A 72,089-nucleotide genomic window follows, 5' to 3' on the forward strand; every position below is an offset into this window, starting at 1 on the left:
CTATTGATGCACATCTTCACATGTCCATTATCACCAAATGGACGGAAAGCTTCAAGCATGTGATCCACTTGAGATGCTCATCTTGAACTTGCCCGACTTAACCTTGTACCTTCTCATACTCTCATAAGATAGAGCATGGCTAATATTGAGTTCCACATAAGAACTCCATCTTCATTTCTTCTTCTTGATCATATCACATATGTATCTTCAAACCGATGATCTTGATGCCAATACACAAGGTATACCTTTATCTTCATGGCATCCATACTTGAATCCAACACATGGAGAACAAGTAGTACCTATGGAATATTCCTTCATATAAACTCAATGAAAACATTAGTCCATAGGGGTTGTCATTAATTACCAAAACCACACATAGGGGCAATGTACCCTTACAAATTGCACGAAGATCTGCGCATTCACGTGCTAGAGCAGATCACGGAGATCGAGGGGCTGCGCCAGAACGCGGAAAACAGCCAAAAGGCTATCCAGCTGCTTGAGACCCACCTTAAAGGTACGATATCCGGGTCTTCACTTTTTGTACTGTCATAGTTCAGGATGCATAATGTGTGCAACTTTCTGCTTTCAGAAGAATCTGCCAAGCACTCCTCGTTTGATGAGCTTTCCGCCAAAGTCAAGGTGCTTGAGGCGGAGAACGAGTCCCTCAAAACCTTCATCCAAGAATCCTCAAGCAAGGAGACTGAGGCGAGGAAGGAGCTCTCCGAGAAGCATGCCCGCGACCTGGCGGAGCTGAATGAAAAACTGGAGAGAAGCCAGGGCCGCGTGATTTCCACAATTGCCAAGAACAAAGTTCTGGAAGCGGAGGCGGAAGCCATTGACAAACTTATCTTCCGTAAGCATTTTTCCGTATCGTTGCTCCAACTAACTTGTATGAGTCCTCGCTAGCGGAACTGAATCTCTTTCTTCCACAGCAAGCCTTGGCTTTGAATGGTCAAAAGAGTCAAACCTTACGAGGGCGGAGGCATACGATGAAGCGCGGATATCAATTGACGCGTTATTTGAAGCCTGTCGCGGAATCGCCACAGCTCTGTCTCTGAAGAAGGCCAAAACCACAGTCATCGATACGATGACCAAACTTATGAAGCTGGTGCCGGATTTCATCAAGGACTGGCAGGAGTCTTCAGCACGCGGAGTCGCTTCCCTAATCCTGGCCACCTGCAAGGCTCACTTCCCCTCGCTCAACCTGGCGAATGTTGCACGCGGAGCCCCCAAGGGTTCCAATATGGATGCCCTCCTCGCGGAAACCGAAGGCTATGAACAGCTGTTTGTCAGGCGAGTGGATCACTCGTTCTGGTATAACAAGCACGATCTGCCCGAAGGATTTTCCGATGCAGAGGAAGAAGCGGGTGAGCCGGAGTATTACGGGGAAGGATCCGGGTCAAGCGGCGAGCATTCCGGAGGAAACTCTGGTGACGACTCCGAAGCCGGATCTGGTGACAGCGACGACGGCTCCTCCTACCAGCAATCAGAAGAGGAGGACTCCGAGTAGAGTTCCTGTTTTAAACAATGAAACAAGTTGCATCATTTTGGCCCCAGAGTGGGTTTGTAATGAGACTTAAATTATTAAGTAGCTAGGAACGAAACGATTATGCATGGGGCGGAAACACTTATCCTGCTATCCGTTAATGTTATGTGCATGTTTCGTTTTATGTCGGAAAGCAAGTGCTGACTTCATTGTTTTCCGGCTTGCCCGCTTGACCTTCCGCGAGCCGGAAGACCTTAGCCGGAAACGCTCGCCGGCGGCGACGAAGCCCAATGGCAATCCGTCAATAACCGCGGAAACAAGCCCCCAGGCGTAGGTGCCGGAAATTGCTACTAGGAATCCACGAGTTCGCAACAGACAACAACTTAATCAGAAAACTTAAGCTTACGTCCTGAAGGACGATTTTTGAAAATCACAACCTTTGTACACGCCTAGGCGGAAAAATCCAGCTCTGCGGTTTTAGTCGGAAAACATACACGATCTAAAATGAACAAGTAAAGGAGGTAAAAGACTCAAAGAGTGAACCATAAGCTTTATTTCATTGATCATGTATAACTATTACAGAGTTTGTAACTCGGAAAGTATATGCTAAGTGTAGAAAGGACGTAGCTGTGCGATGTTCCAAGGGCGATCTGTTTCATCGTAAATGTCATCCGGATCTTCACGCTTGCGTTTCCGGTGCCAGTTAGCAGGTCTATCCCGCAGCTCGCGGAAATCAACAAGGTAGTACGACCCGTTATGGAGCACTTTGCTAACGACGAAGGGTCCTTCCCATGGAGTCTGCAGCTTATGGTCTTTCACCTGTCGAAGGCGGAGGACCAGGTCTCCTGCCATAAAGGAGCGATTCCGAACTCGACGGCTGTGATAGCGTCGGAGCTTCTGCTGGTAGATGGCGGAGCGCTGGTCAGCCAGGTTCCGAGCTTCCTCAATCAGGTCCACAGATAGCTGTCTGGCCTCATCAGCTGTTTCTTCATTGTAGGCGGAAACTCGCGGTGAATCGTGGATGATGTCGGAGGGGAGCACGGCTTCGGACCCGTATACCAGGAAAAAAGGGGTAAACCCTGTTGATCTGTTAGGGGTAGTTCGTAAACTCCACAAAACAGCTTCCAGCTCGTCAGCCCAAGCTCCAGCTGCTCGTCGCAGTGGTTCTTCAAGGCGCGGCTTAATTCCTGATAATATTAGACCGTTAGCCCTTTCAACCTGACCGTTAGATTGTGGATGAGCCACAGATGCAAGGTCCAGTCGAATCCCCATTGTGTCACAATAATCCCTCAACTCTCCTTGGGCGAAGTTTGTGACATTATCTGTGATTATGCTGTGCGGGATGCCGAATCTCATCACGAGGCTGCAGACGAATTTTAGTGCCGTGGCACCATCGGCTTTTCTCACTGGCTTTGCCTCGATCCACTTGCTGAATTTGTCAACAGCGACCAGAAGGTATTCAAAACCGCCAGGAGATGATCTTTTTAACTTACCAACCATATCGAGCCCCCAAACCGCAAATGGCCAGGTGATAGGTATGGTCTTCAGCTCTTGGGCTGGAGCGTTTGGTTGAGTAGCGTAGTACTGACAACCTCGGCAGGTTTTTACCAGCTTGTCAGCATCTTCTTTAGCTGTGAGCCAGTAGAATCCTAGCCGGAAAGCTTTGGCAACGAGGGATCTGGGAGCGGCGTGATGCCCGCAATCCCCTGCGTGGATCTCTCTGAGGATTTCAATGCCATCTTGATTGGAGACGCATTTGAGAAACACCCCTGCTGCACTTCGTTTGTAGAGCTGTCCATCAACGATTGTGTAGGTTCTCGCTCGTCTGACGATCTGTCGTGCGAGGACCTCGTCCTCTGGCAACTTCTGATCGATGAGGTAGTCCAGGAAAGGCTGTGTCCAAGCCGGAATGATAGCCATCACCTCCCTAGCCGGAGATACTGCCACCTCTGGATTTTCCGGGTTAGCGCCCTTAACTGAGGGTATCCGGAGATGCTCCAGGAAAATGCCGGGCGGAATTCGCTTCCTGCCGGATCCGAGCTTGGATAGCATGTCTGCCGCTGTGTTATCGTCTCTCCTGACGTACTTGACTTCGTATCCGAGGAAGCACTTGGCGATCTCGTCAACTTCGTCTCTGTAGGCCGCCATGACGGAGTTTCTGGCGTTCCAGGTTCCGGCTACTTGTTGTGCCACCAGGTCGGAATCTCCACAGCATATGATGTGCTTGATCCCAATTTCCTTAGCGATGCGTAGACCGTGTAGTAGAGCCTCGTATTCCGCCATGTTATTTGTAGCTTCGAAGTGAATCTGCAGAACGTACTGCAGTTCTTCTCCGGTAGGGGACTTCAGGGTGACTCCGGCTCCTGAGCCTTGATGCTGCTTGGATCCATCGAAGTGCATGACCCATGTTTCTGGTTCCGGCTCCAGACTTGCATCCGGAGCTTCTGTCCAATCTGCGACAAAGTCTGCCAAGACTTGGGATTTAACCGCAGTCCTAGGCTTGTAAGCGATGTCGAAGGCGGATAGTTCAATGCCCCATTTAGCCGTACGTCCTGTTGCGTCAGCGTTGTTGAGAATTGTTGACAGCGGAGCCTTGCTCACGACTGTTACTGGATGCTCTTGGAAGTAATGCCTCAGCTTCCGGCTGCCCAGGAATACTCCATAGGCTAGCTTCTGAAAGTGAGGGTATCGTTGTTTTGACTCCGTCAGCACCTCGCTAATGTAGTAGACAGGTCTTTGGACGTCATATTCATGACCTTCTTCCTTTCGCTCCACCACGATGACGAGGCTGATGACTTTGTTGGTAGCTGCCAGGTAAAGGAGCATTGGCTCTGACTCTGCTGGAGCTGCCAAGATAGGTGGGGAGGTAAGTATTTCCTTCAACCCTCGAAGAGCTGCGTCAGCTGCGTCGTCCCAGACAAATTTGTCTGTTTTCTTCAGCAGCTTGTACAGAGGTAGTGCCTTCTCGCCAAGACGGCTAACAAACCTACTGATTGCTGCAACACAACCAGTTAGTCGTTGCACATCTTTGAGACAAGTTGGCCTTTTGATACACAGGATTGCCTTGATCTTTTCCGGGTTAACTTCAATGCCTCTGTGAGAGACTATGAAGCCAAGGAGTTTTCCGGCTGGCACGCCAAAAACGCACTTCAGCGGATTCAACATCATCTTGTACCTGCGGAGGTTGTCGAAGGTTTCTGTGAGGTCGCTGATCAATTCGGATCCTTTCCGGGTCATGACCGCGATGTCGTCGACGTAAGCTTGCACGTTCCGGCCAATTTGGTCCTTCAGGCACCGCTGCATCGTTCGTTGGTAAGTAGCACCTGCATTTTTCAAACCAAAGGGCATAGTAACATAGCAGTAAGTACCAAACGGGGTAATGAATGAAGTCTCCTTTTGATCGGATTCCTTCATCCGGATCTGATGATACCCGGAATACGCATCAAGAAAACACAGAAGTTCCGCCCCCGCCGTCGAATCAATGACCTGGTCAATGCGCGGCAAGGGGAACGGATCCTTCGGGCAATGCTTGTTCAAGCCAGAGTAATCGATGCACATTCTTAGCATTTCAGTGTCTTTTTTGGGTACAAGGACGGGATTTGCGACCCAATCGGTGTGGATAACTTCTATTACAAAACCTGCTTCTAGTAACTTTGCTAGTTCCATTCCTATGGCGCGGCGCTTCTTGTCTCCAAAGCGGCGCATAGCTTGCTTCACCGGTTTGGCCCCCGGATTTATGTTGAGGTAGTGCTCGGCGAGTTCCCTAGGTACTCCGGACATGTCAGAAGGTTGCCATGCGAAGATATCCATGTTAGCGCGGAGGAACTCGACGAGCGCGTCTTCCTATTTGGGGTCCATGTTGGCTCCGACCGAAACCTGCTTGGAAGAGTCGCCTGGGATGAGGTCGTGCTTCTTGGTTTCTATCGCGGCCTTGAAGGAGTTTTTCTGCTCGGAGATCTGCTTCTTGGTGGTCTGCATCTCAGTCGGATCCACCGCGGCTCTGTAGCCTTTCAGCTCTTCTCCAGATATCACAGACTCTGCGAAGGCGGCTTCGCCTAACTCGCACTCATGAGCCTTTTTGTAGTCTCCGGATACGGTAATCATACCTTTAGGACCCGGAATCTTGAGCTTGTTGTAGATGTAGCACGCTCTTGCGTGGAACTTGTGGTAGGTGGGCCTGCCGAAGATGACGTGGTAGGAGCTCTTGAAGGGCACAACTTCAAACGTGATCTTCTCTTGGCGGAAATTATGAACATCGCCAAAAGCCACGGGAAGTGTTATGCTGCCGAGGGAATTCGCCTTCTTACCCGGAACCACGCCATGAAACTCAATGTTGCTGTGTTTGAGCTGTTCCTTGGTGAGGTTCATCCGCTCTAGAGTCTCCAGGTACATGATGTTCAGACTGGCCCCCCCCATCCATGAGGCACTTGGAGAAGTCATACCCGTCTATGCGGGGACTTACAACCAAGGCGTAGCATTCTTTTGGCACAACGGCAGGGTGATCCTCCCTGTCAAATGTGCACGGGACTTCCGACCACCTGACATACTGCGGCACAGCAGGAACTGTGGCGTTCAGGATCCGGGTAGCTGACTTGGTAGCGCGGACTGTTGGGGTTCCGAGGAAAGTGTGGTAAGCCCCCACGCTCTTTTTATCAAATGGGTTGGATTTTCCTGCGGATCCTGCCTTGGGATCCGGCGAGTTATCATCCTCATCCATCGCCTCGGAACTATCATCTTCTTTGTCCTTGTTCTTTCCCTTGCCACCTTTGCCGCGTGGGCGGTGCTTCCGGGCGCGCTTGTATCCTGCCTCCGGGTCGTTCTTTAGATCGTTGACCCACTTGCAGTTGCGGTTGGTGTGAGTGGACTTCCCCGTAGCCGGATCCAGATGGGCCAGGCAGGGCATGTCTCTGTATTCCTCATAGGTTTGCGGGGCGCGGGATCCGCCAGCTGTGACCTCGGAGGTATGCTGCTGACCCCTGCCGGCTCCGCCTCCGCGTCCGCGTCCTCTGCCGCCTCCTGAACCTCCGCGTTGAAACGCCATGGCGATCATCTCGGATCCGCCACTTTTCTGGTCATCAGGGTTCTTGCGCTTATGGCTGCTGCTGCTACCGTTGTCACGGTTCTTCTTTTGCTGATGCAGGGGGATTGCTGTGGCTGCGAGATCACCGCCCGCGTCGTCATCGGCGGCAGTGTGATCGCTGGCAATGGTGATCATGTCGTCCAACGTCAGTTGATTTGCATTGACCATGCAAGTTAGCTTGTGCCGTAGCAATCCTCCTCGCTGCAGGCCCCCAATGAAGGCGTGCATTGCTGTGCGGTTGTCAACGTTCTCGCACTCGTTTCTGCATGCCAACCATCGGGTGAGGAAATTCCTTGATGTTTCGCCCTTCTTCTGGATACATGCCTGTAGGTCGCTAGTTGTGGCAGGTCTCTTGTAGGTGCCCCTGAAGTGTTTCTCGAAAGCGTTCTTCAGGTCGAACCAGCAAAAGATGGAATTCTTCTCGAGGTCGCTTAGCCAGATCCGAGCTGGACCTACAAGGTACAACTGAAGCATGCGGCAGGCGATGTTAGGGGTTCCTCCGGCAAAGGTTACAGCATTGTAGTAATCCTCAATCCAGGTATCCGGCCTTTCGGTGCCATCATAGTGCTTCAGGTTTCCGGGTAGCTTGAGGTTCATCCTTGGCTTTGGTTCCTCTCGAATCATCCTGCCAAAGCATTTCGGACCAATGTAGTCGGTTCTGTATTTGTTGAGGCGATCCCGTGCGTCGCGTGAGCCGTGGCGAGGAGACTTTGAGCGAGAGCGAGATCTTCGACCGTTGCCTCCGCCTCCACCTCCGCCTCCACCGCTAGGTGGTGGTGAGGGAGACCTGCGAGGTGGGCGGTGCGATTTCTTGCTTCCGCCTTCTGACTCTCCTCGGCCTTCCTGGTGCTGGCTCCGGCTCCTGTAGCTGCCTTCGTCGTGGCGCTGGCTGCCCTGGTCATTCCGGCGAGGCTCCGGGTTGCGGCTCCAGCGAGGCTCTGGGTCCCGCTCCTCGTTCCGACTCCTCCTAGGCTCGGTCTCACGAACATTGTTCTGGTTCCGGCGAGGTTCCGGCGAGCGCTCCCTGCTCCTGTTTCTTGGCAGCACGTTGTCGCGGATAACAATCCCACCATGCCCTGGGGGCCTGGTGTTTCCGGCTGGACTACGGCGGCGAGGGGGTCGCGGGTAACCGTTGGGCGGAGGAGAGGGGTTGCGGTGCTTGTCCCGTCCAGAGTACATTGCATCCTTTCCCTTTCTTGGATCTGACGGTGGCGTCTTTGATGGTACGGGGATCGGATTTGGATGTTCCCTGGCTTTCCTTCTGCGCTCCGAGGATCCGGTGTGTGATTCGTCATCGGGTCGCCGATCAGCACGGGCGTCCTTCTGCGCGGTAGATACACAGTTATCCGGATTGGATTCCAGCCTGCGCGAAGTATCCGCCTTGCTTTGCTGCTGCATTGCTGAAGCGACAAGTGTGCGTAGATAGTTGATATCAACCTCTTCGTCCTTCTTCTTCAGCAATTCCGCAGCTTTTTGCATGTTGTCCTTTGGGGTTTCCAGCGGCTGGTGCTCTGCGGGCGTGTTGAAGGGTATCCTGCGAGGCGGAATTGCTTCTCTAACAATTCGATCGGCCTCCGCCTGCGCATAGATCATCTTTACCTCCCACTCAGCCCTCATGCTCTTGACCTGCTCGAGTGTGGCAGCAATCTCGCGGTCTTGTCTATCGAAGTTTTCCGCCCAGGCTGCATGATCTGCCCTTCCTACCTTTAACGCAGCTTCGGTATCGGCGAGCTTCTTGGCTGTGGCCAGCATTTCCTTTCTGGTGGTTTCTAGAGCCTCCAGATCTGCGGCGTCGCCCGGGGTTATAGGTGTGTTAAGAACTGCTCGCGCGGCCACCTCCTCTGCTGACAGGATTTCCTCCGAGGAAGAATCCCTTTGGGGTCGCACCCGAGACATTGGAGATCCTTGTTGGGATGGTTGAGGGTCAGATTGGCTGGTTGGTTCTTCAGATCCAGTTTGTCCCTGCGCTGCTATCGTTGCGAGAACCTGCTTAGGCTGGGCGGAGTCGACTTCAGGCTGATCACTGTATCCGTATTCCCTTATGAAGGAGATATGCCCTAGAGGCAATAATAAAGTGGTTATTATTTATATCTTTATGTTTATGATAAATGTTTATATATCATGCTATAATTGTATTAACCGAAACATTAGTACATGTGTGATATGTAGACAAACAAGAAGTCCCTAGTATGCCTCTTAAACTAGCTTGTTGATTAATGGATGATTAGTTTCATAATCATGAACATTGGATGTTATTAATAACAAGGTTATGTCATTGTGTGAATGATGTAATGGACACACCCAATTAAGCGTAGCATAAGATCTCGTCATTAAGTTATTTGCTATAAGCTTTCGATACATAGTTACCTAGTCCTTATGACCATGAGATCATGTAAATCACTTATACCGGAAAGATACTTTGATTACATCAAACGCCACTGCGTAAATGGGTGGTTATAAAGGTGGGATTAAGTATCCGGAAAGTATGAGTTGAGGCATATGGATCAACAGTGGGATTTGTCCATCCCGATGACGGATAGATATGCTCTGGGCCCTCTCGGTGGAATGTCGTCTAATGTCTTGCAAGCATATGAATGAGTTCATAAGAGACCACATACCACGGTACGAGTAAAGAGTACTTGTCAGGAGACGAGGTTGAACAAGGTATAGAGTGATACCGAAGATCAAACCTCGGACAAGTAAAATATCGCGAGACAAAGGGAATTGGTAATGTATGTGAATGGTTCATTCGATCACTAAAGTCATCGTTGAATATGTGGGAGCCATTATGGATCTCCAGATCCCGCTATTGGTTATTGGTCGGAGTGAGTACTCAACCATGTCCGCATAGTTCTCGAACCGTAGGGTGACACACTTAAAGTTGGATGTTGAAATGGTAGTACTTGAATATGGAATGGAGTTCGAATATTTGTTCGGAGTCCCGGATGAGATCCCGGACATCACGAGGAGTTCCTGAATGGTCCGGAGAATAAGATTCATATATAGGATGTCATTTTATGTGAAATAAAATGTCGCGGAAGGTTCTATGGAAGGTTCTAGAAGGTTCTAGAAAAGTCCGGAAGAAACCACCAAGGAAGGTGGAGTCCACATGGGACTCCACCTCCATGGCCGGCCAGCCCTAGGTGGGGAGGAGTCCCAAGTGGACTCCCCCATAGGGGGCCGGCCAACCCCCACATGGGAGGTGGAAATCCCACCTTTGGGTGGGAGTCCTAGTTGGGCTAGGTTTCCCCCTCTTATGGAAGGTTTTTTGTTCGGGTCTTATTCGAAGACTTGGACACCAACACTTGGGGATCCACCTATATAATGAGGGGCCAAGGGAGGGGGCCGGCCACCCCAAGACCACAAGCTGGCCGCCCCCCATAGAGTGGCCGGCCACCCTCCCAAACCCTAGCCGCCCCCCTCTCCTCCATATAGCCCGCGTAGCTTAGCGAAGCTCCGCCGGACTTCTTCACCGCCACCGACACCACGCCGTCGTGCTGTCGGATTCAAGAGGAGCTACTACTTCCGCTGCCCGCTGGAACGGGGAGGTGGACGTCGTCTTCATCAACAACCGAACGTGTGACCGAGTACGGAGGTGCTGCCCGTTCGTGGCGCCGGAACCGATCGTGATCAAGATCTTCTACGCGCTTTTGCAAGCGGCAAGTGATCGTCTACCGCAGCAACAAGAGCCTCATCTTGTAGGCTTTGGAATCTCTTCAAGGGTGAGACTCGATACCCCCTCGTTGCTACCGTCTTCTAGATTGCATCTTGGCTTGGATTGCGTGTTCGCCGTAGGAAAATTTTTGTTTTCTATGCAACGTTATCCTACAGTGGTATCAGAGCCGTGTCTATGCATAGATGGTTGCACGAGTAGAACACAATGGTTTGTGGGCGTTGATGCTTATGTTATCTTTAGTTTGAGTACTTTGCATCTTTGTGGCATAGTGGGATGAAGCGGCTCGGGCTAACTTTACATGACCGCGTTCATGAGATTTGTTCCACGCTCGACATGCAACTTGTATTGCATAAGTGGCTTTGCGGGTGTCTGTCTCTCCTACTATAGTGAAGATTCAATTTACTCTTCTATTGACAACACTAGTATCACCGTTGTGGTTCATGTTCGTAGGTAGATTAGATCTTACTCGAAAACCCTAAACCACGTAAAATATGCAAACCAAATTAGAGACGTCTAACTTGTTTTTGCAGGGTTTGGTGATGTGATATGGCCATAATATGATGATGAATATGTATGAGATGATCATTATTGTATTGTGGCAACCGGCAGGAGCCTTATGGTTGTCTTTAAATTTTCATGTTGAGTAGTATTTCAAAGTAGTTGTAATAGTCGCTACATGAGGTGAACAACCATGAAGACGGCGCCATGAACCTTGACGCTATGCCGACGATGATGGAGATCATGCCCATTGATGATGGAGATCATGTCCGTGCTTTGGAGATGAAGATCGAAGGCGCAAAGACAAAAGGGCCATATCATATCACATATGAATTGCATGTGATGTTAATCCTTTATGCATCTTATTTTGCTTAGATCGCGACGGTAGCATTATAAGATGATCCCTCACATTAATATCAAGATAATAAAGTGTTCTCCTCGTATGCACCGTTGTACAGTTAAATCGTTTGAAGCATCTCGTGATGATCGGATGTGATAGACTCAACGTTCACATACAACGGGTGTAAGCAATGTTGCACACGCGGAATACTTGGGTTTGCTTGACGAGCCTAGCATGTACAGACATGGCCTCGGGACAACGGAAACCGAAAGGTTGAACACGAGTCATATGGATGATATGATCAACATGTTGATGTTCACCATTGAAGCTACATCATCTCACGTGATGATCGGTTTTGGTGTAGTGGATTTGGATCGTGTACCACTTAACAACTATGAGGGATGTTGTATTAAGTGGGAGTTCATTAGTAATTAGATTAAAACATGAACTAATTATCATAAACATAGTCTGAGTAGTATTTTGTATTAATTTTGTAGTATTGGCATCCGTTTACTACTATGCGCTAGTCTTGTTATTGAGATAGAAATACTGTTAAATCTGATAAGAAACTTTACGGATTAGTACCGTATTGTTAAAGAATCAAGAATTGATTAAGTCCTATTGCAAACTTTTAGTAAACCTCACATTGTTGATTCAAAGAGCTATGGTTTCAATTAGTACCCAAAGTTATCTTGTCTCCGTGAAACTTGAAGTTCAAATCTGTTTGAAAAGTAAGGAGCTGAAAATTTAGTTTTCAGAAATAATCAAGGTATGAGATATATGTGATATCTAAGACCTTATTGCAAGATGATAGAATATAAATTTGGTGAGACTACATAAACTCATAAGTTTTATGGGAATGTATGAAGGTTGAAGACGCCAGGCGTCACAATCCTCCAACTATTGGGGCACTATTAATATTCGCATATCCATGAAGTTATCATCCTTAGTATGCACCGTTGCTAAGACTCGTCGTTTCGAAGCATCACGTGATGATCGGGTGTGATAGATTCTACGTGTGCATACAACGGGTGCAAGCCAGATTTGTACATGCGAATACTAAGGTTAAACTTTATGAGCCTAGCATGTACAGACATGGTCTCAAAAAGTTGTCATGAATTGACGGATAAAATTATGAGTGAAATTGTTCATCATAGTTACTAATAAGTGAAATCTAGAACACTTGTCATATGATGATCAACTTCAAAGTAAGAACCTCAAGGTTATTGGTATTTGACCAACAAACCTAGAAGTTATTGATGTTGAAGTGTTTTTTCTGAATAATGAGGAAAGCTAAAAGAGAAACTGCAAAAGATATTCTGGCAGAAAGAAAAGAAAAGACTAGAAAGTCTAGCTCAGGTGTATATCAATGATATACATGTTACGGATGTATTCCTCGTTTGGTCACACAATGAAATTCTTGGGTATTTGTACCATATTGGTTGATATGAAGTGTCATACAAAACAACGCAATACAAGAATACAATGGCCTAAGTGACTGACAAGGAATATGATAGGAATGCACGTCTGGAACAAAAAATAAAGTGTTATTATGTTCATCGTTGGCATTCTATCTAGCCCTTAGAATTTATAATAAAGAACTTAATAATTGTTATTTTGCTCTTGTCAAATAAAAACAATGAGTTGTTCAAATTATGACATTACTCCATGAACAATGGATAAGTTATTATAAATGGTGAAACACACATACATAACACTGATGCTAAAAATGCCATAAGGCAAATGATTTGAATTCCACTTATTTGTGGAACCGCCATTTAGGTCATGTTAGAAAGGAACGCATGAAGGAACTCTATGCAAATGGATTTTTGGAGTCATTTGATTTTTGAATCATTTGGCGCTTGCAAATCTTTTCTAAAGAGAATGATTAAAATACCGTTCATAGGCCAAAAGTTGAACGGGCAACTAACTTAGTGGAAAAATACATGATGATGTATGTGGTTCACTGGGCATAGTTGTGTGCGGGGGATTCTTCTACTTCATGAAAACTTTCAACAATGAATTGAGTATATATATGTGGATATATTCAATAAGGAAGAAGTTTGAAACATTTGAATGGATTCAAATAAATTTCAGCATGAAGTGGAAATCATCGTAATAGAAAAGTCAAATATCTATGATTGGATCATGGTGGAAATATTTGAATTACGAGTTTTAGCGAACATCTAAGAGAGTTATGAAATTGTTCTACAACTCACATTTCTTGGAGTATCATAATGATGATATAGTATCCAAGATATGTATCCAAACCTTGTTGGATTAATGATGAGATAAAAATATTATGATGCCATTATATTTTTGTGGATTATGCTTTAGTGACTACCGCTTTTACACTAAATAGAGCATCATCATGATCCGTTGAAATGACACCATACGAGTTATGGCATAGGTAAGAAACCTGATAGTCTTTTCTTAAATTTTGGTATGCATAGCATAAGTAAATAAGTTTACAACCAAAATCGGATGAATGTCTTTATTGGTTATCCCAGAGATTTGATTGGGAATTCTTCCCACGAGACAAAGACAAAAATGTTTGTCAATGTTTCTTATTTCCAAGAAATTTTTTCTAGTGAAGTATTTGAGTGGGAGGACAATATAATTTGATAAGGTTTATGAACCTGAGCATAATGATCAGAGTAGCGCAGCATCGGAATTGGTTTCGAAAGCGGCCACGACGATCATGGCTCCCATGACTACAAAGTGTTTTAGCCATGGAGATCGAAGCACATATTAAACCTTGTAGGTATGGTTTACTTTGTGATCAAATAAATGATTTGTGGACAAAGGATTGATTTTGAACAATGATAAACCAACTACAAACAAAGAAGTTATGATAGGCCCTGACTCCGTTAAATTAGCTATACACCATGAAATCCAAGATAGATGAATACTTTTTGAAAGTAAAAGGATCTATGAAAAGATATGGACTTGGATAAAATATCCTTGAAGAAGCTCAACTTGTCGAAAAGTTGTTTACGACAGAAGAGTTGACTACGATAAGATTAGATCTTCCGTAGCAATGCTTATAGTCTATGTGGATTATTCTAGTAATCACTACATATTTCTTTTATGAGATATGATAGTAGGATGGCAAAATACACTACTTAACAGAAGTATGTATACAAGATACAACCAATTGTTTTGCCAGTCCGTAGAATACTAGATAGGTATACGAACTTCAATTGGATGAAGTGAGTATTACGGAGTTGGAATCTTCACCAGATGAAATAGTCAAAGAGTTTTTGATTTCATCAGAGACGATGAAGAGGCTTGCGTTTGCAAGAAATTAAGTGGGAGCGCTGAGATATATTTATAATACTTATGTAGATGACATATAGTTGTTTATAAATGATGTAATTATATACTTGATTAAAATGTTTTCATTGAGAAATTAACTTCAATGAAAAGATAATGACTGAAACAAATTTAGTGTCAAGATCTATGAAGATAGATTGAAACACAAAATAAGTTTAAGTCAAAGTACATAGAATGGATATTGAAATAGTTCAATATAGAAATATTAAGAAGATGTTCTTGTCATGTAAAGTTTTAACAAGACTTGAGTGTATCTGACACTCAAAGAGTAAAAACACATGAGTGATTATAGATCACGAATAATATGTACACAATCAGATATCATGTGCTATAAAGTGTTATGAGCATTTACCATAATGATTCATATGATGATCATTGGACGACAGTAAGAATATCCTTGAGTACTTTAGAAGAACTAAGGATATATATATATATATTTTTGTATGAAGAAATGACAAACAAATCGCTGTAAGGTGTTACACCAATATTGTTTTTGTCACATATAAAATATAATTTCAATCTCAAATTAGACTAAGTGTTGTTTAAAAGGTAGCACGATGAGCTAGAAGTTGTCTATGCTAGATTTAGAAGAGTTCTAAATATTGTGACGGATTCTACAAAAGAAGGCAGAGTATGTCATTGTTTTGACAATGACAAAGGATATTAAGTCAAGAAGTTCTTTGAGAACTTGGTGTAGTTCCGATAGTGTCAGAACTTTGAAGCTATATTGTGTGTGACAATATTAGTGACATATTTCAGACCGCGGAATTAAGGTTCCACCAGAAGACCAAACATATTTAATGCCGACTCATTTGGAAATGAGTGATGCGTTGAGACGCAAATGAATTACAAAATACATACGTTTCTGAACGTGTCAGATCCGTTGACTAAAACCTCTCCCGTAAGCAAAACATGATAAAGCACCGGAAGGCCAAGGTGTTATATCTTTACAAATGTAAAACTAGATTATTGACTCTAGTGCAAGTGGGAGACTGAAGGAGATATGCCCTAGAGGCAATAATAAAGTGGTTATTATTTATATCTTTATGTTTATGATAAATGTTTATATATCATGCTATAATTGTATTAACCGAAACATTAGTACATGTGTGATATGTAGACAAACAAGAAGTCCCTAGTATGCCTCTTAAACTAGCTTGTTGATTAATGGATGATTAGTTTCATAATCATGAACATTGGATGTTATTAATAACAAGGTTATGTCATTGTGTGAATGATGTAATGGACACACCCAATTAAGCGTAGCATAAGATCTCGTCATTAAGTTATTTGCTATAAGCTTTCGATACATAGTTACCTAGTCCTTATGACCATGAGATCATGTAAATCACTTATACCGGAAAGATACTTTGATTACATCAAACGCCACTGCGTAAATGGGTGGTTATAAAGGTGGGATTAAGTATCCGGAAAGTATGAGTTGAGGCATATGGATCAACAGTGGGATTTGTCCATCCCGATGACGGATAGATATGCTCTGGGCCCTCTCGGTGGAATGTCGTCTAATGTCTTGCAAGCATATGAATGAGTTCATAAGAGACCACATACCACGGTACGAGTAAAGAGTACTTGTCAGGAGACGAGGTTGAACAAGGTATAGAGTGATACCGAAGATCAAACCTCGGACAAGTAAAATATCGCGAGACAAAGGGAATTGGTAATGTATGTGAATGGTTCATTCGATCACTAAAGTCATCGTTGAATATGTGGGAGCCATTATGGATCTCCAGATCCCGCTATTGGTTATTGGTCGGAGTGAGTACTCAACCATGTCCGCATAGTTCTCGAACCGTAGGGTGACACACTTAAAGTTGGATGTTGAAATGGTAGTACTTGAATATGGAATGGAGTTCGAATATTTGTTCGGAGTCCCGGATGAGATCCCGGACATCACGAGGAGTTAGGAATGGTGGGAGAATAAGATTCATATATAGGATGTCATTTTATGTGAAATAAAATGTCGCAGAAGGTTCTATGGAAGGTTCTAGAAGGTTCTAGAAAAGTCCGGAAGAAACCACCAAGGAAGGTGGAGTCCACATGGGACTCCACCTCCATGGCCGGCCAGCCCTAGGTGGGGAGGAGTCCCAAGTGGACTCCCCCATAGGGGGCCGGCCACCCCCCACATGGGAGGTGGAAATCCCACCTTTGGGTGGGAGTCCTAGTTGGGCTAGGTTTCCCCCTCTTATGGAAGGTTTTTTGTTCGGGTCTTATTCGAAGACTTGGACACCAACACTTGGGGATCCACCTATATAATGAGGGGCCAAGGGAGGGGGCCGGCCACCCCAAGACCACAAGCTGGCCGCCCCCCTTGAGTGGCCGGCCACCCCCTCCCAAACCCTAGCCGCCCCCCTCTCCTCCATATAGCCCGCGTAGCTTAGCGAAGCTCCGCCGGACTTCTTCACCGCCACCGACACCACGCCGTCGTGCTGTCGGATTCAAGAGGAGCTACTACTTCCGCTGCCCGCTGGAACGGGGAGGTGGACGTCGTCTTCATCAACAACCGAACGTGTGACCGAGTACGGAGGTGCTGCCCGTTCGTGGCGCCGGAACCGATCGTGATCAAGATCTTCTACGCGCTTTTGCAAGCGGCAAGTGATCGTCTACCGCAGCAACAAGAGCCTCATCTTGTAGGCTTTGGAATCTCTTCAAGGGTGAGACTCGATACCCCCTCGTTGCTACCGTCTTCTAGATTGCATCTTGGCTTGGATTGCGTGTTCGCCGTAGGAAATTTTTTGTTTTCTATGCAACGTTATCCTACACCTTATCTTGCAAACGAAGTCATCAGACTCCATGGAGGGGGTATCTCCCGAAATTGGGCTCAGATTGCCTAAAATCGACTCTTCAACCGGAGTTTCGCTCTCTCCGACAAGCTCAGCCTGATCCGGATCCGCGTCGCTTTCCGGTACCTCTACCTGCTCAGGACCAACTCCGACTTCTTGAGGGGCGGTTCCGGCGGTGTGGGCCAAGAAGTGTACGAAGTGGCACCTCTGCTTTTCTAACACCTGGGAGACCCAGGCGGATCTGCATTGGTCTTCCACCGTTGTTTCCTGCTCAGGGGCGGATTGGGTGGGCTTTGAAATTTCCAGATCCGAGGCGGAATCTTCCTTGGGAAGTTCCTGCATCTCAGATCGGATCTTCGCGATAGCGTCCAGCTCTGCGGCGGTCGCGTCTGCGTTACTTACCAGTGGGTTTCCGTCGGAATCGACGGTTTCCCCGATGAAGATGTGTATGCCGCCAATTGGGACGATGGAGAGCTTGACGGGGTTTGTCCTAGCCGGAATCCAGCACTCATCCGGAGGGACGATCGGCAGATTCCCGGCGTAAAGGACGCGCCCCAGCCGATGGTGTCGTCGTAGCTTCCCATGGCGGAACCCTCCCGGTTCCGGCCTCCGTACGCCACAGCCCCACGGTGGGCGCCAACAGTCGGTGCCGAAGCGACGGGACCCCGGAGGAGGGAACCTCACGAGGGGGAGAAGAAGTAGGGGCCATAGGGCGGAGTGCACACGGGACGGTGGTACGCGAGTTACCCAGCTTCGGAACACCTGCACGATGACGGGGCCTCGTCGCTGTATGCCGGAATTATCTGGGCGCTTTCGCGTTGTTACAATGAGTTGTGGTTGTGCCTCTAGGGCTCCCGGGATCCGGCTTATAAAGGCGCACGGATCTAGGGTTTACACGGAGAGTCCTAGCCGGATTACAGATAGCCTAACTACGGTACAATATCTTACCGTGCACGTCACGGATCCGCCTTCCATATATCGTAAATGTCTTTTGGATCGGGTTCCTCGCATGGGCCTCTAGTGGATCCGGGTTACTCCTGATGTCGGTACGGATCCGGCTTACTGATCCTGGGCTGGACTTCTTCCTTCATGATCAACAGCAACTGGGCCGCCCGATGGGCCACATGCCTCATCACCATCTGTGGGCCACCCGGGCTTGCCGGATCTAGGCACTGTCGATGGTACACCCATGAAGTATACCCACAACACCTAGGACCACCGCCTTTATACAGGTCGGACCCCCACGTCGGCGACCATCCCGGGCTGGCCACTCCAACCCTCCATCGACGACACTGTCGCCGGCTTCCATGCTTCTCCATCACGCCACCGGAACGCGGTGATAGATCGATAGATCCACCACCGCCAACCGCAGGCCGACCCTCTCTGACGAAGAAGAGGGCCACCTCCACCGTCGTACCCAAGGCTGCTGCTTCGGGCGACCTCGTGTCGCGGAAGAAGCCCGAGATCGCCTCCACTCACTGGCGAGAGGCGGGGGGGGGGGGGGAGATGGCACAGGCCATGGGCCTGGCCGCCGCCCACCACCAGCCCCTGTCGGTGTGCTGCGGGGGAGAGCCTACGGGATGAGGGGGTCCGCAGTGCAGAGCCGCCGCCGCCCATCACCCGCGCCGGCCGATCCGCCGTATGCGTCGAGGAGGAGATCCCGTCCGCCGTCCCCCACGTCAATGAGGAAGGGCCCCGCCGCCGCCACGCCCCGTGGGTCTTTGCCCCGGCGGCGATATCGGCGGCGGCGGCGGTTAGGGTTGGGGTGGGGGTCGGGAGAGGAGAGCTGACAAGTATTTAGTGGAGGAGGGGTTCCATTTTCTTTACACGGCAGCACATATACCTTGGGTGGTCTGGCTGATTCTTGGCCAACCAGGCAGGGGAAGGCCTGTGGGGTATTGGTTGGAACGCTTGTGGGGGTGGCTCATATTTGGCCAACCAAGCAAAGCAGGCAGATTTCATTTCATCGAGCACACACGGGACTTCAGCAATGCGCTCGACTGAACCCAACTCCTTATCCAAACTTAAGGTGGGCAGAGGCAGAGCAGAGCAGGGGCGCCATGGCCACCATCCGCCCCTTCCCCTCCTCCTTCAACTCCCTGACGGCCGGGACGACGAGCAGGAGGACCAGGCTCGTATTCTGCTGCTCCTGCAGCGCCACCGGCGATGAGGCGCTGACGGTGGCCATCACCGGAGCCACCGGGTTCGTCGGACGTAGATTGGTGCAGAAGCTCCTCTCCGGTACATACATACAGACGCTCACCTCCCCAATCCATTTGATTTTGCTAGTAGCTTTGACTACTGTCTCCGGCATTGCTTAATAACTGACAGATGATCACAAGGTCTGCGTCTTGACACGCTCTGCCACCAAGGCCGCCTCTGTTTTCCCCTGTAAGCTAAGCTAAGCTAGCTCCCATCTTGATTTTCTTTCTAAGCAAATACTAAGTACTTCTTATTGCATCATATATGAATGTATACACTCAATTTTACTGAATCGGCATGCATCAGACCCTCTTTAGATTGTAGGATTTTTATAGGATTCTTCGAGGATTTGAATCCTATGGAATTTTTTCTATGGAAGCCCTTTGGATCATAGGATTGGGGCAACCAAATTCCTATGAAACCCTTTGGACCATAGGATTCTTCAAGGATTTGAATCCTATGGAATTTTTTCTATGGAAGCCCTTTGGATCATAGGATTGGGGCAACCAAATTCCTATGAAATCCATTCCTTTGCTTCCCATTCCATAGGAATCTCAACATGAGCTCAAACGTCATTTTAATTTTCCTTTGAGAAGTCCAATGCACTTTCACTCTATCTCACTCTACTCTAGCTCATCAATCCTCTGAAATTTAAAACTAAAAAAAATCCTTTGAAATTCATGTGTTAATTTCATGTTCCAAAGACATATGTTGCAGAATTCTTGTATTTTGAAACTCTGTAGAAATCCATTCACATGACATTTCAATCCTGTAATTTTTCCTATTCCTATATTTCCAAAATCGTGTAATCCAAAGAATCCCTAGCTCCCTGAAATTAATTAACGAGATCGTTGTGTTGTGTTGTGTTGCATTGCTGCTGTCACTGCAGCTTCGGCGTATCCAGGAGTTACCGTCGCCGAACAGGGAGACTGGGAGCAGTGTATAAAGAGCTCCAACGCTGTTGTGAACCTGGCAGGAATGCCCATTAGCACCAGGTGGTCACCCGAGGTACTACCTACGATTTCATACCACCACATCCATCAATCTTGCAATGCAGCCATCTCCTTGCACACATGATTGGCTGGACCTAATTCTTTTGCAGGTTAAGAAGGAGATTATGCAGAGCCGAGTCAATGTCACGTCAAAGGTACTAGCAAGTATTACCCTGCCAGCCTGCCTCGCTTCACTATGCATGTACACATTGCACAGAACTAACTAAACGTAATTTGCTGCATATGAATTTGATTGAAGCTAGGTTGTGGATCACATCAACAATGCCAGCGCTGACGCCAGGCCCTCTGTTTTTGTCAGTGCAACAGCTGTCGGTTATTACGGTACCATACTAGCCCTTTTATTTCTCTCTTTGATTAATAATAATATGGAGTACAAGAAAGCAACAGTCGGGGGTATGCTGTTTCATAGAACACAAATCTCTTTTTAAGACATTTGGCAGCGCTTTCGACATAATTGGTCCCATCAATCAGAGGACTAGTGGCAAAACATCCGGTTCACTCCGGAAGGGTTTTCCTTGGAGCGGGTATTTGATCCGTTGTTTTTTCAGTTTTTATTCGAAAGTTTGGAAGAAGAAATTGGCCAACAGTTATAAATACTGCAAAAAAAAAAACGAAAAATGTGCTCAACTCGGTTAACCTAGTTTGAACTACTGGCTTTTTTAGCTTTACAGAAAGTTGACCTTTTCTTGATTTTTTTACGGAGAGTTATAAAAATTGGAAACCTTTCAGATAGGTGGGTAAATTGAGCTTTAACATCTAAGGTAGTTTGAACTACTAGATTTTTTTTCATATTTATGTTTTCCATATTTTATCAAGGCTAGGACGGCTCTGATCCGAGTGGAAAAAATCAGGAGGGAACCTGCTTCTTTGACATGTGACCTAAATCATGAGATGTGATTTTTGTGAATTTCATTGCCACGAAGTTGTGAATCTGTGATATATTCTTTTCAGTTGTGGTTTTGTGAAACCATACCTACTGGTTTTTGTTTTCTGGTACAATTTAGTATTCTTAATCTTATGTTCTACACTGATGAGTCAAATTGGACAATTGAACTGACAACATATGAACTGCATGCAGGTACAAGCGAAACCGATAGCTTCGACGAATCGAGCCCATCAGGCAAAGACTACCTAGCAGAGGTGTGCCGAGAGTGGGAAGGCAGGGCACGTCAGGTAAATGAGGACGACGTCCGGCTCGTGCTAATTCGGATCGGCGTTGTTCTTGGTAAGGATGGCGGCGCTCTAGCCAAGATGATTCCCCTTTTCATGATGTTCGCCGGTGGACCCTTAGGCAGCGGAAGGCAATGGTATGTAAACATTTTGTTAATTAGCCAAGACTTGAGGCATCACATTTCCAGAAACTATATCATATATATTTAATTTTAAATTTCTGTAGAACCTCCCTTCTAAATCAGACTGAGAAAGTCAAGTTCTTTGTTTTCAAATAGCTACTACTCTTGCATGTACCTACTCGTGAAGTGTGTATACTATACTCATCAATCAATGTGCATACATATTCCACATTGTAGGTTTTCTTGGATCCATCTGGATGACCTGGTGGACCTGATATACGAGTCCATCAAGAACCCGGCATACAGGGGCGTGATCAATGGCACAGCGCCCAACCCGGTGCGGCTCGCAGAGATGTGCGACCGGCTGGGCCAGGTGGTGGGACGCCCATCCTGGCTGCCCGTCCCGGAGCTCGCGCTCAAGGCCGTGCTCGGAGAAGGCGCCACGGTGGTGCTGGATGGACAAAAGGTCCTCCCCGTCAGGGCCAATCAGCTCGGCTTCTCGTACCGGTACCCCTACATTCGAGACGCGCTCAAGGCCATCGCCAAGGAGCTCTAGCTAGCTAGCTATGGTCACTCATGTCTTTTGGGTTTCTTGAGAAACTGGCTCATGGATTACGGTGGAGATAAGCGAAGCTAATGAACAAAAGAGTTTTACTATTTTATCGGCTTATAGAATGATGTAACCTTGGATTAAAGAAACTCGTGCAAAGTATAGAATTTGAATTGCGACTTGGTTAATGGATATCATGATTCCCATTCTATATGGAATCGAAAGCTTTTTCCACATCGAGCTTAAGCCTTAAGCAGCTGAGCTGGGGTTTTGGATTGTCTGAATTTCTTTGCTTGTCCCTTGACAAACACAAAACTGTCTTGAATCGAGCACTTTTTGATGAATTAATGTTGTTTGGTAGGAGCTGACCAATTCATGGATACGAGGGATGAGCCATCTCGGCAGAGTTTTGGTGAATAACTTTGCAAATAAACTAACAAGATTAATTGGTCTGAAATCATTCGGGTTGGCTGCTTCAGGTGTTTTTGGCAGCAGTTATCATGGTTGCGGAGTTCAGGAGTTGAAGGTTCCTTGTTGATCTCGATTCCATTGCTCCAATATCATGCATCATATCAGTGCATATGATCAACCATCAATTTTGAAGAAAAGGGCGGACAAACCATCAGTTCCGGGCGCCTTGTCAGGTGGCATGTCCATTGATTGCAGCGCACACTTCTTCCGGCGTGATAGGAAGCTCCTGATCAGATAGGTCCACATGAGAAAAACCCTGTCTCTGGAACTAAATGGAATGGAGCCTGACGTCGGGAGATGCCAAGCAGGTTCTGGAGGTATGACCAAATGGTTTCGCATTGTCTTCTTGCTTGGTCGTCACTGAATTTCCGTCCACCTCAACACGATGTCACGATGGATGTAGCTTTTGCGGCGCCTAGCAGAAGCTTTTCAGTGGAATCGAAATCTCTTTCTCAAATAAAAGCACATGCTTCTTTATGGGGATAAACCAAAAACATCTCGTAGGATGAGGCGTTCAGATTCAGACTCCCAGCTTGACATGGAAAAAGGTTACGCAACAATATTAAGTTTCACTTTGACTAAAGTTTGAGCATCTTCAGCAGACGCCTCAAATAGGCCTACGCTAAAAAACTTCGCTTGATTTACATTTTTTGTGCATCGCTTAAAATATCGCGCGCCATAAAGGAGCGCTTCACCAGATGCGTTAAAATACATCGCCGCAAACAAGATTCGGTGCAAACTTTGATCAAACATAGATCAAACGGATACAAATATGATAAACTAAAACAGTGAAACACGATAATCGAAATAAAACATCCAGTTGTCAAACTCGATGTCAGAGTATGACGAACTCGACGTGATGGAAGAAAATGGATCCAACCACCGAGGATCGTCGTCGTCAATGGTGCCCGCCGGCTAGCCGGGTGCGCACGCCACGGAAGCCGGACGAGCTACGGCACGGAGGCATGTCAGCGTGGAGAGGAAAACTCGCCAGATCACTCTGCAAACTCGGTGTTGCAGGCGAAGGTGGCGGTGCCGCTTCGGTACAGGATGGTGCCTGATAAGTACTGTCCAGTGACGAAGAAGAATATTATGACATACCCACCTGCTATGTCCACGGTCGTTCTAAACAGGATGTGTGACCTCACCAAGAAAGAGGTTAGAGTGGACCTTAGAGCATCTCCAGCCGCGTCCCCCAAAGCGTCCCCCAAAGGGATTTGGGGCGCGCCGGATAAAAAAAGCGTTCCAGCCGCGTCCCCCAAAGCCCATTTTTGTCCGGCGCGGCCCGATACGGTGTCCGGCGCCCCGAGCCCGTCCCCGTCCCACAGGGGACGCACCGGGGACGCCGGACACAACGAAAAGCGAGGCGGGCTCCCACATGTCGGCGACTATTTGCATAAACCGTTGGTTCGCGCCTCTTTTCTCGTCGCTCCTTCCTTCCCTTGCCTCCCACCCCACCGCCGCCGCTGGATTTCCCGGCCGTTTGGGCGTCTGATCTCTGCTGAGAGTCGGCACCGTTGTCGCGGCTGGGGCTCCCGCCGGTCGTGCCGCCGCCGCCGCGTCGCCAGTGCGTCCCAGAACGCGCCGTCAAATCCGCCCCACCTCCGCGCACAGAAGGTGCTCGACGACTTGCCAGGTAGGCGCGATTGGCCGATGTTTGTTGCGTCGTCTGCCTCGGCGCAATTTTAACCATTGATTTTGCTTTAGCCGTGGACAGCGACGATGAGATGGTTGCCCTGCTGCTGGAGGACGAGCAAGACTTCGACGACGACCTGCGGGAGCATTTGCTGATCATCGCGTCCCTCCAGGACATGCTTGACGCTGAGGCGGAGAAGAGGAAGAGGCCGCGCCGTGGAGGATCAAGGCCGGGAAGAAGGAAGTCGAAGCCCCGGCAGAGGATGGAGGGGCATGCCATGCTGCACAACGACTACTTCGCCGACGAGGCAACACATGCCGACAATTTTCGGCGCCGGTACATGATGAGCAAGGGGCTGTTCATGAATATCCTCCACGGCGTTCGAGAGTTCGACCCCTACTTCAAGCTCAAGCTCGACGCTGTAGGCGTTCTCGGGTTCTCGTCGATTCAGAAGTGCACCGCCGCCATGAGGATGCTTGCATACGGAGCACCTGCCGATACACAGGACGACTACCTTCGCATGAGTGAGTCTACTGCCATTGAGTGCATGTACAAGTTTTGCCGAGCTGTGGTGAGAAAGTTTGGCAAATACTATTTGAGAGGGCCAACTGAGGAAGAGACTGCAAGGATCATGACACAAAATGCTGCCAGAGGATTTCCTGGAATGCTTGGAAGCATCGATTGCATGCACTGGGCATGGAAGAACTGCCCGTTTGCTTGGCAAGGTATATACAAAGGCCATCATGGATATTGCAGTGTGGTGCTTGAAGCTGTGGCAGATTATGACATGTGGATTTGGCATTCTTTCTTTGGCATGGCGGGATCACACAATGACATCAACGTGTTGCAGCAGTCTCTGGTGTTCAGCAGACTAGTGGAAGGGCATGCTCCACCATGCAAATATGAGATCAATGGCCACGAATATACCAAAGGCTATTATCTAGCCGATGGTATATATCCAAAACGGGCCACTTTTGTCAAAACAATCTCGAATTCATCAGGTCTGAAGAATTCTCACTTTGCTACGCGACAGGAGGCTTGCAGGAAGGATGTCGAGCGGGCATTTGGTGTGCTTCAAGCACAATTTGCCATTGTCCGGTACCCTGCTCTAAGCTGGTCTCACGACCAAATGTGGGAGGTGATGTAGGCTTGTGTGACAACATGATCATCGAGGATGACCGCAAGAATCATGCTAGGTCACATGTTGGTCCCTATGAGTGTGAAGGCCCTCTTGCGGAGGTTGATCATGAGTTGCCTGCAGATTTTGCTGATTTTCTCGCCATGCACGCAGAGATCCGTGACAGCAATGTGCATGAGCAACTTCAAGCTGATCTCGTTGAGCATTTGTGGAGGATCAAAGGAAATACCGTGGCACCTTGATGTAGCATCTACCCCTATTTATTATATTTGTTTACTTGTTTTATTGATTGTTGTAATTTAATTTGAAAACAATCCTCGCAAACATTTTTATTCATATGCTATATTTGATAAATGGTTCTGTGTTAAAAAGAAGTATTTTAAATGTTTGGGGGCGGCGTTTGGGGGACGCGGCTGGGGAGCGACGTCCCCCAAAGGCGGCACGAACAAAACACGTCCCCCAAACGCTCAATCCGGCGCGGTTTGGGGGACGCTTTGGGGGACGCGGCTGGAGATGCTCTTAGATTCAGGATGAAGTACCTCAAGGATGTTGTTGAGCATGTTATCAAGTATTGTGGTCGTGTTGCTGCCCCGGAGCATATCTACAACCATCTTACACACTAGAGAGCACGTTGGGTTCATGTGAGCAGGGTCAAAAGGCTTGAGGACGTGTGCTGGGTGGAAGAGACAACATCAATCATGATGGACCATGATGTCTACTTTGCGCACATCATGGTTCGATAAATGCACCTTTTTTTGCTTATGTGGACTTAATCGTAAGCAATGACAAGACGATGAACTAAGTATCTTCTTGTTTGCAGGCACACCCGAGGGACAATAATCTCCTCAGCAAGCCCATAGCAAACTATGCTCGGATGAAGATGATCTACGGTGGGCGTGTTTCACAACCACCCATCTCTCCCACTGCAATCGACGGTGATATTAGCTACCTCATAGATCACAAGGCACAGGCCACCGGGTACCTTGCGATTAGCCCAGAGTGCAGGATGTAGTTTACTATCTTCCTGAAGAAGTGTTGCCTTTGGGGAGCCCGAGTATTGAGTTCTTGTTGTGATGTTCGTTCTCGTGTTGATGATAGTGATTGATACGTTGCAAACGTATCTATAAGTTTTTATGCTCCATGCTTGTTTTACACCAATTTCTATATGATTAATTTACACTTCGTTGCACTTTTATGTATTTTCTGAAACTAACCTATTGACAAGATGTCACAGTATCAGTTCCTTGTTTTCTGTTGTTTTGTATTTCGGAAAAGTTGTACAGGAAATATTCTCGGAATTGGACGAAACAAAAGCCGAAATTCGTATATTACTGTAACGAAGACGGAGTCTAGAGGATAGATGAAGATGTGCCAGGAGGCGGCCACGCCATGCCTAGGTACGGGCCACCCCTTTGGCCGCGCCTAGGGGTGGTGTAGGCCCCTCGGGTGCCCACCGACCTCGCCCTTCCACCTATTTATTTATCTGATCGGGAAAAACCTAAATACCCGAGCCTCCATCCACGAAAAGTTCCGTCGCGGCCGCCATCACCGACCCTAGCTCGGGAGGGTTCTGAAGGTCTTCCCGGCACCCTGCCGGAGAGGGAGATCATCACCGGAGGCCTCTACATCGCAATGCCCGCCTCCGAAGTGATGCGTGAGTAGTTCATCTCTGGACTACGGGTCCATAGCAGTAGCTAGATGGTTGTCTTCTCCACTTTATGCTTCTTGTTTAGATCTTGTGGGCTGCCTATCATGATCAAGATCATCTTTATATAATGCTACATGTTGTGTTTGCTGGGATCTGATGAATATTGAATACTATGATTGAGATTGATTATATACTCCCTCCATCCCAAAATATAAGGCGTCTAAGGATTAGTCAAAAGTCAACGTTTTTTTAAGTTTGACCAAGTTTATACACAAAAATATAAACATTTACAGTACTGAGTCAACATGAATAGATTCACCATAAAATATATTTTCTTAATATGTCCATTCGATATTGTAGATGTAAATATATTTTTCTAAATATTTGGTCAAAGTTAGTAAAGTTTGACTTTTGACCAGTCCTTAGACGCCTTATATTTTGGGACGGAGGGAGTACTTATCATATGTTATTTGTGATCTTGCATGCTAGTAGATACTCTGGCCAAGTATGTGCTTCTGACTCCAAGAGGGAGTATTTATGCTCGATAGTGGGTTCATGCCTCTAGTAATCTGGGAGAGTGACAATAACTTCTAAGGTTGTAGATGTGTTGTTGCTACTAGGGAGAAAACAACAATGCTTTGTCTAACGATAATTATATTATTTACCGTACACATTTTGCTTAATGCAATAACCTGTTGCTTGCAACTTAATACTGAAAGGGGTGTGGACCTTAACCAGAAGGTGGATTATTAGTCATAGACGCAGTTGGATTACGGTCTATGTATCATGTTGTAATACCCAAATGAATGTCATAGTAATCATCTTGTCATGTATGATCTTTATTCTGTCAATTTCCCAGCTGTAATTTGTTTACCCAGCATGTTATTTATCTTTATAGAGAGACACCTCTAGTGAACTGTGAACCCCGGTACTTTCTTTTACACTGATAAAACCATCTACTGCAAACACCTATTCCGTTTACTTACTGCAAGCATTGTTCTCTTTATTTCACCGCAAACAAATATCTCTTTCCACACTATACGGTTAATCCTTTGTTTTCAGCAAAACCGGTGAGATTGATAACATCATTGTAAGTTGGGGCAAAGTATTTTGGTTGTGTTGCGTGCAGATTCCATGTTGTTGCTGACGCCGGTAGTGCGCCCTGCCAAAATTCAGCTAGCAACACCTTCAGAAGTGATTTCTTTCTCCTACTGGTCGATTAAACCTTGTTTCTTACTGAGGGAAAACTTGCTACTATGCTCATCATACCTTCCTCTTGGGGTTTCCTAACTGCGTGCTCTGCACAACATCAGTGATGAACATCATGAAGATGGTGTATATTTTGGAAGTATCTAGGTTTGAGGAACATTGATGTCAAGTCTGTATATTTTTGGTGGGAGCTAGGTATGATGAGGAGGTGTGTACTAACCCCTTGGTTGATGAACTCCTGTTGCGTCACGAGCAGTTGTTCGTGGACTCATAATGTAACAATCTAATTTACTGCTAGAACTATCTTTGTGTTGTTATTTATGTACTATATATTAGCCCTGCCTCAAATGCTATTTTGTCGAACACCTTCTATGTAAGCTCACCACAAAGTAGATGTGGTAACTGTATGCGGGAAAGGAGCCTGAAAATGCGAAACGAAAAAAGAGCCTAACCAAATGACGGGGCATGGTCAAAACGATTTGTTGGCAACCAATATACTTGCACAACGTGACTTTTAGGTCGCATGACCTCCTAAAGCTTCTACGGAGCCAAGTTCTCCAGATGCAGCAAAAATCTACGAGCAAACAAACTCACCCTTCATTTCTTTCCTCAGGCATTGGCAAAACTTGGGACAACTCTATGGGGGAGGGGATGAGCATGAAGACCGAAATTAGAGAGTGCTTTTGTCAAATCTAAAGCCCAAGTGGTCCTCGACTCCAACTTGAATCTTTTTCTTTGTTCAAAAAAGAACATACGCAACAAATATGTAAGTTCGTTGTCACATATCTATCACCATATATACTTGGAAGACGCCGTCCATGCATGTTCCACATCTAGGTTATCAAGATTCCCTAATCAAGTTGTCCCAAGGATCACACATCAACCTTGAGTGTCTAAGATAATATGTTTAGCGGTTCTGAAATGCCCTCAACATTTGTGACCTCAAAGCGACACATCTCCAAAACCGCAAGTTCACTTGGGAGTGCTTTTGTCAAATCTAAAGCCGAAGTGGTCCTCGACTCCAACTTGAATCTTTTTCTTTGTTCTAGAAAGAACATACTATGAAACTATTTTTTTTACATATGCAACAAATATGTAAGTTCGTTGTCGCATATCTATCACCATATATACTTGGAAAGCGCCGTCCATGCATGTTTCACGTCTAGGTTATCAAGATTCCCTAAGCAAGTTGTCCCAAGGATCACGCCTCAACCTTGAATGTCTAAGCTAATATGTTAGCGTATTCGAAATGCCTTCAACATTTGTGACCTCAAAGCAACACATTTCCAAAACTGCAAGTTCACTTGGGAGTGCTTTTGTCAAATCTAAAGTCGAAGTGGTCCTCAACTCCAACTTGAATCTTTTTCTTTGTTCGAGAAAGAACATAATATGAAACTATTTTTTTTACATATGCAACAAATATGTAAGTTCGTTGTCGCATATCTATCACCATATATACTTGGAAAGCGTCGTCCATGCATGCTCCACATCTAGGTTATCAAGATTCCCTAAGCAAGTTGTCCCAAGGATCACACATCAGCCTTGAATGTCTAAGCTAATATGTTTAACGGTTCTGAAATGCCCTCAATATTTGTGACCTCAAAGCAACACATCTCCAAAATCGCAATTTCACTTGGAGCAACGAACAATACGATCCAGCCTTGAGCAAGCTTGACACTTTCTTTTGCAACGAGGTTTGGGAAGTTTCTTCTCAAACCACATCCTCAGCGCCCTCTTGTTGTCCTTGTCCGACCACTCTTCTTCTTGCAAATGATAGTGGGTCGAAGAATCCCAAGTCCTTTCGCTTTGAGAACTTTTGGACAGAAATGTCGGGCTTCACCGATGTTGTGAATTAAGCTTGGACCGGAGACATATATCATGTTGAGCCTTGCCAACTCCTTTTTCACAAGCTCAAGAAAACGGGTGAAAAGTTGAGTCCTTGGATCAAGAGCCTCTTCGCCAAGATAAATAAGCTCTATATGGCTTTGGAAATTATTTACGGTTAGATGTGGCACAAGAAAATATAGCTCTTAGCAATGATGAAAGGGATCTTAGAGCGAGATTGAAGAGGAGAATTATCGGGTTGGTGGCTCTAGAGAGAACAAGGAAGCAGAAAGCTTCAAGAGTTACCAATCTAAAGGAGGTTGATACGAACACAAGGTATTTTCACCTTCGTGTGAATGCCCGTAGAAGATAAAATCACATCAAACGTCTAAAAATAATAATGGTTGGGTCACACAGAGCATGAGAAGAAGACAATCATCCATAATCACTTCAAAAAGATCATCAAGAGAGGTCCCCCATGTTATGCTATCATCAATTGGTCAACAATTCCAACCCTGCAATGCGATCTTAGTGGGCTTGCTGATCATTTTATGGAGGAAGAGGTTAAAGCCGCGGTTCAGAACAACGCTATTGACAAAGCATAGGGACCGGATGGCTCATGATCCTTCTTCAAATCTTGTTGGAACACAATCCATATAGATGTCATGGCAGTTACTACTCAATTCTCGAATCTCCACACCAACAATCTTCATTGGCTCAACTCCGCCAACATTGCCCTCATCCAAAAAAAAAGAGCCGAGAATGTCACCGATTTCCACCCCATTAGTCTCATGCATTCTATTACCAAGCTAATATCCAATAAGATGGCTGCTAGGCTCGAGCCCCATATGAACAAGATCTTTTTAAATTCCCAAAGCGCATTTATGGAAAAATAAGCATTCACGATAACTTATTGTATGTGATGAACTTCGCAAGAAAGCTGCTGAAAGGATCGTATGCCGCACCTAGAGGGGGGGGTGAATAGGTGCTAACCAATTTTTAGTTCTTTTTCAATTTAGGCTTGACACAAAAGGTAAATTCTCTAGATATGCAACTAAGTGAATTTACCTATATGACAAGGTTATCAACTAGGCAAGATATAGCTACGCAATATATAAGAGATAGAGTGGGATAGAGGTAACCGAGAGTGGAGCACGCGATGACACGGAGATGATTCCCGTAGTTCCCTTCCTTTGCAAGAAGGTACGTCTACGTTTGGAGGAGTGTGGTTGCTACGAAAGCCAAACCAACAGCCACGAAGGCTTCACTCAGATCTCCGGTGAGCAACGCCACGAAGGCCTAGCCCACTTCCACTAAGGGATTTCCTCGAGGCGGAAACCGGGCCTTTACAAGGTTCTTGGGGCACACATCCACAACCAAATTGGAGGCTCCCAAATCTGTTACAACACAACAAATCAACAAGCATACATCAACAACAATCACTAGGGATCCAAAGAGGAACACTAGCAAGGGGGCCCTCAAGCATAAGAGGGGGAAATGAAAAACGCTTCGGTGAGGATGTAGATCGGGGTCTTCTCCGTCGATTCTCCAAAGCACAAGGGATTTGGATGGTTGAGGAAGGAGATCCGATGGATTTGATGTTCTTGGTGGCTCAACAATGGTGTATCTCTTTTTTAGAAGGGGAATGAGCCACCCTAGCTCAATGGAGAAGAAACCCTTAAAAAGGGGCCATCTGATCTGGCCGTTGGAGACTTGGGGAAGGGTGGCCGGTAGTACCGGCGAGTTTGGGCCGGTACTACCGGACTTAGGCGCGCGAGCCGAGCGGGGGCGGCCACGTGGCCAGGAGGGCCCGGACCGGGGGGGAGGCCGGAGCCTCCGGCCCGGGGTACCGGCCGTGGTACCGCCGGGTGCCCCAACCCCCCTGCAAACATCCAGTGTTGCCCGCCGCTCCGCCGGTACCATGGGCGGTACCGAGGCCGGAGCCTCCGGCCACGGCCAGGCCGGCGGTACCCGCCTCAGACCCCGCTCCTTCTTCTCTCCTTTGCTTTTCTCTTTCTCTTCTCCTTCTCTTTTCTTTCTTTCTTCTTCTCTTTCCTTTTTCTTCCAATATCTTGTATACTCTTCACTCTTTAAGCATCTAGAGAATGTAATAACCTACAAATCTTATAAACCGAAATGTTCATAAATTATTATTGTCATCAACACCAAAACACATATAAAATGAGATATGATCTTTCAATCTCCCCCTTTTTGGTTTCTTGATGACAATATAAGATTTGCAAAAGATGAGAGTATTTGAGCAGAGAGAATATAAGATTTGCATAAAAGGCTCCCCCTAGACATGTGCATCTAATAGAATTAACATATGAATGATAGGCACATAATCTAGGATCAAAATACTCAAGAAAATATGAATCACCAACAAGTGCAAAGATGCTTAGTAAGCAAATAAATTCATCACTTGTATAGAGGAGAGACAACCATATGTGAGTAAAGACAAGTGTTGAGTTTAGAGATCATACCACATGAAGTTCACTTAGTCTTTACCATAGATAGATAGATAGATAATGTCTCATACATAAATAGATAGCCCCTATGTCTCACACACATAGATAAGGTGCATAAAACAAGATAAGTAGTTCTCAACAATAGATAACCATAAGTCACAAGCATAAAAAGTCAAAGAAAACGCAAGCTTGTGACTTCCCATGCAAATCCCGAACCTAATAGAACTCTTCTCCCCCTTTGACATCAAGATGCCAAAAAGGTGGAAGAGCGATGCTACCGTCCCTAGCCATCAAGGAAGTCCCCGGCAACATCGGAGTCGACATCATAGGAGGGACCATCCTCGCCATCAGACCACTGGCTATGAGCAGAAATCCACTGAGGCTTCGGAAGGATATTCTCTTCAGATCCTGGAGGAGACACTTCCACACCAAGCTTTGCCATGATGCTCTTCTGACGGCGTCGAGCTTTCTTCTCTGCCACATAGGCGTCATACATGCGCTCTGAATATCCAGTGGCAGAAGGTCTTCTTTACCTTGATCTTGAGTTTGGTGTACCAAGAGGGCTCGAGCATGGGATCATATGCGGAGTGAGCCGGAGGCCCCCCAAGGGCCATATGAGGAGTAAAACCATCAATGAGTCTAGTGTGAGCAAACCGGCGATCAGCCCGAGGGTCTCAGGGACCACTGGAGGAGGTCTTGAGGCGGAAGGTCTTCTTTGAGGCAGAAGGAGAGCTGCTGGGGCTGAGGTAGAAGCTAGGAGCTCATGATCTTTGATAAGAAGGTTCTTGCGTTTATGGACAGTGAGAGTAGAAAATGGTTCCAGAATGGCACCCTCAAACTTCTGACGCCACACCTCAGAAATAAGCTTCATGATGAAGGGACCAAAGGCAGGAGACCTCTTCTCAACCATACGCAGGAAGATCTGGTTCCACAGGCAATCCATGACATCCATCTTCACACCCTTGCCCTTTCGGAGATGAGTTTGGAGCATCAAGTCAATGACAAAAGAATGGATCTCATCAACATTACCCACTTTGACGGCAACAGTCTCACGGTAGATGCGAAGCATAATATCATAGACGGGTTGGAGACCGGAAGTGAATCCAAGCTTGCATCGACCGGGCATATAGAGCGGCTCAAGAACATCCTTGGTGCTTGCATTAGTCTGCCCATGAAACCTCCAACCACTATCAGTGTCATGTTCACAATCTTCCGGAATAGGATAGCCAAGAATCTGTCCAAATGTGCTCCAAGTGGTAGTGAGTACCACATCACGAGTCATCCAAGTGATGGAGCGAGCATCATCCTCATGAAAATAAAGCGTGGCAAAGAAGCGAGTCACAAGGTAAGGATCATAGTTGCATTGGAAAGTCATAATGGGAAGCAACCCAAACTCCTCGCAAATACCAAGAGCTTCATGAAAGTAGGCATCCTTCTGCAAATGGTCAATGTTGATATACCGTTGATCAACCACCTTCACCTTGTTGGGAGGATAGACTTCATTGAATATGCGTTCTTGCACCTCGGTGTAGAAGTGGCGGTTGTGGGTGCGAGAAGACCGAGGCCCCAAATAGGGATTAGCGGTGCGAATAGCCATGTATGCATGAAGGCGGACGCTGCCATAGGACACAATAGCCTTCTTCCCTTTCTTTTTATTTGCCAAAGAAACACCACGCGCAGTAGTGGCACGGGGTAGCACTTCATCTTGTTCAACAAAATCATCCTCAAGGGGCGGATCCCCTCTCCTCTTCCGACTAGAACCTGTGAAATAGACGAACAGAGCCGAGGGACATATGGGATAAGGGCACAAGCTCATCTCAACTTAACAAAATTTTGACCCAAAAAAAAACATGCATGAATAAGAAAAAAAATAAGGCCACACACAATGAGTAGAAAAAAATGCTACAAAGTAGAGGTTAACGGTGCTACATACTAGAGGGCATAGATCAGCAATAGATACAACCTCTAAGAGTAAGATTTAGCCAAAAATCTAAGCATGTAGTACCACTAACCAATACACATGTGAGCCAAAAATGCGAGCAAAATACATGGGGGGAGAGGCTAATACCGGGAGCCATGGCGGAGGAGGGGTGGGGGAAGGCTCCCACGGAGCCGATCCGGCCGGAGATGGCCGGAGAGTGGCCGGGGGAGCAAGGAGCCGGCAGGGGCGGCCGGGCGGCTGAGCAGTTTGGAGAGGAGGGGCGATTGGGGAAGTGGAGATGGGGAGCCAGGGGCTCGACTCGCCCTCCCTTGGGGGCACCGGCCCGAGGCCGGCGGTAGTACCGGCCAGGCCCCAGGCGGTACTACCGGCCTGGTCAGGCCCGGGTCGGCCAGCCCCCGCCCCTTTTTTTTTTTTTTTTTTTTTTTTTTATAGGCTGTTTTAAACAAAATCCTCCCCTTTTTTTTTAGGCTGTTTTAAACAAAATCCCCCCTCCCTTTTTTTATAAAGACACTCTCTTTAAAACAAACAATTTTGATATGCAATTTTTTGAGACGAGCTTGTGCAAGATATAGAATGTTTAGAGGTGAGAGAATGGCTTAGGATGGACTCAAAGAGAGGATGGTAATATGAACTCAAGTTTGCAAGGAGCAAATCAATAGAAGCCAAACATTGAGCCAATTCCCATAAAAACAAAAGATAGGCAAATGAAGTCCAATGAAGATCCAAATTACTCCAACTCTTCATAGAGAAGAGTGTGGTGGCCTAGGCCACCATATATGAGTGTTATGGCATGGCACCGCGAAGATATGTCTTGGGCCCAAAAACCACTACTCATCATTGAAGCTCACATATCATCATATGATATAAAGAGAATGATTTCTTAATGTTGGCATTATGGGGGGAGGGATAGCTCAATAATTTAAACCGCACTCCCCCTATTTCCATGCCCACATCTAAACCAAATAAAGTTTTGAGACGAAGGTGTGTTTGCAAGATGGTCAAGCTATACTCCTTGAATCGATGATATTTAGCTCATTCCTCAAATAAGTGAACCTTGCTTCATCAAGAGGCTTCGTGAATATATCGGCAAGTTGATCCTTGGTAGGAACATAGATAAGCTCAATATCACCCCGGGCAACATGATCCCTAATGAAATGATTCCGGATCTCAATATGCTTCGTTCTTGAATGTTGCACCGGATTATAGGCAATCTTGATAGCACTTTCATTGTCACATAATAGAGGCACTTTGTCACAAATGACACCGTATTCCTTTAAAGTTTGCCTCATCCATAACAATTGAGTGCATCCACTTGCGGCGGCAACATATTCGGCTTCGGCGGTGGAGAGAGATATGCAATTTTGCTTCTTAGAAGACCAACACACCAAGGACCTACCAAGGAATTGGCAAGCCCCGGAAGTTGATTTCCTATCATCCTTGTCACCCGCCCAATCCGCATCGGTATATCCATTGAGAATAAAACTTGAGCCTTTGGGGTACCAAATACCATATCTTGGGGTATCAACCAAATATCGAAAGATTCTTTTGAGAGCCATCATGTGGCTCTCCTTAGGAGAAGCTTGATACCTTGCACACACACCAACACTCAACACTATGTCCGGTCTAGATGCGCAAAGGTAAAGCAAGGATCCAATCATGGAGCGATATACCTTTTGATCCACTTCTTTACCATTGGGATCAAGTGCAAGATGACATTTGGTAACCATAGGAGTGGCCACACCCTTCAACTCGGTCATCTTGAACCTCTTGAGCATGTCTTGGAGATATTTTGCTTGGTTGATGAAGGTTCCTTCTCTCAATTGCTTGATCTCAAAACCAAGGAAAAACTTCATCTCTCCCATCATAGACATCTCGAACCTATCGGTCATAAGCTTTGAGAATTCATCATTGAAAGCTTTGTTAGTAGAGCCAAATATAATATCATCAACATATAATTGGCAAACGAAAAGCTCCCCATTGACCCTCTTAGTAAAAAGAGTGGGGTCGATTAGCCCAACATCAAACCCACGGTCTACCAACAATTCCTTAAGGTGCTCATACCAAGCTCTAGGAGCTTGCTTGAGACCATAAAGTGCTTTATCAAGCTTGTAGACATGGTTAGGAAAGTTGAGATCCTCGAACCCCGGGGGTTGCTTAACATACACCTCTTCATGCAAAGGACCATTAAGAAAAGCACTTTTCACATCCATTTGTTGAAGCTTAAAGTTATGATGCGATGCATAAGCAAGAAGGATACGGATGGACTCAAGACGAGCCACGGGAGCATAGGTCTCTCCAAAGTCAATTCCTTCAACTTGAGAGAAACCTTGAGCCACCAATCTTGCCTTGTTCCTCACAATATTTCCAAACTCATCTTGCTTGTTCTTGAATATCCATTTAGTGCCTATAACATTGCGGCACTCCTTTGGCTTCTCTACTAAGGTCCACACTTTGTTGCGCTTGAAGTTGTTGAGTTCCTCATGCATAGCTTCCACCCAATCCGAATCTTCAAGAGCTTCAAATACTTTCTTGGGTTCCACTACGGAGATATAGGCATGATGATTGCTAAAGTTAGCCAATTGCCTTCTTGTGGAGACTTTTGCTCGAACATCACCGAGGACCTTATCATGAGTGTGTCCACGAATTTCAAGGGTTCTATCTCTTCTTGCTAAACGACGGGCCTCGATCTCCTCCTTGGTTCTTCTTGGCCTTGGAGGTGTCACTTGATCATCTTGACCATTTGGGTCCCCGTCTTGACCTTCAACTTGAGCAACTACAATCTCTTGTGGGTGCTCAACATCATGTGCTTGATTTTGGACATCATTTGGTGCGGAGCAAATATCAAATGGATACTCGTCGGAACCATCATGAATTCTTGGTTGATCATGACCTTGATCTTGTTCTTGATCTTGTCCTTGATCTTGTCCTTGATCTTGTCCTTGATCTTGCACACTAGAGGAAGGGTTTTGTTCTTGTTCTTGGGTTGGTGCATCATTTGCTTCACTTGATGGGGTTTGTTGATGTTGAGAAGATGAGGGCTCCACCGTGGTAGAGCATAGTCCTTCCCGAGACGCCACACCGTGTCCCTCAATGGGGCGGAAAAATCCCACACCCATTCTTACTATGGCATCTTGAGGTATTTCATCACCTGCACAAACATCAACTTGCCCCACTTGGGAGCCATCATTTTCTTCGAACTTCACACTACAAGATTCAATGATAATCCCGGAGGATACATCAAAGATTCTATAAGTGTGAGATTCGGCACCGTAACCAACAAATATACCCTCCAAAGCTTTAGGAGCAAATTTAGACAAACGAACTCCTTTGATTTTGTAGAAACACTTACAACCGAACACCTTGAAGTATGAGATGTTGGGCTTGTTGCCGGTGAGTATTTCATATGGAGTCTTGTTCAAGCCCTTGCGGAGATAGAGCCGGTTGGAGGAGTGACATGCGGTGGAGATGGCTTCGGCCCAAAAGTTATAGCGGGATTTATACTCCGCCATCATAGACCTTGCCATATCCATAAGAGTCCGGTTCTTCCTCTCCGCAACACCATTTTGTTGAGGGGTGTAAGCAGCGGAATATTGATGACGAATCCCCTCATCACTAAGAAAATCATTGAGTGTATAGTTCTTGAACTCGGAGCCGTTGTCACTTCTTATTGCCATAATGAGGAGGTTGTGTTGGCGTTGCACCTCGGTAGCAAAGTCAATGAATATTTGTTGAGTCTCATCTTTCGTCTTGAGAAAGTAGACCCAAGTGTATCTTGAGTAATCATCAACAATCACCAAGCAATGTTTCTTCGCACCAAGACTTGCATGAGTAACGGGACCAAAGAGATCCACATGAAGGAGCTCCAAGATCCTCTTGGAAGAGATGATGGTCTTGCTTGGATGCGGAGAGTCATGCATTTTGCCTTCAACACAAGCCCTACAAACACGATCTTTGGCAAAAGACACATTTTCCATTAGTCCCACAATATGGTTCCCCTTGTGAAGACTTTGCAAAGTTCTCATGTTGACATGGGCTAGGCGGCGATGCCACAACCAACCCACGTCCGCCTTTCCGAATAGGCACATCGCACTTGACGTGGTGGTCCCGAAAAGTCCACCACATACAAGTTGTGTTCGCGATACCCAACGAATGCGACTTTTAGAGTCTTGCTCCACAAGAGGACCACAATATCATTATCAATAAAGACGGCGAAACCCATCTTGCCAAGGGCGGAAACGGAAAGCAAATTGTAACCAAGGGTTTTGACAAGCATGACATCCACAAGAGTAATGTTGTGTGCAACCACAACCTTGCCAAAACCCAATACCTCGGATGTAGAATTATCGCCAAAGGAGACGGTGATATCATTTACATTAGGCCTCAACTCCTTGACGAGGTTCTTGCCGCCGGTCATATGACTTGTACATCCACTATCAAGTACCCATTTTGAACCTCCGGCGGCATAGTCCTACATGAGATCAATTCTTGGATTTAGGTACCCATTTTTCAATGGGTCCTCTTTTGTTAGCAACAAGGGTCTTTGGGACCCAAATAGACCAAGCAACATAACCATCATATGGACCAACATACTTAGCATAAACATCACCATAATAATCTTTAAAGAGAACATAGTGAGGATTGTCTATTCCCGCACCATCATCATTAATGGTGTTGCCCTTTCGGGGTTCACCATTAGCTTTCTCATGTGCGGGCTTGGTCTTTTTCTTGTTTGCCTTTTTAGCCTTGGAATTAAAACCAAGTCCCTCCTTCCCATTGTTTGATCTTTGCTTACTCAAAAGATCATCCAACGAAAGTTTACTTTGGGGGGAGGAGGTCCTAGCAAGTTCATCTTTCAACCTAGCATTTTCCTCAATAACATTTGCATGATCACATGAAGGAGTAGAGGAGCTAGGCACATCATATGAGGCAAGCCTAATTTGAAGTTGCTCATAAGACTTGGATAAGAGAGTGTATTCACTCTTCAAAGCTTTGTGAGCTTTGTCTAGTTCATCTAGATCTTTCACAAGTTTCTCATGATCAACCTCAAATTGGGCCTTTTCCTTTTTAAGCACTTTAAACTTAGCCCTAGCAAGATCTCTAGCTTTAGTGAGCTTGTTAATTTTATCTTGAGGCTCTTCAAGAGTTTCTAGCCTCTCCTCAAGAGAAGCTATAGTTTCTTGACTTTCCTCAAGAGCATTTTTAAGAGCATGGATTTCAAGAGAGTCTTCTCTCTCTATTTGACCCTTTTTCTCAAGCATATCACTTTGTTGAGCTAAACGAACCATGAGGCTAGAAACATGCTTCTTAGTGTTACCTTGTAGGTTAAGAATGAAATCATCAAAATCTAGCATTTCTTGTTTCACTTTTAGACTAGCATCATCAACCCCTAGATCGCTAGATAAGTTAGGCATAGAGGGGTTAGGGGATGATACCTCGGAGGATTTAGCCATAAGGCAACTTTCTTCCTCCACATGAATGACCTCATTGGGGGATTCACTTGGTGATGAAGAGTTGGTGGAAAGGGAGGCAAGAGCGACCAATCCATTAGAGGTGGCATCTTCTTCATCATCAACATCATCATCTCCGGAGGTATACTCTTCTTGAGTTGATAGCACAATAGGTGTGTCCAAGGAGGACCTTGCCATGAAGCAATGTGCATTCTTGATTTGAGGGTTCTCATTGGGAGATTCAAAGAGAGATGAAGAGGGTGTGTTGGTGGTGGCGATGGCGGCCAATTCCTTTGAGCTTTCTTCATCTTCATCGCCACTAGAACTTTCAACTTCATCGGTAGAATATTCTTCCCTTGTTACTAGCACAACTCTTGAGGGCCTCTTGCCCTTCTTGGTCTTGTTGTTGTAGAACTTCTTGTTGGGTGGCTTTGAATATTTGCCCTTTGAGTCTTTGCTCTTGTCCTTGGGAATGAGCCTCCCATTGTGAAGCTCTCTATTCTCATAGGGGCATTCGGCAATGAAGTGGCGCTTGTCATCACAATTGTAGCATGATCTTGTCTTTGGACCAAAGCTTGTGAACCCATTTTTGTTGTTCCTCTTGATGTTGTCTTCCTTGGCCTTGGAGGGATCAACCCAAAAGGATTTTGCATGGAAGGCCATGTGATCATGGAAGTGGCATTGCAAATCTTCCGGATAAGTCATACTCCAAGATGCTCTATAAGATTCTTGAGGAACCACTTCTTCAACGGAGTTGACCACCAAGGCAAGGTTGGAACCTTTTGCCATCCCAATAGCACGATTGCGAGAATCATGAGAGGTTTCCTCAAGCACCTTGAGAGCTTGCAATTCGTGCACAACTTGTTGAGAGGTGAGAGAGGAATAGCATTCCCTTCCCACAAGAGTCTTGACATCAATGGGTACAAATGGCATCATGCATTCAATGTACTTCTCCTTGATCCAAGAATCATTGATGTGGGTGGCACCAACGAGCCGGAAGGCATCGGCAACGGTGAGAAGTCTTCCATACATATCTTCATGATCTTCATCCGGAAGCCTCATGAACCCTTCGGCTTTATTCTTGAGAGCATTATACTTGTTCCTCCTTGTGCTCTCACTTCCAATGCAACTCGCGGTCAAACCCTCCCAAGCTTCCTTGGCGGTGGTGTAGTTCCGGACACGATGCAATTCCTTTGTCCCTACACTTGATTGAATCATGTGCAAGGCGGTGTTGTTGAGTTGACTCTCAATGGCTTCTCTTCTAGTCAAATTGTCGGGGTTGTATGGCTTGAAGCCCACCTTGATGATTCTCCATAATTCATTGGAGGCACTACAAACATGAGAGCGGAACTCAAATTGCCAAGTACCGAAATCCTCAATAGAAAACTTAGGTGGGTCGCCCCTAATGTTCAAATGAGGCATGGGAACCGGTATATCGGGTGATTGGAAAGGTGGAGGTACTCGATTGTAGCTCTCCCTTTCACTAGTTCCCTTGGGAGATGCAATGGGGGATTTGATAGTGTTTAAGTTATCACCTTCCACGGGTTTGGTAGATGAGGGTAAGTCCGAAGCCTCTCCCTCATGTAACACACCCGTGTCTTTAACCTCTACACTAGGAGCCTTGGGAAGTGCCGGAGCCAAAAGCTCGGCAATCATCTTTTTCATGCTTTCCATTTGGGCTTCCACGGAGGACTTCAACGAATTGAAGTCTTCCACGGAGACCATCTTGGCGGCCCCTTCCGAGGACTCCTCGTCCGGCATACTCTTAGGCGGTTAAGCCCGAAATAAGAGCCGAGGCTCTGATACCAATTGAAAGGATCGTATGCCGCACCTAGAGGGGGGGGTGAATAGGTGCTAACCAATTTTTAGTTCTTTTTCAATTTAGGCTTGACACAAAAGGTAAATTCTCTAGATATGCAACTAAGTGAATTTACCTATATGACAAGGTTATCAACTAGGCAAGATATAGCTACGCAATATATAAGAGATAGAGTGGGATAGAGGTAACCGAGAGTGGAGCACGCGATGACACGGAGATGATTCCCGTAGTTCCCTTCCTTTGCAAGAAGGTACGTCTACGTTTGGAGGAGTGTGGTTGCTACGAAAGCCAAACCAACAGCCACGAAGGCTTCACTCAGATCTCCGGTGAGCAACGCCACGAAGGCCTAGCCCACTTCCACTAAGGGATTTCCTCGAGGCGGAAACCGGGCCTTTACAAGGTTCTTGGGGCACACATCCACAACCAAATTGGAGGCTCCCAAATCTGTTACAACACAACAAATCAACAAGCATACATCAACAACAATCACTAGGGATCCAAAGAGGAACACTAGCAAGGGGGCCCTCAAGCATAAGAGGGGGAAATGAAAAACGCTTCGGTGAGGATGTAGATCGGGGTCTTCTCCGTCGATTCTCCAAAGCACAAGGGATTTGGATGGTTGAGGAAGGAGATCCGATGGATTTGATGTTCTTGGTGGCTCAACAATGGTGTATCTCTTTTTTAGAAGGGGAATGAGCCACCCTAGCTCAATGGAGAAGAAACCCTTAAAAAGGGGCCATCTGATCTGGCCGTTGGAGACTTGGGGAAGGGTGGCCGGTAGTACCGGCGAGTTTGGGCCGGTACTACCGGACTTAGGCGCGCGCGCGAGCCAGCCGGGGGCGGCCACGTGGCCAGGAGGGCCCGGACCGGGGGGGAGGCCGGAGCCTCCGGCCCGGGGTACCGGCCGTGGTACCGCCGGGTGCCCCAACCCCCCTGCAAACATCCAGTGTTGCCCGCCGCTCCGCCGGTACCATGGGCGGTACCGAGGCCGGAGCCTCCGGCCACGGCCAGGCCGGCGGTACCGCCCAGGACCCCCGCTCCTTCTTCTCTCCTTTGCTTTTCTCTTTCTCTTCTCCTTCTCTTTTCTTTCTTTCTTCTTCTCTTTCCTTTTTCTTCCAATATCTTGTATACTCTTCACTCTTTAAGCATCTAGAGAATGTAATAACCTACAAATCTTATAAACCGAAATGTTCATAAATTATTATTGTCATCAACACCAAAACACATATAAAATGAGATATGATCTTTCAGCTGCAGAAGACGAAAACGCCAACTCTTATCTTCAATCTTGACATCAAGAAAGGCTTGATTCGGTTAGATAGGACCACTTGGCGAAATGCTCCAACACATGGGCTTCCGAAGCAAATTTTGTGATTTGATTGTGACTCTTCTCACTACTTCCACTTTGAGGGTGCTTCTCAATGGCATAGCATGTGACCCATTTAAGCATGGTAGAGGGTTAAGACAAGGGATCCTCTCTCATATCTTATCTTTGTGTTGGCCATTGACCCTTTACACCACATACTCCAAAGACCACCGAGGAAGGGCATCTCAAGAGGTTGCATGGGAGAGCTCCAATACTCTGAATGTCTCTCTATGTCGATGATGTCGACATCTTTATGGTGCCCAACAAGGATGATATCAACTTTCTTGCCTACACTCTTCAACAATTAGATGTGCCAATATTGACCTCGTAGACATCCTCCATGAAATTCCGGCTACTCGCACAACCTTTCCAATGAAATACCTTGGGCTGCCTCTGTCGGTCACAAGGCTAAAGATAATCCACTTCCAATCTTTGAAAGATAAAGTGGCTGCCAAGCTTGTTCCTTGTCTCGGGAAGCAGGTTACCATGGCCGAACGCACTAGACTTATGAACTCGGTTCTCACAAGCATTCATGTCTACTACATCACTGTGTTAAATATCTCGGTGGAGGTCCTCATGAATATTTTTAGCATCCAGAGAGATTTTCTTTGGGCGGCTTGTGACAAGGTTACCAGAGGAAAATGCAAATTGAATTGGGAAGCAATTTGCAAGGCGAAAGAGTATGGGGGAATTGGGATCCTCAACCCTATGAAATTTGCTTTGGATCTTCAAATGGGATGTCTTTGGCATGAATGGAACGACGAGTCTAAACCTTGGATCAGACTTTTCAACCCTTGCACACCACACAAGACCATGAGCTATTTGCGGCAGCCACTAAGGTCTCTATTCCAAATTGAAAGAGAGCGCTAATATGAGAGGTTGCTTGGCTAGATGGAAGGCGTCCCAAAGATATTGCTCCCCTTATTTTCAATTTTCAAATCCTCCAAGCGGAAAAATTTCACCTTCAACAAAGCTTTGGATAACAACTTTTTGGGTCTCCCAAGTCAACACACAAGAGGGCCTATCCATTGAGCATATTGTGAAATTTACCACCTTTGGAAGATGTTACACGCGATTCATTTGGACCCGAATTTGCCAGATTCCATTTCATGGAAGCTCACCAACGATGGATCATGCTCCTCTAAAATGGCCCACAATATGCAATTCTTAGGCCAACTGACATCTCCTTTGCCCTTCGTGGTTTGGAAGCCTTGGGCACCGCCGAAATGCAAATTCTTCACTCGGTTAATTATCTAGAATAGGGTGTGGATGGTGGATAGGCTCTAGAAAAGAGGATGGAAAAATTCTGGGACGTGCAAGCTTTGTAATCAAGTGCAAGAAACCGCCTCTCACCTTCTCTTCAAATATCGTTTCACCATTTGGATATGGTTCAAAATAAAATATGGCTTGGGTTAAATAATGATGACACGAATAATTGGCACGCAATGCGCTCCATCAAAGAGTGGTGGATTGATGGAGTTCCCAAGCATGGACAATCAAAGAAGGCCATGGCCTCTCTTTCAATGTTAGTCTCATGAGAAATTTGAAAGAAAAGGAATGTTCGCGCCTTCCAGAATGAAGCATGTACTTCAAATATGTTGGTTAACAAAATTAAAGAAGAGGCGGCGATGTGGAGCCTCACTGGGGCTAAGGCTTTGAGTAATGTGACATGTCACGAGAGTAGGCTTGTACATTGTGCTTGACTGTTGGTCAAGTGTCGTTTGGTTTGTAAGATCTCTTTTAACTTCTCCTTAATTAATAAAAATGACAAATGTTATGCCCTATTTCAAAAAAATGACATGTTTAGCGGTTCACAACATAGGAAGAACTACTCGAACGACATTTGTGTTCTTTGGATTCCCCCTGTAAATGGCCATCGTCTCCTCATCAAGATCGACCATGACGGTGCATAGAGTGTACAATGTCGGACCTGAAAAAAGGTCACCGGCGAAAACAGATCATGTTTTTTGTTGCAAACTTTGACACTTAATCAGTACCTACATAAAGATGTTACGCACATACTACATGGTTACCAGTCGATGTGAAAGAAAAAAAATACTAGATGGTTACCAGTCATAAAGATCGGGTACTTCTCATCGGCTGTGTCTCCGAGCACAGACAGCGCGTTCTCCTTGGAGTCCATGGCGCACTGCGCCGCTCTCTTCTCCCTGCTCATGGAGTTCTCGTCGTACACCTTTGGAAATCCACACGACACAATGGAGTTTATGAAACAGTTCGATTTCGGATAATTTGTTGACCTGTGTAGTACTAGTACCTGCTCCACTTGGAGATGGCGGTACATGTTTGCGTGGAAGGAGGGGGCCGGGCCGGCCTCGTGGACGGCGAACCGGTTCCGGGAGGCGGTCTCGACGGTGACGATGCGCCGGGCTCTGACGTCCATGAGGTTGTAGCAGTGCCCGACGGAGACGGCCGGCGAGCACACCCTATGCATCGCGTCGTCGATGTCTCTCGCCTCAAGCAGGTCGCGTGACACGAAGTTCACGGCGATGCCTCCCGCGGCGACCTCGCATTTCGCCGGCGGAACCGAGTCGAGTGTGAAGGCCTGAAATCGAGCGTTGGTACTGGAACTTCAGCATGGTCGTGAATTCGTGATGTATGTAACAGTTGTTCTACTGCGTTTTGCTTGCTTCTCTGACGAGAAGGGACGTACTACTCCGTTGCTGTTGAAGCCGAAGGCGCAGGTCGGGAGCTCGCCGGCGTAGGTGTAGGCGGTGAAGGAGGACGCGCGGTCCGGCGACGTCGCCTTCACAATGTAGCTGAAATGCAGAGGCCTCGATCGGTACTAACTGTACATCGAATGGGCAAAGCAATTGGTATAGGTACGTACGTGTGGCCGAGCAGCGCGACGTTGGCGTCCTCGTTGTGCGCCGCGATCGCCGTCGACTCGCTGACCATCAGGATGTCGGAGCAGTCGTCGTCGGGCTCCTCTTTCGGTTCTTGATCATCCTCCCTTTTTGGGATGAACGGCCGAATCTCCTTCCTGAAGTTGACCAGAATTATCTGCTCAAGAAACTTCTGGAATGAGCCATTGTACTGCACTTGTGTGCAAGTTCTGCTGGAACCTGAATGCAGGTTTCTTTCTCTAAGAAGCATCAAGTACATTTGCCGGCAAAGCACAGGCACAGAGCCATAAAAATTCCCACGTTTCAGACGGGGAATTTAAGCAAGCAACGGGATGGAGTAAAATTACGTGCAGGAGTGGGACGCCGCTGCCGGCGGCCGTGCCCACCAGCTCGTCCCAGTACCGGGGGTACCTCTCCCTGTTGGAGGCCTGGAGCGCGGCGAGGAGAGGCTTGCCCGCCGCCGTGGACGCGAACGGCAGCAGCTGCTCGTGCAGGAAGAGGTCCCCGCGCATTCTACTTCTGATCGTCTCGCCGAACCGCTGGCCCACGGCGAGGCCCAGCTGGTACCCGTCGGCGCAACGGCCGGCGTCGAAGACATGGAGCTCGCCGGCGTCCATGGCCGATCGAGCATACGTAATGGAGGTGTACGGCGAAGAGGATGTAATCATTGCATTGCTGGTGCCTTATCTCCAAATCACAGGGTAATTCCTATACATCGCCCAGCAGGGAATAAGCCCCACCCACTAACTGAAAGACTCCAGCCGCGGCCCATTAGCGCGATTTTTCTCGTATTTTTTTAGTTTTTTTGTTACTTCGGTTCGATCGGTTTTTCGTTTTATGTTCTTCTTTTCTGATTGGTTTTTTTGCTTTCAAAAAACGAATATTTTTTGAAATATGGACATGTTTTAATTCTAAACTATTTTTGTGAATAACAAAAAAAATTGAACATTTTTTTGGTTTTGAACAAAAAAAATATAAACAAATGTTTTTTAGCAAAAACCTTTCTGAGCACAATTTTTTTGAACAAAAAGTAATTTAGCAAATACAGTTGAACAATATTTGCTTAAACATTTTTCATATCTAAATAACTTTCTTGCTAAAAACATAAGTTTTTCAAATTTGAAATTTCCCAAATAAAAAGGAAAAGCAAAATCTAGGGAAGTGGGTTACCTAGGCCATCCCAACAGGGGAAGCTCCTACTGCGTGCGATGTTCCCGCACGCACTGGAGCGATCGGTAGGCGTGCCCAAATAACAGTGGGTTAGTGGTACGGTGACTGTCGGACGATTACAAAATAAAACAAAGAAGATGATCTGAGTACATAGCTCGTGCCCAGATTTGTCCCAGTCGAGGCCCACTATACCGTCTAAACAAATACAAAATTCGCAGTAAATTGAGAAACCACAGGTTGACATGTTTAGCCCAAGCTACATGTAACTCGTTTTAAAATAAAATAAAATAATATTTTAGTTTTCAAAAAAATTAAAATAAATCTAGATGTTGACAATGTTGTGCCCTATCAACATGAAAAATTCAAACTCAAAATGCAACGTCCATCAAATGGAACACTAGCAAAGGTCTCAAGCAAATGAAGGAAAATGTAAATCGCTTCGGTAATCGAGGTCTTCTCTTTCGATTCTCCAAAGATCAAGAGTTTTGGATATGTTGGAGGAGGGGACCAAGTGATTCTTGTGTTTCTCTTGGCTCAACAATGGTGGATGAACTTTGAGGGAGTGAGCTTATACCCCCCCCCCCCCCTCCCCACATACACAAAATCGAGCCGTTGCAGAAAATAGGGGCGGAAATTTCGGTGTAAGTTGGGGCCGGAATATCCGACTTAAATTTCCGGCCAAATTTCCCGGGGGGGGGGGGGGGGGGGGGTATACTGCAAGCCCAGACCTTAAGTCCTTAGCCGAATTTTAGGGGCCGGAAATTCTGAGAATTTATGGCCTAGAATTTCCGTCCTGGTTAATTCCTATTTTCTCTCTTTCATCTTCCTTTTTAACAATTGACTCTTCCCTTTTTCTCATTACAAAACTAATATAGATCATATATGCACACTAAGCCACATTAGCTTATTACACATGTTGTCATCAAACACACAAAAACCATAATTGTGTTTAGAGATGTCCTTTCAATATCTCTCTTTTTGGTGTTTGATGATAACATATGGATTTGCAATAAAATCACTAGAAAGAAACAACATGTTGACAGAAAGATAGAGGCACTCCCCCTAGATGTGTGCATATAAGTAATTTGCATTTGAATACAAATGCACCACACATAGGTTCGAGTGACCTCGAAACATAAGCTAGGCAACATGAAACAACAATATGAGCAAGAGACATAATCACATATAGTTGAGACTTTGAGATAGAGATCATACCAATATAGTGATGCATAGTCTCCACATATAATACCAAAATCCATGTCTCACATAATAAACCATACTACAAGCCCAAATAAGATAGTTCAACAAATAAAAGGGACGCAAGCTCTCAAAGAGTGGTAAAAGCATATGCTTGTATCCTCCCATGCAAATCCCGGAGAAACCCTACATAGAACTACTTCTCCCCCTTTGGCATCGAAACGCCAAAAAGGGAAAAAAGCGATGCAACACGCCCCAAGGGAATCACTCCGAGCCTGACTCATACTCGTCTTCATTGTCCTCTGCGGCTGGTGGAGAAGCGCGAGAGATGACTCTCCTCATAAGACTCTACTCAATCTCGGACAAGTGAACCAGACAAGAGTGCCAGTTGTTGTAGGTAGGATGGACAGGAGGCCGAGGAGGAGAACCTTGCTCACCATTGATCTTGTGAAGAATGGCCGCCTGAGTATGCTGGATGTCGGCGCGCTCACGAATGGCCTGGAAGTTTTCCGTGTGGATCTCAACGTTCATGCACAGAACATGCCTCTCGAACCAGTTCAGCTTCTTCACCTGCTGCTAAATAAGAGGAGAAGCAGCTGCACGGCCGAGTGCGGTATCGCTAGCACGAGCATTTCCCATAAACTAACCAGTAGTGGGGGCAAAAGTCTTCCTCTTCACATAGGTTTTCTTAACCTTATGATCCACTCGAGGATACTCACTCAAGTCCTCAGTCACAATGGTATGATCAATGAGGAGCTGAATATATGGAGAATATGGCATAGAAGTCATGTTCACCATCGCATCATGTATCTCGTGGAAGATATAATCCATAACATCAACAGTGTAATCCTTGTTCTCCTCATCTTCAGCACACTCACCAGCAAGAGCAAGAAGGCTCACCAGTGCACCACGAATAGCATCACGGTCCCCTCCACTTGGAGCAATGTTGTCCCGGAAGAGACGAATAAGCTGATCATAAAGTGAAAGGAGACCGGTAGTAGTGCCAACAACACCCTTCTCTGTATAGAGATCATAGAGTAAATCCTTATCGGGGCGGGTTGGATGATGGAGACGATGACCACCACTGAAGGGATGCCCAAGAAGCTCAGCAATCCTGTGGAAGTTGGATTCACATGGAGTAGAGCCAGTCATCCACATCATAGTGTGTTCTTCATCCTTCTTGAAGGCAAGAGTGGCATAAAACTGATGAATGAATGGAATACTGTTGATGTGGGCATAACCCTTCGGGTACTCGACATTGCCATACCCGGTGCAGATTATCAAGATGGACCAGCACAAGGACTCGACAAGCTGGACCTGCAAGCGTTAACAACTTGGACTACAAGGAAAGAAGACTCCAATACGAATCCTACTAGGACTCTTGTAAACCCTAGCTTGGCTGATATATAAAGCCACGCAGGGGCACCCTTTAGGGGGCATATTCAGAAACATAAATCATAGATGCGAGACGCCTAGACAACGCAACCCGCAGATTAGAACTTGACTAGATCCAACAACTCCGCCTATGGCGGCCCCCTGTACACATATATTCATATAGTGGATTGCTAGCAGGACGTAGCGATCCTCCACCGCGGGGACGTGAACCTGGGTACGTCGTGTACCGCCTCGCTCCCGGAATTTCCATCGTCGCCTTTCTCTAAACCCAAGCCCCTCATGATGGGCATTGCCGAGGAACCGCCTCGTCAATTGACGCCGTCTGTGGGAAGTGCGATGACTAGATTTCGTTATCCGGGCGAGATCCATGAACATCATCATCAAGCTCATCATTAACATTAGCTGGGCGCGCATCTTCGAGATCAATCGGGACCTGAAAAACTATTAGCGGCGGCGTGCTGGGTCACTCGATACTTTTGGTGGTCAATAAACAAGGCAAGCAGCAGCTTCGTAAAATCAAATCAGACCTGAAGAAGCAAAGGAAAAAAGTAGCGACATACGATTATGCGCAGCAGAAGGAAAATATATTACGTACTACTTCAACCAGCCGTATCAAGTCCCGAGAGAAAAGAAGGTTGGGGAGAACATGTTCCGTTACCAGACCGAAAACCTCCAATTAACCAAGGCAGCAGTGCTCCTCCACGCAATGAAAGTTGGTGCGTATTACAAAGGAATCAATCAAGGCGCGTATTACAAAGGAATTAACCAAGGCAGAAGTGCTCTTCCACACGTGAAAGCCGGCGCATATTACAAAGACGTGAAAGATGGTATATTTGATTGGGAGCAATCAAGAGTTCAAGATGAACAGATCCTAATAGTGCTGATGATTTCATCGCCTGGCATTATGAAAAGAATGGCGTCTTTAGCGTCCGCAGCGCTTACAGGCTTGCTCTCCTTAATAGTGCTGAAAGCAATACGATAGGACAAATGAGCGAGAGGCCAGATGGTGATCGGCCGTTGTGGGATGTTATCTGGAAGGCAAATGTTTCTCAAAAAGTAAAAAATCTTTAATTGGCGGCTAGCAACAAATTCATTGGCTGTTCAACAGAATAGATGCAGAAGAAAGATGATAACAGATCCTACATGTACAGTCTGTGGAATGGAGGAGGAGGATGGGTACCATGCCATTATGCGTGCACTAAGGCTGTAGCGCTTCGATCAAGGCTAAGAGAAATCTGGGAACTACCAAAGGAAGAGGATATGGCTAACAAAGGTAAGGAATGGGCTCTCATTACTCTGAGTAATCTCACATCTAGTATGAGGACGAAAGTCATGTTAATGTGGTGGAGAGCTTGGCATTTGAGGAACAACATAATTTTCGGGGATGGTAAGTGTGAAATTAAACAGTCAGCTGAATTCCTTGATAATTATTTGACGACCTTAACTAATATTAGGGAAGGACGAGAGGAAGGGGACATAAAAGGAAAGAAACCGATCTAAGAACAGAATTTAATTCAGGCAAAGAAACAATTTACTGCAAAACATACTGCTTGGAAACCTCCTGACACAGGCTGGCAATGTCTGAATATTGACGCTAGCTATATCCAGGATTCAGGTGCAGCTTCTTGGGGAGCTGTGATTCGAGATGACCATGGTAAGGTAGTCTCTACTGCTTGGGCTTTGATCCAAAATTGTGCTAATGCTGAAACTGCAGAAGCTATTGCCTGCTGGGAGGGTATAAAGCATGCCATCTCAGTGAATAATTCTAAACTGGTGGTGGAGTGTGACTGCTCCAATTTAGTGGCAAAATTATGGAGGGAGGTAATCGATCGCTCTCAGGTGGCAAGTATTATATTAGATATACGAAGACTCTGCACTTTGTTCGATGAAATCAAATTTATGAAGATCGGAAGGGAGGACAACAGAGTGGCTCATGAGTTAGCTAGGTTCAGTCGTGTTGAGAATTGTAATGGGGTGATGATAGGATCAGCTCCTTCCTGCGCGTTGGATCTGATTCTGAAAGATTGTAATCACAACTTTATTCCAAATTAATATATTCACCCATTTTCAAAAAAAAAGAGTTCAAGATGAACACGAATCACGCCAGCGTGAGCTCGCAGAGAGGCGGAGCGGCACGACACTGGCTCGCGCAAACACGCTAGTACACACCATCAGACATCTGTCACGTTCAAGGACCCGACAACATATTTGTGACTCAAGTCGCCGCTTCGATTTCATCCGATACAATTATCAACAGGTGCTATGTTTTTAGTTAACTACTTTTCGCAAATTTATTTTAGGCCAGATATTTTTGGCTCGTGCTATTATTTGCGCCGTGTTTTTGCGCCATAATATACCTGCAGATTGAAAGAAAGCTTTGACTGCTCTGCTCGGTTGACCGCGCCCGCCATCGCGTACTGGTTGCACTCGGGGCTTACCTGTCTTGGACCCGACATTGCGGACTCGATATAGTCGGGTGCTCGCCCGTGGAGGATTGGACATATCAACCGCGTCCCCGTCGTCGGCCATGTCATCTAGCAGCCGCATGGACTATTTTGGATGGCGCAATTATTTCGGCTGCGCCCGCCGCGTGGACTATCTTTGGTGGCGCAATTATTTCAGCTGCGCCCGCCGCATGAATTATCTTGGATGGCGCAATTATTTCGGCTGCGCTCGCTGCATGGATTATCTTAGATGGCGCAATTATTTCGACTGCGCCTGCCGCATGAATTATCTTGGATGGCGCAATTATTTCGGCTGCGCTCGCTGCATGGATTATCTTGGATGACGCAATTATTTCGGCTGCGCCCGCTGCATGGACTTTCTTTAGTGACGCAACTATTTCGACTGCCTCGCTATAGCAGAACTAAGTGTTCCCCTTCCTTTCTCCACACCAGATGATTAGGGAGGTGCCATTACATCGCTACCTCCAGTACTTTTGATTACTCGGTGAATTTATTTTCCCCGAATCAGTGGATTTATTTTCTTCATCATCTATGATTACTCGATGGACTTATCCTCTTCGGCTCTGGATATATCTTCTCCCGATACACTCTCGGGTTGGTGGATTCATCATCTGGAATATTCAATGGATATCATATTATATATTATTGACCCGATGCGCTCCTGTCGGGAGCGCTGCAATTACTCGGGGGCTCTTGGAGCATCTTCAAACTATTGCGTTTACTCCCATCGGGTGCGCTGGAATTTAAGAAGACATGAAGACTCCTTACTCCCATCGGGAACGCCGGTTCACTGGAATTCAAGAAGATATGAAGACTCCTTACTCCCAACGGGAGCGCCGGAATTCAAGAAGATATGAAGACTCAAGTTTTGTTTCTTTGAAGAATTGCAGTAATTCGGGACACCCGAACTACATCATCAGGAACTTTGTTCGTATATTACAACGAACATCGGTTCGATGGAAAGTACGCCCAGAGATTGCATTCTAAAAAAGCCTCTGAAATTACGAGTGCTACAATGCAAAATCAACGGGGACCTTGCTCTTTTCCTTTGCTATAGATGCCTCAAAGAGTGCCGCAGATAGCAAAGATCATGAAAAAGCCTCTGAAATTACGAGTGCTATGATGCAAAATCAACGGGGACCTTGCTCTTTTCCTTTGCTATAGATGCCTTAAAGAGTGCCGCAGATAGCAAGGATCATGAAAAAGCCTCTGAAATTACGAGTGCTATGATGCGAAATCAACGGAGACCTTGCTCTTTTCCTTTGCTATAGATGCCTCAAAGAGTGCCGCAGATATCAAGGATCATTAAACACGTATGAAAACGACCCACGCTCGATACTTTAAACTACAGTAGTATCAAAGAGCGACGGAGTCATCGGCAGATCTAGTGCCACTGATCTATTCGGGAGCTACTGTCAAGTCATGCATCGGTTGAAAGCAAAGTTGCACATACAACAGGTTTAGCAAAACCTGCAACACGAGCTGATCACTCAAATAATTTGCTGCCGATAAACTTACAAACAATGACATCAACGATGCTCAAGGTGCATTAAGAATTGCCCCTTGAAATAAACAACAATGTGTCAACGGCACCTGAAGAAAACTAGAAACATCGGGTTGCTCGACTTGAGTCTACTCGCGGTTGCAAGCATCAGTGCCCAGACTCGGGGGCTACTTCCATCGGGAGCGCTGGACGCGCACCCGATAAAATTATCGGCTCCTCTGGGATATCACCCCAATCATCGGCTCCTCTGGGACCTCATCCAAATCATCGGCTCCTCTAGGATATCATCCAAATCATCGGCTCTTCTAGGATATCATCTAAATCATCGGCTCCTCCGGGATATCATCTAGATCATCGACTCCTCCGAGACATCTACGGTATTTGACTTAGCATTTTTTACACCCTATACATAACTATTTCATATTAATCTACAGGCTCGGGGGCTACTCCCATCGGGAGCGCTAGTTGCGCACCCGATAAAAAAATGGAAGCCTCGTTGATGACCCACAAGTATAGAGGATCGCAGCAGTCTTCGCGGGTAGTAAAACCCAATTTATTGATTGGACACAAGGGGAGACAAAGAATACTTGAAAGCCTTAACAGCGGAGTTGTCAATTCAGTTGCACCTGGAAACAGACTTGCTCGCAAGAGTTTATCAGTAGTAACAATTTTATAGCAGTAGCAGTAGTGAAATAACAGCAGCAGAGTAACAAAGACATCAGCAGTGATTATAGTAAACAACAGGATTAAAATACTGTAGGCACGGGGACGGATAAACGAGCGTTGCATGGATGAGAGAAACTCATGTAACAATCAAGCAGGGGCATTTGCAGATAATAATAAAACGGTATCCAAGTACTAATCAATCAATAGGCATGTGTTCCATATATAGTCGTACGTGCTCGCAATGAGAAACTTGCACAACATCTTTTGTCCTACCAGCCGGTGGCAGCCGGGCCTCAAGGGAATCTACTGGATATTAAGGTACTCCTTTTAATAGAGTACCGGAGCAAAGCATTAACACTCCGTGAACACATGTGATCCTCACATCACTACAATTCCCTCCGGTTGTCCCGATTTACATCACTGGGGCCATTGGTTCCGGACAGCGACATGTGTATACAACTTGCAGGTAAGATCATAAGCAACGAATATCTTCATGAATCAATAACATGTTCAGATCTGAGATCATGGCACTCGGGCCCTAGTGACAAGCATTCAGCATAACAAGTTGCAACAATATCATAAAAGTAACATTGTAACACCCCAAATTTCAATGAAAAAGAAAGTTAGAGAATTCCAGAAATACAAAATTTCAAACCAACAAAAACTTTTCTTTTGCATATAGTACCATGCATAGGACTTGTGCATTTGAGTGATATGCCATGATGATTGTTATTACTTGTATTTGTTATGCTCTAAAACCCTAGAGTGATCATGTGAAGATCACCAACCAAATAAATCAAAGTGGAAGAAATTCCCATAATTGAAAAACCCTAAAAACCCTCACATATGCCCTATGGCATTTTTATAAATTTTGACCCTAGACCTATTTTGTCTTCACCATTAGTGGAATAATGTTACTAAACACTTATCCCAACTTTTGGAAGCAAGGGTTCACAATTCAATTGATTTTCCAACACTTTTCCCACTCACATGTGATGATGACCAAATCTGCCAATTATAGTCTGGTCACCACTTTGAGCCCCTGCAATTCAATTTTCCCAAACCATTCTTTGCTAACTCCTTGCACCATTTCAAAGTCAACATCAAGGTGAACAACTTTGATGAAGACCACCCTGCCAAATTCATCTTTGATCACTAGCTATGCTCATCCAAAGTTGCAACTTTATAATAAGTTCAACAATCTTCACTTAGCCATTTTGGGCCATTTTTGAAATCCAATTTTTCCACCACCACCTCAACTCATCTCTGGTCAAATACAACTTATCTCAACTTTCACTTTTCAAAAACATTCACCATTTGAATTATTTCCATTTTTGATATTTTTGTATTTTCCAAATTTGAACCCTATTCATACACTATAGCAAATAGTGATCTACTCAAACTAACCTACTCTAACCAACCCCAAATGGTCCCCTGGTCCCCTCTCTCACTAACCCCAGCATAGAAACCCTAGGGAGAGAGAGAGAACATGCATGGCATGGCCATGCCGGCCACATGCCGGCCATGCCGCACCTCCCCCTCTCTCCTTCATCGCCGACCCTGGCCACCATGTCCCTGCACTCCACCTCACTCTACTGAGTCGCCTAGCATCGGCCGTTGTCGAGGAGGAGCCCTGCATTGGCCAGACCAGCACGCGTCCATGGCGCCCTGGACGCCGCTCACGTCGCGCGCGTGCACGCCGCGGACACACCCTGGCCACGCGCCACGCCATGACCTCGAGCACCCCCTGGACCCCCGGCGAACACGTTGAGCCTCACCGTGACACCGCAGCGCGCCCAGACATGATCTCGACCACGACCCGTGCCCGCCGTCACCGGAGAAGAGAACCCCGATCCGCCGCAGACGCGCCCGTCGCGGAAGCAACGCGACCAACCAAGCCACCGCCCGACCCCGCTGTCGCCGCCAATAGCATCGCCAGGAGCCGTAGAACACTGCCACCACCTCGCCTAGCTCGACCGCTCGCCGTAGACGCCGTGCCCTGGTCGACTTCTTCACGGCCAAGCCGCACCCTTGGCCATCTATAAATACCGCGTTCCCTGGACGAAGCTGAGCACACCACCACGTTCACCACCCTCCACTGCTTCTCCTCCACCCAACCACTCGCTCGATTCTTGCCGGAGTTGCTCCAATTTGAAGCCCGGAGCCCGCCAGTACCGCACCTCGCCGCCGTCGATTGGAGCCGATCCAGGAGACGCCGCCGGCGCCAGGAGCTTCGCCGTCGTCCACATCGACATCACGCACACTGCCAGCCACCGCGGGAGCCCTGGTTAGCTCTCCCACCCCCTACCCGAGCCGCCGGCGAACCTCTCTCTCGCCGGCGAGACGATGCACCTCAGCCGTTAGATCCCTCTCTAATCCTACGCTCCACGTCGCCCCGGACCGCTTCGGCGTTTAAACGCCGCTGACATGCGGGACCCCCTGTCAGGCAGCCCACGCGGGCACAGACGCGTGGTGGGCTGGCCTTGGGCCTGTTTAAACCATTTCAGCCCGTTAGCTTTTCCCGCCGGCCTGTTTAATTCAAATTCGTTTTAAACATTTTCCAAACATTTTCAATACTGCCCAAACTTTGAAATTAAATAGTTTCCAATTGGCTAAACCAAATTTAGTGAATTTGACATTGTTGGAAAGCCACTGAAATTCTCTATCCAATGCCACTGGCCTCTTGGTCAAATTCTTTGTAGAATTAATGTGACAAAAATAACAAGCCAGGGACTTTTCCCTATTCAAATAAATCTTAAAAATCAACCAAAATAGATATTAAGTTAATTCCAACTCTAATAGCTCACTTTTGACTTACACTAATTGTTTATGCAATAAAATGGTGTGGTCACTTTGCATGATCATGCCATGGTTTAATGAATGGATATTTTGACTAGTTTAACTAGTTGATATTATCCAAAACTATTAAAGTTAAATTGTGTGAAGTCTTACACTTCATTTAAACTTGTCTCACATGAATTCATGGGATGTTTGGACCCCTGGTTCCAAACTCTCTTATATGAATGTCTTGAGATTTAAATCAAGTATAGTGTTATTTAAATGGCATGAGGTGTTCCACCTCATTTAAATCATTCTCCCAAATGATGATGATGATGAACATTTGATCTAGGTCAAGATGAGTTCATCCATGATTGTTGGAGAAATTAAATCTTAAGAAGATTTCAATGAGAGGAAATTATTTCTCAAGAACCCTATGGAAACTATCATTTACATATAGAATACAAATCCTATTTTAATCCCACCACCCATGCACCCTAGTTTATTTATGTGTGTGCCTAGAGTAGTGGTGTGTTGATTTGTGATGTGTGGAATAGCCCTGGAATTAGTGAGTAATTATACTCGTATTTCAAATTTAGACGGTAGCACCGGAGAGTACGCCGAAGAAGAAGGTTGCTACCAGGAGGAGGAAGAGGAACAGTTTGAGAACTACCAAGGCAAGCTAATTTACTATGCAAGCTTTTATTCTTGCCAAGTGCAAAGCCCCTTGGGGCAAGGCACCATGTCTTACCTTTTCTTATGTGAACCCATCCCAAGTTTTTACTTGTTTTTCCAAATGATTTTCCTTTTATAGTTAACTTTGGTCAAAATACAAGTTGGATACTAGAGTAGTGAGTTAGTCCCTTCCCAAAGAAAGCAAGGTAGCACCCCTCATGAATTAGAGCTAGTGCTAATGAACTAAACTACTCTAGATGGGAACTTTGTGATTTTGAAAGGAATTTGAAACCTTGGAATGAAGATGCATTCCATTGAATGATTTTTGAAGGTGAATATGACCAAGAGAAGATGGTGATTTTTGATAAAACATGATGTTGGTTTGAATGCGATACCTTTCCAATTCTCAAGTACCCCCACAATACCTGATTATGGGTAGGGCTTAACTGGAAGTTTATGCGTCTTAGTATGGGTTCCCTCTAAACAAGCGTCATCGGGGTTATACCGAAAGCTGCCTCTACCACAAAAGAAACGATACGATATGACGCGAAATGAGGTGAATGTCCGGCCCAAGCCCTGTGCAGTTCCCAGGTTGACAGTTGGTCTTCACTGGGAGGCCAAGCTCATGGGGAGAGGTGCTCATACTAGGATTCGTAAGTGAAAGGTTATGGTTGATGATCCGCGTGCGTGTTACGATTATTCGGGGAAATCCCGACGGATGAAATCAAATGTTGTGGCACAAGTGTGCAACCTCTGCAGAGTGTAAACCTATTCGAATAGCCGCGTCCACGGTTACGGACGGTTGGAAAGGCCATACAGTTTCCGATGTCATATCTTTGAAAATGATGTTGAAAGGTGATGGTGAAATGACTTGTGGTGGATTGAATTGAAATCACCACTTGAATGGTGGGAATGACACTAATGTTCCCACTTGGGTTAGTTAGCACTTGAGTAGGCTTTTCTCAAAGCTTTGTGAACTAAAACTAGCTTTATGCAAATAAACTAGAGCTTAGCAAACCCTACTAGAATGTCTAGCACTTACATTAGTATTAGTTTGCGAGTACTCAACGTACTCACGGCTTTGTCCCTGGCTATTCAAATGGCCGAGTATGAAGATGAACAAGGAGATGACCAGCAGGACGCCTACGACAACTAAGCGCCTTCCGACGTCAAGCGTTGGCCTGTGGACTAGAGAGTCCTTGTATCTTACGCTTCCGCTATGTTGAACTATGAACTTGTGTTGTCCGTTGATCAATAGATCAACTATTCGTGTAATATGGATCATGTGATTCCAATTTGTAAGACTTATGGTTTGTAATGAATGATGATCGTGATACTTAACTATTATGCCTCGCAACAACAATATTCCTGGGATTGCGATGTATGACATAATAGGCATTCGGACTTAAAAATCCGGGTGTTGACAAGTTGGTATCAGAGCCATTGTTTGACCTTAGAAGACCTTAGTTAGAATGGGCGTTCTGAAAAATTTAACTTTGAAATCAAATGAAAGGACTTATTTGTGAAAATTTACTACACTCTTGTCTTTGAGACTTTGCCAAAATTTGATCATGTTCTATCTTATTTAAATCAACTTAAAACCTTGCCACACTTTGCACTCTCTAACTTACTCATCCAATTCTCTTTCAGATGGAGCCGAATGAACCCCTCAACACCAAGTTTTATCAGCTTGGAAACGGAGGAAGCTTGATCTTCGAGCATGACCTCGACTCCCTGTCGGATCACCTTGGCCGCCCACACCCCGAGTTTCACGGGATTCAGGTGGACGACCAGCCGGGAGGGGAACTGCAGTGGATTATCACTGCCGACTTGAGGGGCAAGCTGGAGCCTCCCACCTCGGAGAGGATCCTTTTCTCTTTCAGGGAAAGCAACTGGCTCGACGGGCTTGCACGTGCTCTTCAGGAAGCACTTGCTCGTCTGTGCGGACAGAATACCGAAGCCCTTCGTGAGGAACGCTTTGCGCATCTCGCACGGCGTAACTCTGACGGAAGACCCACGGATGTGCCACTCCACCCCGGTTGAGGCACCATGTGGATCACTTGGACTTCATGCTCTACCCAGGACTCAGAGGGACCTCGACGCCTCTCGCGCTTACGCGAACCAGACCCATGCTCACATCATCGAGCAGGGTGAGGCGATCAAGCTACTCAACAACGACCGCAGGAACCTTCGCTAGCAGCGTGCCAAGAAGGACGCTACGATTCGCCGCCTTCGCGACCGGATCGCGTCACTTGAGGCCACTGTCACGGCCCAGGAGGATCAGATTCGTCACATGGAGGAGGACGATGAAGGCATCGATATTCAGGGAGGAGACGCCTTTCTGAGCGATGACGATGACTTTGAGGAGGACGAGAACACCGAGGAGGAGGACTACGAGTTCCTGGAGGCCGGACAGGATGACTACGTCCCGATTGATATCGACGATGAGGAGTAGTTGCACTAGTTTCACTTATAGTAGGTGTGAGTTGTATCCCGTCCTTCGTATCGTAGCATGAGAATGGTTCTTAAAACCATTGGAGTATGTGTGTAGTTTGTACTATGTGTTGCATGAATGAATGAATGTTATGTTTGTCATGAAAAGATTACAAGTTTTCAAATGTTTTTCAAACTTAAATGAACCATAGAATGTTCCCTCTTATCTCATGATCTTCTATACCTTCAGATGGCCCCTCCGAATCGCACCAACGACGCGATGATGCAGCTTACGCAAACCCCGCTTGCACCGGGAAACCGAGAGAGCCGAGCGCCAAGCCAACATCATCGCCTTGCAGAACATCGCCCAAGGCCATGGAAATCATGACCACCCCGGATCCAAGCTCAAGAACTTCCGAACACCAACCCTCCGGTGTTTAGCAAGACCGAGGAGCCCCTCGACGCCGACGATTGGCTCCAGACTATGGAGAACAATCTGGAAGTAGCTGGAGTGGAAGCCAACGAGAAGGTGTTGTTCGCCACTCACTACCTCGCTGGACCAGCTCGCGCTTGGTGGACAAGTACCCGTGCCATGAACGGAGGTCAATTCATGACTTGGGAGGATTTCAAACTCAAGTTCAGCAAGTACCATGTACCCCGGGTCTTATCAAGAAGATGAGGGATGAGTTCCGTGAACTGAAACAAGGTCGCATGACGGTGGTTGAGTACCGCGACAAGTTTCTCACCTTGTCAAGGTATGCCCCGATGAGACGGACACCGTTGAAAAGAGGAAGGAGAGATTCCTGAACGGGCTGCATGATGAGATGCAGATCGTCCTCGTCAACATCCCCTTCGCCGACCTCGAAGCCCTTGTTGACTCCGCCATCCGGATGGAGGGCAAGTTGAACCAAGCCAATGAGAACCGCAAGCGCCGCATGGCAAATCGAGTGGATCAAGCCACCCCCAAAAGTTTCGCCCTAGCTCAAGCGGAGGTTTCAATCCGAGACATAACAAACCCCCGATACAGAACTCTCGCCCGGTTATCAGAACCGAAGTGGAGGAAACTCCAAGCCAGGAGGCTACAACCCCAACTACAACAACAACAACTACAACCGCGCTCCACCTCGAGCCCCGAACACCAACAACACCAACACCAACACCAACCCCAGAACCGGGAGCAATGCCATTCCCGTTGCGAACAAGCAGGACAAGAGCACTATCACTTGTTATGAGTGTGGTGTAGTGGGGCACTACTCTAACGAGTGTCCCAAGCGTCTTGCCAAGCTCGCCGGCAACACCGCTGCTCCTGCTCAGCAGCAACGCCGTGTCTCCACCGGCAAGAAGTTCGCCCCCAACAACCCCAACAACCGCACCGGCCGCCTCTACCACATGAACGCCGAAGAAGCCCGTGAAGCCCTGCATGTGGTACTGGGTATGTTTTCTGTCAACCACACCCCTGCTAGAGTGTTGTTTGATTCCGAGCATCGCATTCCTTTGTCATCGAAGATTTTGCATCAACAAGTAAAATTCAACCCCTCAGTTTGAAGCATGTTATGGTAGTTCAAATCCCCGGATCAACCACCAAAGCCAGAAAATTTTGTAAAAATGTGCCAATCAAAATCCATGATGTTGATTTCTTTGCAAATCTCATCATACTTGGAACCAAAGGTTTGGAAGTTGTCCTAGGAATGGACTGGATGTCCAAACACAATGGATTGATAGACTGCGCCAAGAAAGCCATAACCATGACTAGCAAGATCGGAATCGTAGTTGAGCACGTCTACGAAAAACTACCCGTAAAATTTACCCGCAACCAAAGTGTATCCAAGCCTACTCTGGATCAAATCAGGGTCGTTTGTCGCTACCCCGATGTGTTTCCGGATGATCTACCCGTATGCCCCCGGACCGGGATATCGAGTTTATCATCGAGTTAATCCCGGAACTGGACCCATCGCCCGAGAGCCTACAGCATGAACGCAGCCGAGCTTGTGGAGCTGAAGAAGCAAATAGATGACATGTTAGCCAAAGGTTTGATCAGACCAAGTGCATCCCCCTGGAGATCCCCCGTCTTGTTTGTCGACAAAAAGGATGGTGCAAATCGTTTATGCACCGACTATCGTAAGCTTAACGATGTCACCATCAAAAACAAATACCCCTTACCCAAGATCGAAGACTTGTTCGACCAACTCACCGGATCCCGAGTTTTCTCGAAAATTGATCTTAGAACTGGATACCACCAACCGAAAATCCGAGCCACCGATATTCCAAAAGCGCCTTTACCACCAGATATGGGTTGTATGAGTACAACGTCATGTCATTTGGATCGACCAATGCTCCCGCTTATTTCATGAATCTCATGAATAAGATCTTCATGAACTTCTTGGACAAATTTGTCGTTGTTTTCATCGACGACATTTTGGTCTACTCCAAGTCCGAAGAAGAACATGAACAAAGATCCTGGAGATTGTTCTAGAAACCCCGAGACAGCACCAGTTGTACGCCAAGTTTAGCAAGTGTGAGTTTTGGCTGGAAGAAGTTGGATTCCTCGGACACATCTTGTCTGCAGGGAGGAATTGCCGTAGATCCCGCCAAGATCAAAACTGTTATGGAATGGAAAGCTCCGACCACACAAACCGAGGTCCGTGCTTTTCTTGGATTAGCCGGATATTACCGCAGATTTGTAGAAGGTTTTTCGAGCATCGCTCGACCAATGACCCAACTGCTGAAAAAGGACAGAAAGTTTGAGTGGACCGACAAGTGTGAAGAGAGCTTTCAACAGCTCAAGAGTAGACTGACAACAGCCCCAATCCCGATCATGCCGATATCGCAAAGCCCTTTGACGTATATTGCGACGCCTCCAAGATCGGACTTGGATGCGTGCTTATGCAAGAAGGAAAGGTTGTATCCTACCTTTCTAGACAACTCAAGCAACATGAGCAGAACTACCCAACCCACGACCTCGAGCTTGCAGCCGTGGTCTTAGCCTTGAAAGTTTGGCGTCATTACCTCATGGGTAATCGATGCGAGATTTATTCCGACCACAAAAGCCTCAAATACATTTTCACCCAGAAGGAGTTAAACATGAGACAACGCCGATGGATCGAATTGATCAAGGATTACGACATGGAGATTCACTACCACCCCGGCAAGGCCAATGTGGTAGCGGATGCTTTGAGTCGATCGCCGTGCCGCTTGAACTCCATGCTCGCAACCGAACAGCCTAGTTTGCACCAAGAGTTTGAACAGTTCAGACTTGAACTTGTAAGTGAAGGATTCCTAGCGGCATCGAATCGCAACCTACCTTGATTGGTCGATCAAGGAAGCCCGAAGGACAACGCTAGCATTGATGGAATCAAGAAACAGATAGTCGCAGAAAAGCCCCGGATTCACCATTGACGGCCGGAGTGCTTTGGTACAAAGAACGCCTCTGCGTACCATCGGACTACGACCTGAAACAAGTCATCCTGCAAGAAGCCCATGACACCCTTTACTCAATCCACCCCGGAGGTACCAAGATGTACCAGGACACGAAAGAACAATTTTGGTGGCACGGAATGAAGAGAGAGATCGGTAGCTATATCGCTAAGTGTGACATCCGCCGGCGAGTTAAGGCAGAACACCGAGACCCGCCGGACTGTTGCAACCCCTTCGATTCCGTAATGGAAATGGGACTCCGTAGGAATGGACTTTATCACCGGACTGCCCAAATCCAGCAAAGGCAATGATTCCATATGGGTAGTGGTCGATAGATTGACCAAAGTCGCCCATTTCATCGCCGTCAAAACCACCTATCAAGGCCCCAAGTTAGCTGAACTCTACATCTCCAGAATAGTCGCTTTGCATGGAACCCCCAAATCGATAGTGTCAGATAGAGGATCACAGTTCACCTCAAGGTTACGGCAGAAAGTGCATGAAGGACTAGGCACTCGCCTAAATTTCAGCACCGCCTATCACCCTCGACCGACGGACAGATCGAGAGAGTAAACCAGATATCGGAAGACATGCTTAGAGCATGCGTATCGGAATACGGATCCAAGTGGGAAGACCGCCTACCTTACGCAGAATTCTCATCCAACAATAGTTATCAAGCCAGCCGACAGATGGCCCCCTGTGAAGCCTTGTACGGAAGGGCGTGCCGTACCCCCCTGACGTGGTCCGAAGTCGGAGCGAGTCAAGTTTTCGGGCGAGCCGTTGGTCGTGCAGCCGAAGAGAAGGTTCACACGAGCCGTGAGTACCTCAAGACCGCGCAATCCAGGCAGAAGAGCTACGCCGACAAGAGACGTCGGGAGATGACCTTTGAGATCGGAGATTTTGTCTATCTCAAAGTATCCCCCTTGAAAGGGATGCAAAGGTTTCAGCTGAAAGGAAAGCTTGCACCTCGCTACGTGGGACCTTTCCAAGTCCTCACCGCCGAGGTGAAGTATCTTATCAACTGGAGTTGCTCGAAGAAATGTCGGCCGTTTGTGCACGACGTTTTTCACATCTCACTTCTCAGGAAATGTCTTGAAGTCCCCGAGAAGACCGAAGTGTTCAAGAACATCGATCACCGATCGGTGGATATCAACAAGGATCTGACTTACCGCGAAGTGCCGATTCGCATCCTAGAAGAAGCTTACGTAACCACCCGCACCCGAAGCATCAAGTTTCTAAAGATCCAATGGAGCAATCATACCGAGGATGAAGCCACCTGGGAACGCGAAGACTTCATGAAGAAGGAGTACCCAGATCTCTTTAGTACCTAACTTTCTTTTTGATCTCGGGACGAGATCTTTTGTAAGGGGGAAGGGTTTGTAACACCCCAAATTTCAATGAAAAAGAAAGTTAGAGAATTCGAAATACAAAATTTCAAACCAACAAAAACTTTTCTTTTGCATATAGTACCATGCATAGGACTTGTGCATTTGAGTGATATGCCATGATGATTGTTATTACTTGTATTTGTTATGCTCTAAAACCCTAGAGTGATCATGTGAAGATCACCAACCAAATAAATCAAAGTGGAAGAAATTCCCATAATTGAAAAACCCTAAAAACCCTCACATATGCCCTATGGCATTTTTATAAATTTTGACCCTAGACCTATTTTGTCTTCACCATTAGTGGAATAATGTTACTAAACACTTATCCCAACTTTTGGAAGCAAGGGTTCACAATTCAATTGATTTTCCAACACTTTTCCCACTCACATGTGATGATGACCAAATCTGCCAATTATAGTCTGGTCACCACTTTGAGCCCCTGCAATTCAATTTTCCCAAACCATTCTTTGCTAACTCCTTGCACCATTTCAAAGTCAACATCAAGGTGAACAACTTTGATGAAGACCACCCTGCCAAATTCATCTTTGATCACTAGCTATGCTCATCCAAAGTTGCAACTTTATAATAAGTTCAACAATCTTCACTTAGCCATTTTGGGCCATTTTTGAAATCCAATTTTTCCACCACCACCTCAACTCATCTCTGGTCAAATACAACTTATCTCAACTTTCACTTTTCAAAAACATTCACCATTTGAATTATTTCCATTTTTGATATTTTTGTATTTTCCAAATTTGAACCCTATTCATACACTATAGCAAATAGTGATCTACTCAAACTAACCTACTCTAACCAACCCCAAATGGTCCCCTGGTCCCCTCTCTCACTAACCCCAGCATAGAAACCCTAGGGAGAGAGAGAGAACATGCATGGCATGGCCATGCCGGCCACATGCCGGCCATGCCGCACCTCCCCCTCTCTCCTTCATCGCCGACCCTGGCCACCATGTCCCTGCACTCCACCTCACTCTACTGAGTCGCCTAGCATCGGCCGTTGTCGAGGAGGAGCCCTGCATTGGCCAGACCAGCACGCGTCCATGGCGCCCTGGACGCCGCTCACGTCGCGCGCGGGCACGCCGCGCGGACACACCCTGGCCACGCGCCACGCCATGACCTCGAGCACCCCCTGGACCCCCGGCGAACACGTTGAGCCTCACCGTGACACCGCAGCGCGCCCAGACATGATCTCGACCACGACCCGTGCCCGCCGTCACCGGAGAAGAGAACCCCGATCCGCCGCAGACGCGCCCGTCGCGGAAGCAACGCGACCAACCAAGCCACCGCCCGACCCCGCTGTCGCCGCCAATAGCATCGCCAGGAGCCGTAGAACACTGCCACCACCTCGCCTAGCTCGACCGCTCGCCGTAGACGCCGTGCCCTGGTCGACTTCTTCACGGCCAAGCCGCACCCTTGGCCATCTATAAATACCGCGTTCCCTGGACGAAGCTGAGCACACCACCACGTTCACCACCCTCCACTGCTTCTCCTCCACCCAACCACTCGCTCGATTCTTGCCGGAGTTGCTCCAATTTGAAGCCCGGAGCCCGCCGCACCGCACCTCGCCGCCGTCGATGGGAGCCGATCGTGGTGACGCCGCCGGCGCCAGGAGCTTCGCCGTCGTCCACATCGACATCACGCACACTGCCAGCCACCGCGGGAGCCCTGGTTAGCTCTCCCACCCCCTACCCGAGCCGCCGGCGAACCTCTCTCTCGCCGGCGAGACGATGCACCTCAGCCGTTAGATCCCTCTCTAATCCTACGCTCCACGTCGCCCCGTACCGCTTCGGCGTTTAAACGCCGCTGACATGCGGGACCCCCTGTCAGGCAGCCCACGCGGGCACAGACGCGTGGTGGGCTGGCCTTGGGCCTGTTTAAACCATTTCAGCCCGTTAGCTTTTCCCGCCGGCCTGTTTAATTCAAATTCGTTTTAAACATTTTCCAAACATTTTCAATACTGCCCAAACTTTGAAATTAAATAGTTTCCAATTGGCTAAACCAAATTTAGTGAATTTGACATTGTTGGAAAGCCACTGAAATTCTCTATCCAATGCCACTGGCCTCTTGGTCAAATTCTTTGTAGAATTAATGTGACAAAAATAACAAGCCAGGGACTTTTCCCTATTCAAATAAATCTTAAAAATCAACCAAAATAGATATTAAGTTAATTCCAACTCTAATAGCTCACTTTTGACTTACACTAATTGTTTATGCAATAAAATGGTGTGGTCACTTTGCATGATCATGCCATGGTTTAATGAATGGATATTTTGACTAGTTTAACTAGTTGATATTATCCAAAACTATTAAAGTTAAATTGTGTGAAGTCTTACACTTCATTTAAACTTGTCTCACATGAATTCATGGGATGTTTGGACCCCTGGTTCCAAACTCTCTTATATGAATGTCTTGAGATTTAAATCAAGTATAGTGTTATTTAAATGGCATGAGGTGTTCCACCTCATTTAAATCATTCTCCCAAATGATGATGATGATGAACATTTGATCTAGGTCAAGATGAGTTCATCCATGATTGTTGGAGAAATTAAATCTTAAGAAGATTTCAATGAGAGGAAATTATTTCTCAAGAACCCTATGGAAACTATCATTTACATATAGAATACAAATCCTATTTTAATCCCACCACCCATGCACCCTAGTTTATTTATGTGTGTGCCTAGAGTAGTGGTGTGTTGATTTGTGATGTGTGGAATAGCCCTGGAATTAGTGAGTAATTATACTCGTATTTCAAATTTAGACGGTAGCACCGGAGAGTACGCCGAAGAAGAAGGTTGCTACCAGGAGGAGGAAGAGGAACAGTTTGAGAACTACCAAGGCAAGCTAATTTACTATGCAAGCTTTTATTCTTGCCAAGTGCAAAGCCCCTTGGGGCAAGGCACCATGTCTTACCTTTTCTTATGTGAACCCATCCCAAGTTTTTACTTGTTTTTCCAAATGATTTTCCTTTTATAGTTAACTTTGGTCAAAATACAAGTTGGATACTAGAGTAGTGAGTTAGTCCCTTCCCAGCAAAGCAAGGTAGCACCCCTCATGAATTAGAGCTAGTGCTAATGAACTAAACTACTCTAGATGGGAACTTTGTGATTTTGAAAGGAATTTGAAACCTTGGAATGAAGATGCATTCCATTGAATGATTTTTGAAGGTGAATATGACCAAGAGAAGATGGTGATTTTTGATAAAACATGATGTTGGTTTGAATGCGATACCTTTCCAATTCTCAAGTACCCCCACAATACCTGATTATGGGTAGGGCTTAACTGGAAGTTTATGCGTCTTAGTATGGGTTCCCTCTAAACAAGCGTCATCGGGGTTATGCCGAAAGCTGCCTCTACCACAAAAGAAACGATACGATATGACGCGAAATGAGGTGAATGTCCGGCCCAAGCCCTGTGCAGTTCCCAGGTTGACAGTTGGTCTTCACTGGGAGGCCAAGCTCATGGGGAGAGGTGCTCATACTAGGATTCGTAAGTGAAAGGTTATGGTTGATGATCCGCGTACTGTGTTACGATTATTCGGGGAAATCCCGACGGATGAAATCAAATGTTGTGGCACAAGTGTGCAACCTCTGCAGAGTGTAAACCTATTCGAATAGCCGCGTCCACGGTTACGGACGGTTGGAAAGGCCATACAGTTTCCGATGTCATATCTTTGAAAATGATGTTGAAAGGTGATGGTGAAATGACTTGTGGTGGATTGAATTGAAATCACCACTTGAATGGTGGGAATGACACTAATGTTCCCACTTGGGTTAGTTAGCACTTGAGTAGGCTTTTCTCAAAGCTTTGTGAACTAAAACTAGCTTTATGCAAATAAACTAGAGCTTAGCAAACCCTACTAGAATGTCTAGCACTTACATTAGTATTAGTTTGCGAGTACTCAACGTACTCACGGCTTTGTCCCTGGCTATTCAAATGGCCAGAGTATGAAGATGAACAAGGAGATGACCAGCAGGACGCCTACGACAACTAAGCGCCTTCCGACGTCAAGCGTTGGCCTGTGGACTAGAGAGTCCTTGTATCTTACGCTTCCGCTATGTTGAACTATGAACTTGTGTTGTCCGTTGATCAATAGATCAACTATTCGTGTAATATGGATCATGTGATTCCAATTTGTAAGACTTATGGTTTGTAATGAATGATGACTGTGATACTTAACTATTATGCCTCGCAACAACAATATTCCTGGGATTGCGATGTATGACATAATAGGCATTCGGACTTAAAAATCCGGGTGTTGACAAACATCTACGGATACTAGGCACCATGCCCTAACAATCTTATGACTATTACATGACCAATCTCATCCAATCCCTACCATCCCCTTCAGCCTACAGCGGGGGAATTACTCACACATGGATGGGGAAAACATGGCTGGTCGATGGAGAGGCGTCGGTGATGATGATGGCGATGATCTCCTCCAATTCCCCGTCCCGGCGAGGTGCCAGAACGGAGACTTTTGGTCCCCGAGACGGAGTTTCGCGATGTGGCGGCGTACTGGATGGTTTCTAGCGACTTCGACTTCCTCCCGTGCGTTTTTAGGTCGAAGGCAATAAGTAGTCCGAAGGAGGGCGTCGGGGGCCAGCCGAGGCCACCACACACTAGGGCCGCGCGGGCCCCTCCTGGGCCGCGCCGTCCTAGTGTGTGGAGCCCTCGTTCCCCCACCTGGCTTGCCCTTCTGGCTCCGCCAATATTCTGGGAAAATAGGACCTTCTGCATAAATTCCGAGGATTTTCCTGAAAGTTGGATTTCTGCACAAAAACGAGACACCAGAACAGTTCTGCTGAAAACAGCGTTAGTCCGTGTTAGTTGCATCCAAAATACACAAATTAGAGGCAAAACAATAGCAAAAGTGTTCGGGAAAGTAGATACGTTTTGGACGTATCAACTCCCCCCAAGCTTAGCTTATTGCTTGTCCTCAAGCAATTCAGTTAACAACTGAGGGATAAAAGAACTTTCACGAACACATTTGTTCATATGATGTAAATATTCTCATGCTATGGCTAACACTTAGGCAGTTCATAATAAGATACATGCAAATAAGATCATCCAATAGCTATGTCAATCATGGAAAAGTACCAACAATTAATAATAAGCATCATGAATCATGTATATAAGCAGGATTGCAATGTTCATAAAAGAGTATGATAGAGTGGTATCTCGCTTGCCCATATTTGATCAGCAAAACATAAATGCTCAGGCACCTCTGAAGTTCATAGAAAGACTAGAAATAGTGATTGTCAAAGATAAAAGCATCAAAGTTATACCACAATCAATCATATTTTGAGACAAGCATATTACACTAAGAATGACAGTTGTGCTCTCAAGAAAGTACTCAAAGAAAGGATGGAGACTCAATGTAAAAGTAAAAAAGATTGACCCTTCGCAGAGGGAAGCAGGGATTAACATGTGCTAGAGCTTTTCATTTTTATAAAGACAGAAGTAAAATGGTTTTGAGAGGTGTTTGTTGTTGTCAACGAATGGTAATGGGCACTCTAACTACCTCATCAACCAGACTTTCAAGAGCGGCTCCCATGAAATTTTATTTTTGGGTGGCACTCCTTCCAACCTTGCTTTCACAAACCATGGCTAACCGAATCTTCGGGTGCCTGCCAATAATCTCATACCATGAAGGAGTGCCTTTTTATTTTAGTTTTATTTAGATGACACTCCTCCCCACCTTTGCTTTCTCAAGCCATGGCTAACCGAATCCTCGGGTGCCAACCAACAATCACATACCGTGGAGGAGTGTCTATTTATAAATTTATGAAAGTTAGTTAATTGGGGCTGGGAACCCCGTTGCCAGCTCTTTTTGCAAATTTATTGGATAAGTGGATGTGCCACTAGTCCATTGGTGAAAGTCCGTCCGGAGTAAATGACAAGATCGAAAGATAAACACCACATACTTCCTCATGAGCTATAAAACATTAACACAAATTGAGGAGCATTTTGAAGGTTTACAGGTAGCACATGAAAATTTACTTAGAATGGTTTGAAATGCCATGCATAGGTATTTATGGTGGACACTTTGGAACAACTTGGTTTTCATGTGTTTGGAGGCACGAGCAGCGTTCCCGCTCAGTACAAGTGAAGGCTAGCAAAAGACTAGGGAGCGACAAATCAAGAGAGCAGTAGCTGTCATAATCATGCTTGCGGTAAAATAAATTAACTGAGGCATAAGAGTGATACAAGAACTCTGAAGCAATGTAAATCATTGAGGCTTAATTGACTTTTGTTCAGTCATATGCATACGTGAGCATGTGCCAAGTTAATTCAAACGAATTATTCAGAGGAGGATACCACAATATCATACCTATTTATGAATAAAACAATGCAAGCAAACATCCATGACATGCTACTCATATTAATAAATTGGAGCTTAACATGAGAGATCATGAACTACTAGACTTTCTTAAGTGACATATACCTCACATGAACCAACCAAGCATGCTCACATGGATGAGTATATGTACAAAAATGAAAACAAATAGAGTTCATACCAGCCTCTCACCACAATCAGATTGTCGTAGATCGTCATTATTGCCTTTTCACTTGTGTAGCTTGAATAATATGGAATGAAAACCACGCTCCAGCCACCGAAGACCATTGAACTCATAAAGAACTTTACAAAACCAAAGAAGAACAGCAAATATTTTTGGTGTTTTCGAATTTGAAACAAGAACAAAAGGAAACAAGCAAACAAAGCAAAATCTTTTTGGATTTTCTTATAGCAAACCAACGATAGCAAATAAAGCAAAATGAAAGCAAGAAACCAAAATAACAAATGGTAAAGAGAAACAACAGAAATATTTTTGGTCTTTTTGTGTTTTAGGAAAGAAACAAAATAAAAACAAGAGAATGAAGAC

General features: G+C 46.2%; 2 protein-coding genes across 3 annotated transcripts; one reads left to right on the top strand and one right to left on the bottom strand.

Moving 5' to 3' along the window:
• The first annotated feature begins 19,187 nt into the window (after positions 1-19,187).
• On the top strand, positions 19,188-22,508 carry LOC127341871 (epimerase family protein SDR39U1 homolog, chloroplastic). Its single transcript, XM_051367812.2, has 7 exons — positions 19,188-19,458; positions 19,549-19,608; positions 20,309-20,427; positions 20,522-20,566; positions 20,675-20,753; positions 21,511-21,739; positions 21,962-22,508. The coding sequence occupies exons 1-7, from the start codon at positions 19,278-19,280 to the stop codon at positions 22,278-22,280; spliced, it is 1,032 nt and encodes a 343-aa protein (XP_051223772.1). The 5' UTR covers positions 19,188-19,277; the 3' UTR covers positions 22,281-22,508.
• Positions 22,509-44,962: 22,454 nt separating this feature from the next.
• On the bottom strand, positions 44,963-46,794 carry LOC127341869 (uncharacterized). 2 transcript variants are annotated; one of them, XM_051367811.2, is made up of 6 exons: positions 46,454-46,794; positions 46,091-46,243; positions 45,914-46,019; positions 45,518-45,805; positions 45,313-45,436; positions 44,963-45,172 (listed from the first exon to the last, which is right to left on the bottom strand). In XM_051367811.2, exons 1-6 carry the CDS (start codon positions 46,735-46,737, stop codon positions 45,054-45,056), a joined length of 1,074 nt encoding a protein of 357 aa, XP_051223771.1. In that variant the 5' UTR covers positions 46,738-46,794; the 3' UTR covers positions 44,963-45,053. The 2 variants fall into 2 exon arrangements, with proteins under 2 accessions (XP_051223771.1, XP_051223770.1); XM_051367810.2 differs by having other exon boundaries at positions 46,091-46,263.
• Positions 46,795-72,089: the final 25,295 nt, after the last annotated feature.

The sequence above is a fragment of the Lolium perenne genome, chromosome 3, assembly GCF_019359855.2.
Source record: "Lolium perenne isolate Kyuss_39 chromosome 3, Kyuss_2.0, whole genome shotgun sequence".
Classification (NCBI taxonomy): domain Eukaryota; kingdom Viridiplantae; phylum Streptophyta; class Magnoliopsida; order Poales; family Poaceae; genus Lolium; species Lolium perenne.

Excerpts from the sequence above, each read along its gene's own strand:
- LOC127341871 (XM_051367812.2), top strand. The coding sequence starts at position 19,278 with ATGGCCACCATCCGCCCCTTCCCCTCCTCCTTCAACTCCCTGACGGCC. Across the intron at positions 20,754-21,510 it reads AACAGCTGTCGGTTATTACG|GTACAAGCGAAACCGATAGC; the intron begins GTACCATACTAG and ends AACTGCATGCAG. Across the intron at positions 21,740-21,961 it reads TTAGGCAGCGGAAGGCAATG|GTTTTCTTGGATCCATCTGG; the intron begins GTATGTAAACAT and ends TCCACATTGTAG.
- LOC127341869 (XM_051367810.2), bottom strand. The coding sequence starts at position 46,774 with ATGATTACATCCTCTTCGCCGTACACCTCCATTACGTATGCTCGATCG. Across the intron at positions 46,264-46,453 it reads GCGGCGTCCCACTCCTGCAC|ATAATTCTGGTCAACTTCAG; the intron begins GTAATTTTACTC and ends TTTCTTGAGCAG. Across the intron at positions 45,437-45,517 it reads GCCATCTCCAAGTGGAGCAG|GTGTACGACGAGAACTCCAT; the intron begins GTACTAGTACTA and ends GGATTTCCAAAG.